At 29.9% G+C, this 67,810-nt stretch overlaps 7 protein-coding genes and 2 non-coding genes across 11 annotated transcripts in view; 5 read left to right on the top strand and 4 right to left on the bottom strand.

Moving 5' to 3' along the window:
* Positions 1-14,793: 14,793 nt before the first annotated feature.
* LOC106760478 (dehydration-responsive element-binding protein 2D) lies at positions 14,794-16,679 on the bottom strand. Its single transcript, XM_014643907.2, has one exon. The coding sequence runs from the start codon at positions 16,602-16,604 to the stop codon at positions 15,837-15,839; it is 768 nt and encodes a 255-aa protein (XP_014499393.1). The 5' UTR covers positions 16,605-16,679; the 3' UTR covers positions 14,794-15,836.
* A 6,272-nt stretch (positions 16,680-22,951) lies between these two features.
* On the bottom strand, positions 22,952-26,182 carry LOC106761022 (glucose-induced degradation protein 8 homolog). Its single transcript, XM_014644493.2, has 7 exons — positions 25,940-26,182; positions 24,969-25,110; positions 24,082-24,229; positions 23,931-24,006; positions 23,730-23,841; positions 23,531-23,622; positions 22,952-23,368 (listed from the first exon to the last, which is right to left on the bottom strand). Exons 1-7 carry the CDS (start codon positions 25,970-25,972, stop codon positions 23,324-23,326), a joined length of 648 nt encoding a protein of 215 aa, XP_014499979.1. The 5' UTR covers positions 25,973-26,182; the 3' UTR covers positions 22,952-23,323.
* Positions 26,183-29,540: 3,358 nt separating this feature from the next.
* Positions 29,541-33,477, top strand: LOC106762195 (zingipain-2). The gene is made up of 5 exons (XM_014645961.2): positions 29,541-30,113; positions 31,486-31,721; positions 32,078-32,215; positions 32,328-32,753; positions 33,023-33,477. The coding sequence occupies exons 1-5, from the start codon at positions 29,705-29,707 to the stop codon at positions 33,098-33,100; spliced, it is 1,287 nt and encodes a 428-aa protein (XP_014501447.1). The 5' UTR covers positions 29,541-29,704; the 3' UTR covers positions 33,101-33,477.
* Positions 33,478-34,226: 749 nt separating this feature from the next.
* On the bottom strand, positions 34,227-35,339 carry LOC106762196 (lon protease 2). The gene has a single exon (XM_014645962.2). It carries the CDS (start codon positions 35,236-35,238, stop codon positions 34,369-34,371), a length of 870 nt encoding a protein of 289 aa, XP_014501448.1. The 5' UTR covers positions 35,239-35,339; the 3' UTR covers positions 34,227-34,368.
* A 5,764-nt stretch (positions 35,340-41,103) lies between these two features.
* LOC106760803 (thioredoxin H-type) lies at positions 41,104-42,667 on the top strand. Its single transcript, XM_014644230.2, has 3 exons — positions 41,104-41,273; positions 42,064-42,186; positions 42,303-42,667. Exons 1-3 carry the CDS (start codon positions 41,184-41,186, stop codon positions 42,456-42,458), a joined length of 369 nt encoding a protein of 122 aa, XP_014499716.1. The 5' UTR covers positions 41,104-41,183; the 3' UTR covers positions 42,459-42,667.
* Positions 42,668-44,815: 2,148 nt separating this feature from the next.
* LOC106762428 (beta-galactosidase 5) lies at positions 44,816-50,035 on the bottom strand. 3 transcript variants are annotated; one of them, XM_022781009.1, is made up of 19 exons: positions 49,631-50,035; positions 49,436-49,531; positions 49,222-49,334; positions 49,059-49,125; positions 48,883-48,975; positions 48,591-48,734; positions 48,412-48,500; positions 48,224-48,329; positions 47,986-48,073; positions 47,511-47,629; positions 47,252-47,416; positions 46,942-47,120; positions 46,585-46,694; positions 46,370-46,479; positions 46,141-46,251; positions 45,938-46,051; positions 45,577-45,785; positions 45,079-45,248; positions 44,816-44,971 (listed from the first exon to the last, which is right to left on the bottom strand). In XM_022781009.1, exons 1-18 carry the CDS (start codon positions 49,805-49,807, stop codon positions 45,116-45,118), a joined length of 2,223 nt encoding a protein of 740 aa, XP_022636730.1. In that variant the 5' UTR covers positions 49,808-50,035; the 3' UTR covers positions 44,816-44,971; positions 45,079-45,115. The 3 variants fall into 3 exon arrangements, with proteins under 3 accessions (XP_022636730.1, XP_014501818.1, XP_014501820.1); XM_014646332.2 differs by having other exon boundaries at positions 44,824-45,248; XM_014646334.2 differs by having other exon boundaries at positions 44,824-45,248; positions 45,577-45,779.
* Positions 50,036-53,850: 3,815 nt separating this feature from the next.
* On the top strand, positions 53,851-53,923 carry TRNAA-AGC. The gene has a single exon. It is a non-coding gene; the product is annotated as a tRNA-Ala (tRNA).
* A 174-nt stretch (positions 53,924-54,097) lies between these two features.
* On the top strand, positions 54,098-54,170 carry TRNAA-AGC. The gene has a single exon. It is a non-coding gene; the product is annotated as a tRNA-Ala (tRNA).
* Positions 54,171-62,432: 8,262 nt separating this feature from the next.
* The window catches only part of LOC106759647 (cytokinin dehydrogenase 5), a 6,570-nt gene continuing 1,192 nt past the window's right edge, over positions 62,433-67,810 (top strand). Inside the window, exons 1-4 of the mRNA XM_014642929.2 lie at positions 62,433-63,798; positions 64,095-64,222; positions 64,875-65,150; positions 67,116-67,378. Coding sequence (XP_014498415.1) covers positions 63,222-63,798; positions 64,095-64,222; positions 64,875-65,150; positions 67,116-67,378 — 1,244 coding nt within the window. The 5' untranslated portion in view covers positions 62,433-63,221. The remainder of the gene's footprint in view (positions 63,799-64,094; positions 64,223-64,874; positions 65,151-67,115; positions 67,379-67,810) is intronic.

The raw sequence follows: 67,810 nt of genomic DNA, 5'->3' as shown, positions 1-67,810 counted from the left end.
ATATATATATATATATATATATATATATATATATATATATATATATATATATATATATATATATATATATATATATATAATCAATTAGAAAGTACGTGTAACTTTAAAGGATAACTAATTTTATAATTATTTTTTTCAAACTTAACATGGTTCTCAAGTTCTAAAACAAAGTGACGACACATTATATAAAAATATATTTTACTTTTACATATTTAATAGTCTCCAAATTATCAAATAGGTTAACGTGAAAATGATTTGTTAGTGATGTAACTCAGTGGAAGGGCAACTTAAGGAAACTAATGTAGCTCAAAGAATAAATTAAAAGATTTGACAGTCTATGATGTTCATTAATAAGTGAGAATTTAAGGAATTTGGATTTGGCCCTCCCTTTTCATACAATGCCACCTGCTTTAAATCGATGAAGTAAAAGGTAGTCACAAAAAAAATAATAAACCACCAGTTAAAGACGAAGACAAATAGAAAATTAGTTGAGAAAAAAAAATGACGTCCTTCCAATAGGGTTTTGGGCCCACCAATAAACTTTTGTTGGGCTTGCAGATGATATTGAGCAGGCCCGTGAATCAACCCTCGGAAGACTTAGCATGCTCGGGGCTCTTTCCCGCAACCCTTTCTTTTCTTTACATATTCCTTTTTTGACATTTCAAAATGCTGGATATTAAAAATTCGAAGATAAAAACAATGTCTAAAATATTTCTAATAAAATTTAGGCAAAATAAGAAATTATAAAATAATGTAGTAGTAACATTAGATGTGTTTTATCACCAATAAAAAATGTAGTGTGAAAGTATTTATCCATTCAATGAAAAATAGGTTAAACCATTTGACTTAAGCATTTGAAAAATAACCATTTCTCAATTGCCTGCCAAGAAAACCTGTTTTTATTAACAAGAAAAATAGTTGATATTAATGTAACGTAAAGATTGGTTAAACTATGATGTTTAAGAAATTATACATGAAAAGAATTGTGAGATTACTTACATATACAGATCATGCAAATTACGAAGAACAGCAAATTAAAGAGATGAAAGTATAAATGATCAGAAAACTGTACTTGGTAATTTACCTTCATGGGGATTAGTGAATTCAGCCATGGCCTCATCCATAACATGTGCTCCTTGTCCCATCAGTGGCTTCATCGTAGAAAAACTCCCACTGCCCCACGTACGTGAAAACTTCAGCAGTGGCCATTACAAAAAACTGAGGGAGCAACCAGAACACGCTCATCATGCTGCTGTACGGTTCGGACGGGTAGTGAAGATCGAGATGAACAGCCCTACGCCTATCCTCTGCAGCGATGTGATGCCACGGTGGTGGCCGGTGAGGTTGCGGAGAAAGGGAACAATGAGTTTCTCGTAGATGGGTAGGAGGATGAGAATGATGGCGCTGAAGACAGGGACAGAACCTGTGGGAATTTTGAAGCCGCCACCAAGTGTTCGGTCCATGACATTGGCTTGGCCTAGGAAGAAGGTTAAGAGCTGAGCGTAGGACAGAGAGAGAGAGAGCGATGGTGGAAGCCCACACCGGAAGGACTCGATTGCTTTTGTTATCAGCATTTACCATAAGTGCTGCACAACAATTTGGTTCAGTTAACTTACCCCGATAATACTCTCAACCAAGCTAGAACTTTTGCCATCTTTTGTGTGTTAACCTAAGATCAATTGCTTCATGAAAAAGAATATTTTCATGTCAACAAACCTATAGGTGTGAGGAAGCTTGGTTGAGCCCATAGAGAGGAGTTTCATCATTTGTAAGATGAACCCCATTTAAATTATTCCCGTTGGCTTTTTGAAACGGTTATAAGGAATACCACCAACTAGGATAAGGATAGAATAAATGGCTGCGCGTAAGGATATTACAAAGATTTTTAAAAAGTTGTCAAAAAAAAACAGATGTTAAAAGATTTTTTTCCTGTTCGAAAACCCAACGAAACCCTGCATCCTGTTGTGCGTAAACCAATAGCGTAGTTCCAAGGATGGCACCGACGTTAATGGCGAAAAATAAGCATTTGAAAAACAAGGGTTTCATCAGAACTTCTTTGTGGTCTCCCTCATCGAATTGATGAGCCCCCAAAGGCATCATTCCACCCGAATCCAAAGCAATGAGTGCAAGTGTCGCAACAAGTTTTTTTAACTTTTTAAGAATGGATAATATATTTTAATAATTTTTTTAACAATTTTTTCGTAATAAGATAGTTATCATTATTTTAAAAAAATATTTAAAACAGATTAATTATAAATTGTGTGATAAAAAAATTGTAAAAAAAATTTGTTAAAAAATAACTTTTTTTCTTTAACAATATATACTATTAACTTCTGATTGATATATTTCGAATATTTTTAAATAAAATTTTAAAAAAATAATAAAATTATGACACGTAATTTATTTTCAAAAAATTATTAAAAATAGTTCTTAAAATATAAGGTTTGTCCTCTTATTTGGCATGCCGTAAATCGGCATTCTGACTTTAGAGTTGCTTGGGGAATCTAAAGTGTCAGCAAAATCATCCCCTGCATCATTTACCGCATGATTAAACAGATCAATTTTTATCTCCTGCAGAGTGCGTATGTACTAATCAATAATTTTTACAAATAAACAATAAATCAAGAAAAATATATATATTAATACAGATATTTTTTTTTATAACATTTTAACATACATTCTAATTATTTTTTATTAGATTAACACATGTCAAATAATTAATTAATGAAAAATAATATATATATATATATATATATATAATATTAAAATATAGTTAAAAAATCTATCTTAAAATATTTTTTTTCTCATTTTTGTTTACACTATTATATATCTTAAAAGCAAAACTATTTGTAAGATAATGAAAAAGGGCTTAACTTTTTAAGTTACATTTGATATAAAAATTTAGAAAAGTATTGGTGAACTCATTGATTTTGTTCATTCCTACTGCATATTTATTTCTTTGTATTTCTCTCTACTTATCATATCATGAACTATAAATCTATCACTTTTGTTTTCTCTAAATATATAATAGGTATTAATGTACCTGTAAATCTATTATTTTTGTTTCCACTGAATATATAACAATACATCTTTTATTTTCACCAATCATTACTCAAAAATTTAACATGGCTTGAGGAATCAGTTTTTGATAAAAAAAATCTATTTATTAATTTCTGTATCCATTTATCAAACCCTAAATGTATTGAAGATCATAATTTATTAGTACCCGTGGACTATTCGAACAATGTTGATAGAAAAAAAAAAATGATATTTTATTTAAAATAATCAAGATAGAAAAAAAATCTAGATATGATCTTGTTTCTTTTTGAAGTTATAAGCAGAAAACTTTAAGAGCAATGTGAATCACTGGAACAACTTGAGTGAGCCACAACATATATATATATATATATATATATATATATATATATATATATATATATATATATATATATATATATATGATAATTTATTGTTGAATACACTTTTTATAAGTATGTACACCATTCTATACGGGTTAATACTTATATATGTTTTCCAAGTAAAAGTATGAAAAATTTATATTTACATTATTTTAAAAAATAGTTATGATAGTATCAAAGTCATATTTTCTTATATTATTCCATTTTTGTAATAATAATAATAATTATTATTATTATTATTATAAAAATAATAATATCGTTAATACTAATTTTATTTTTATAATCATTAATAATAGTATTATAATAAAACTGATATAATTTGGAAAGGTATGATTTAGGTGAAATTGAGTTCATCTTTCTTTATATACTTTTAAAAAGATTAAAATGAAAATTGCATTTACAAGAATATGACTCATTAAATATGACCTTCCTTTCCACATAAGAGGTATAATACAGCTTTATATAATTTTTGTATTCTTTCATAAAAATAAAACTTTTTTTTAAACAAAATGGGTAAAATTTAAAAAAATTACAGAAATAAATTATGTTCTAAAAGAATACTTCGTAATGGTCTATTCTAAACACAATTTTCATGGTAAAATCTAGAGTTATATATTGATAAACAAAACATAAAATAATATAAAGAAATACAAGTTCATTGATAATAAATTAAAAAGACAAAATGTAAAAGAATTTGAATTAGGTCTTAATTTTTGTCTATGAAGGATGATGAAGAAAGATGAGAGAAATATAAGGGTTTTGTTTTATTATCTTTTGACACCTAATAAACTTTTATACTCCCTTACATATCCTATTGTAAACCTTTTTATTTATTTTTTTTTTACAATTTTAGTAATTATATTATTGCTGAAAATAATTGTAAAATTGTTGTATTTGATATAGAAAGCAACGTTTGGCAAATATTAAACATACCACAGCATAAATGGCAGAGAAAAGTAGGATGGTAACTGACGTGAGTAGCAGCGTCTGGAAGAGATTCACGCATTCCATAAACCAAATAAGACATCATGTTTGCTGCAATTGCAAAGAACGCCAAGGTCTTCGTCACCTCGTAAACTGCATCCTCAGAGGTCAAATTTGGAACACTGAACAACGTAGTATAATTAATATGATGTCTCAGCAGTACCTATGATAAAGGATGACGCCTTCCATCCTCCCGTTGTTCGCTTGTCAGCAATCCTACCATGCACATCAAAGAAGCTACGGTTGCTCTCCGATTCCCATCTCTTTCAGAAATAAAAACTACAACAACGTCATGTAATTAACTCTGCAAACCATAATTCGCATAAATTCGAGTAAACAAATGCTAATTGTCTTGTGATCTAGTTTGTTAGGTAGTAGAGTAGTACTCTCCTTGAATTCAATGAATTGTCTGCGAAGGAAACGTCATCTGGCATTGTGTGTAAGACATTTGGATAAGAGTCTACTTTGTTTATTGATTTGCGCTTTTACATAATAGAATATGACATACTCCGCCGGCCAAAACCTTAGTCTTCAACTTTAACAAAATGGAGATGATGGTGACACCAATTCTTTTCTTTCTCCAACAAATTGCCGTCCAATAATAACTTTCTGTTAACTTCATATTATTCATGATCCTCACTTTCTGATCATAATATTTCATCAAGATGAAATATATGTTAACAGAGGCATGTCTATTTTTTAACAAAGGCACTCTATGTATTGAAACAAGCTCTAAGAACTTGTTACAACATAATAGACAATCATTTGTTAAATATAACTTTTGTAAAAAGGATATTTGAATCCATTCTTTACATTATACATTGTAGGATTGACAATATCATTTTTTTTTCTTTATATTAATGATCTTTTAGTGATGGAAAACAATATAATCTTAATTGATGAATTTAAGATGAAAATGACGAAAGCCTTTTAAATTACTTAGTTTCTCATAATGGAGATTAAATAAAGTTAAGATGAGTTTTCATTTATCAAAAGAAATTATGCTAAGAAAATTCTCAATAAGTTTCATATGGAAAAATGCAAGTGAATTAGTACTCCTATGAATAAAAGTTTACCAGGAAGATGCAATTGAAAGCGTAGATGAGACATACTAGACAATCAAGTCTTATGACTTACAAAACTGTAATAACTATTTTACGTAATGTTATATTTTATAGAGTAGACTAAACATTTTAACATAAGATATTTTTCTTGAAAAAAGTATAAAAAGATTATGCTGTAAGTCTTGTTTATTGTAAAACTGAAACAGAGTTTATTATTGTTAATCAAACTTTATGACTTACAAAAATAGAGTTTATTGTTGTTAAGAGTGATGAAAATATTAAGTTAATAATCAAACTGTAATAACTATTTCACATAATCTTCTATTTTATGGAGTAGACTGAACATCTTAACATAAAAATATTTTTCTTCAAACAGGTAAAAAAGATTACATTGTAAGTCTTGTTTATTATAAGACCAAAACATAGTTTATTGTTGTCAATCAAGCTCTATGACTTATGAAGATATTAAATTGACAATCAAACTGTAATAACTATTTCACATGATCTTATATTTTATGGAATAGACTAAACATTTTAACATGAATATGTTTTTCTTGAGAGAAGTATAAAAAGAATATGTTATAAGTCTTGTTTATTGTAAGACTGAAACAGAGTTTATTATTGTCAATTAAGCCTTGTGACTTAAGAAGATATTAAGTTAATAATCAAATTGTAATAACTATTTTACATAATCTTATATTTTATGGAGTAGACTAAACATTTTAACAAGATGTTTTTCTTCATAGAAGTATAAATGTATAATGTTGTAATTCTTATTTATTGTAAAACTGAAACAGAGTTTATTGATGTCAATAAAATCTTATGACTTACGAAGATATTAAGTTAATCAAATTATAATAACTATTTCATATAATCCTATATTTTATGTAGTAGATTAAACATCTTAACATGAAGATGTTTTTTTTTTTTTTTGAGAAAAATATAAAAAGATTATGTTATAAGTCTTGTTTATTGTAAAACTAAAACAGAATTTATTGTTCTTAATCAAGCCTTATGACTTACAAAGATTTTAAATTAATAATCAAACTAAAATAACTATTTCACATAATCTTACAATTTTATGAAATACAGTAAACATTTTAACTCGAAAATATTTTTATTATAAGAAGTATAAAAAAATTATGTTGTAAGTCTTTTTTAGTGTAAGAGCGAAAGAGTTTAGTGTTGCCAAAGAAGCTTTACTACTTACAAATATATTAAGTTAACAGTCAAATTATAATAATTATTTCACATTAAATTTTAAACATTTCAAGAAGATGAAGATGTTCTTTTTAGAAATGTACAAAAAGATTATGTTGTAAGTTTTTATTTATTGTAAGACTGAAGAGTAAATTATTCATATATCTTTATAGAAAAACAATTTTAAGATCCTAAAAGTAAATGGTGATGTCATATGGTTAGGATTGTTGCTTTTATTTTATTGTTAATCATGTTTTTTTTGAAATAATAAAAGATATTTTTTTTATTTTTAAGAAATTGAATAGGTTTCAGGTTTTGAATTTGTTAGTTGTCTCCTCAAAAGAAAATTTATTATTAATGAATTGTTATTTTTTATTGATTATACATGTTTTGAACTGATAGAGAATTAACTTACACTTACATCATGTTAGCTGCAATTGCAAAGAACTCCAAGCTCTTCGTCACCTTGTACACTGCACCTACAGAGGTCGAATTTGGAACACTGAACAACGTAGTATAATTAACATATATGATGTCTCAGCAGTACCTATGACAAAGGAAGACGCCTTCCATCCTCCCGTTGTTCGCTTGTCAGCAATCCTACCATGCACATCAAAGAAGTTACGGTTGTTCACCAATTCCATCTCCTCTTTCAGAAATAAAAACTACATCGTCATGTAATTAACTCTGCAAACCATAATTCGCATAAATTCAAGTAAACAAACGCTAATTGTCTTGTGATCTAGTTTGTTAGGTAGTAGAGTAGTACTCTCCTTGAATTCAATGAATTGTCTGCGAAGGAAACGTCATCTGGCATTGTGTGTAAGACATTTGGATAAGAGTCTACTTTGTTTATTGATTTGCGCTTTTACATAATAGAATATGACATACTCCGCTGGCCAAAACCTTAGTCTTCAACTTTAACAAAATGGAGATGATGATGACACCAATTCTTTTCTTCCTCCTTCAATAAACTGCCGTCCAATAAAAACTTTCTGTTAACTTCATATTATTCATGATCCTCACTTTCTGATCATGATATTTGATCAAGATGAAAGATTATTCATGAAAGATTAATAAGCATAAGGCAAGGCTTATGGTTAAAGATTATGCTTAAATTTCGGAGTACACGGCTTAGAAACATTTCTTGCATTGTATTAGTTGAAACATTTTTTTTAATGGTTTTTTGCATAAAAAAATCAATGTTGAGCAACCCTAAGGATTTCAAAAGAAAAAAGAGGGCATGTCTATTTTTAACGAAGACACTCTATGTATTGAAACAAGCTCTAAGAACTTGATACAACATAATAGACATTCGCTTGTTAAATATAACCTTTGTAAAAAGCATATTTGAATCCATTCTTTACATTATACATTCTAGGGTTGACACAATCGTTGTTTTTCTTATATTGATGATCTTTTAGTGATGGAAAACAATGTAGTCTTAATTGATGAATTTAAGATGAAAATGATGAAAGTCTTTTAGATTACTCAGTTTCTCATAATGGAGATTAAATAAAGTTAAGACGAGTTTTCTAGTGCTAAGAAAATTCTCAATAAGTTTCATATGAAAGAATGCAAGTCATTGAATACTCCTATGAATAAAAGTTTAACAGGGAAGACCCAATTGAAAGTGTAAATGACACATACTTGACAAGTTTGTGTCTGATGTACCTTACAACAAGGAAGACCAGACAACTTAAGTGCTATAAATATTTTATCTTAAATCATGCTCTTTGCGAGAGAAACAAACTTAAAAATTGCTAGAAGAGTAATTAGATATAAAAAATGCACAACCTATTTTGGCATTAACTTTAAGAAAAGTAAGGATTTCAAATTGTTGGTGTTCTCCACCATGTTTGGGTAAGGTGCATTGAAAACATGAAAAATACTTAGCATAGTCTTAGATATAGATTTTGTTTTAAAACAAACAAGAAATAATAGCTCAGTCTACTATTGAAACAGAGTTTATTGTCGTTAATCTAGTCTTATGGCCTATGAAAATATTAAGTTAACAATCAAAGTGTAATAATTATTGCAAATAATCTTATATTTTATGGAAAAGAATAAACATTTAATATGAAGATGTTTTTTTTTTTAGAGAAGTATAAAAGGATTATGTTATAAATCTTGTTTATTGTAAGACTGATACAGAGTTTAGTGCTTTATGTGAATCCTTATGATTTACAAACATATTAAGTTAACAATAATTATATCACATAATCTTCTATTTTACGGAGTAGGCTAAACATTTTAACATGAAAATGTTTTTCTTGAGAGAAGTATAAAACGATTATGTTGTGAATGTTGTTTATTGTAAGACTGAAACAGAGTTTATTGCTGTCAATCACTTCTTATGCCTTATGAAGATATTAAGTTAACAATCAAACTGTAATAATTGTATCACACAATAACATGAAGATGTTTTTCTTGATAAAAGTATAAAAGGATTATGTTGTAAATCTTATTTATTGTATAACTGAATCAGAGTTTATTGAAAGACTGAAACAGAGTTTATTGATGTCAATTAATCCTAATGACTTACGAAAATATTAAGTTAACATCAAAATGTAATAACTATTTCACATAATCTTATATTTTAGGGAGTAGACTAAACATTTGAACATGAAAATGTTCTTCTTGAGAGAAGTATAAAAAGATTATGTTGTAAGCCTTATTTATTGTAAGACTGAAAAGTTTATTATTGTCAATCAAGCCTAATGACTTACAAAGATGTTAAGTTAACATTAAAATGTAATAACTATTTCACATAATCTTATATTTTATGAAAAAGACTAAACATTTTGACATCGAGATGTTTTTCTTTAAGAGACATACAAAAAGATTATGTTGTAAGTCTTGTTTATTGTAAGACTGAAACAGAGTTTGTTATTATCAATCAAGCCTTTATGATTGAGGAAGATGAAACAGAGTTTGTTGCTATCAATCAAGCCTTTATGATTGAGGAAGATATTAAGTTAACAATCAAACTGTAATAACTATTTCATATAATCTTATATTTTATAGAATAGACTAAACATTTTAACATGAGAATGTTTTTCTTGAAAAAAATATAAAAGGATTAGGTTGTAAGTCTTATTTATTGTAAAACTAAAAGAAAGTTTATTATTTTCAATCAAACCTTATGATTTATGAAGATATTAAGTTGACAATCAAAATATATAAATTATTTTACATAATTTTATATTTTATAAAAAAAACTTAAACATTTTAACATGAAGATGTTTTTTTTAAAATAGTATGAAAAGATATTTTAAGTCTTGTCTATTTATTATAAGACTGAAAAACAAATAATTCATAGTTTTACATGAAAAGAATTTTAAGTTTCTAAAAATAAATCCTGATGTTATATGTTTAGGATTGTTACTTTTATTTTATGGTTAATCATGTTTTTTTAATAAATAAAAGCTACTTTTCTATTTTTAAGAAATTGAATAGGTTTAGGGTTTTGAGTTTGCTAGTTGTCACCTCAATAGAAAATTTGTTATTAATGATTAGTTATTTTATATTGATTATACATGTTTGAACTAATAGAGAATTAACTTACTGTTACATATTTGTATTTTTCTTTTTTTCGCGCAAACCTGCACAAAAGTGTAGAACGAGTTCAAATTATATTATGATTCAGAACTCCTCCTCTTGTTTGCGCTCATGATCCCTATACATTCAGTCTCATAGGTGATTAACACTTCCTTCTCTGATATAGGTTTATGTGCTTAACTAAATTAATTAGCTGTGCCTTCGAAATTTGTTACTATGATTATGTAGCTATGGCTATATGTACTTAAATATTTTGCTGAAAAACCCTTTTCTTATAACACTTCCACTTGGGACTTCTGAATATTATTCACTCTTTCTCTTTTGGAAGTTATTGGAAATAAAGAACAAAAAGGTTAAACTATTATGAACTTAGTCTTAGTAATATCCAATTTTGAATCCCATAAAACTTATAATTTTCTCTTTATAGGACTACAGGGTGATACCAGACCATTCAAACCTTATATATTGTACTCTATCAGGAGAGCTCTAGCATACATCACTGTTATGTCTTCCTACTCAGCTTTTGGTAACAATCTTTTGGTTTCAAAACCTACTGGTAACTTATAAATATTTAATGTGTGTTTTGTTATGAATTTACTTTTTTTTTAATAATGATATTTCATTAATAACTTGAATTTTTCTTATCAGATTGTATTGATCTATAGTCAATTCTCTGCAAATTCGGAAGCTATTTTGTAAGTATATATTATTGGAATGAGTGATTTTTCCTTCCTTGATTACTTCCAACAACAATTACTACCATAAATTGAGTTTAAAATATAGTATTAGATCTAAGTATCTCCATACCTAATGTAAAAAATGTTAAACTTGGAGAAACTAAACAATAATCATATATTAGGTTAACATAAAAATGTAATGACTATTTCAAATAATCTTATATTTTATGGAGTAAACTAAATATTTTAACATGAAGATGGTTCTTTTATAGAGAAGTATAAAAGGATTATATTGTAAGTCTTTTTTTATTGTAAGACTGAAACATAGTTTATTACTGTCAATCAAACCTTACTTATGAAGATATTAAGTTAACATCATAATGTAATAACTATTTCACATAATCTTATATTTTATGAAAAGACTAAACATTTTAACATTGAGATGTTTTTCTTAAGAGACATATAAAAAGATTATGTTGTAAGTCTTGTTTATTGTAAGTCTTGTTTATTGTAAGACTGAAACAGAGTTTGTTGCTGTCAATCAAGCCTTTATGATTGAGGAAGATATTAAGTTAACAATCAAACTGTAATAACTATTTCACATAATCTTATATTTTATGAAGGAGACTAAACATTTTAACATCGAGATGTTTTTCTTGAGAGAAGTTTAAAAGGATTTTGTTGTAAGTTTTGTTTANAACATTTTAACATCGAGATGTTTTTCTTGAGAGAAGTTTAAAAGGATTTTGTTGTAAGTTTTGTTTATTGTAAGACTGAAACAGAGTTTGTTGCTGTCAATCAAGCCTTTATGATTGAGAAAGATATTAAGTTCACAATCAAACTGTAATAACTATATCACATAATCTTATATAATCTTATATTTTATGAAGGAGACTAAACATTTTAACATGAAGATGTTTTTCTTGAGAGTTTGTTGCTGTCAATCAAGCCTTTATGATTGAAGAAGATATTAAGTTAACAATCAAACTGTAATAACTATTTCACATAATCTTATATTTTATGAAGGAGAATAAACATTTTAACATGGAGGTGTTTTTCTTGAGAGAAGTTTAAAAGGATTTTGTTGTAAGTTTTGTTTATTGTAAGTCTTGTTTATTGTAAGACTGAAACAGAGTTTGTTGCTGTCAATCAAGCCTTTATGATTGAGAAAGATATTAAGTTAACAATCAAACTGTAATAACTATTTCACATAATCATATATTTTATGAAGGAGACTAAACATTTTAACATGAAGATGTTTTTCTTGAGAGAAGTTTAAAAGGATTTTGTTGTAAGTTTTGTTTATTGTAAGACTGAAATCGAGGTTGTTGTTAAAAGTCTTTATGACTGAAGAAGATATTAAGTTAATTAACAATCAAACTATAATAACTGTTTCACATAATTTATTTATTTTTTGGAGTAGAGTAAACATTTTAATATGAAGATGTTTTTCTTGAGAGAAGTATAAAAGGATCATATTGTAAGTTGTTTATTATAAGACTAAAACAGAGTGTATTGCTGTGAATAAAGCTTTTATAACTAAGGAAGATATTAAGTTAACAATAAAACTGTAATAATTGTTTCACATAATTTTATATTTTATGGAGTAGATTAAACATTTTAACATAAAGATGTTTTTCTTGAGCATTATAAAAAGATTATTTTGTAAGTCTTGTTTATTATAAGACTGAAACATAGTTTATTGCTGTGAATCAAGCTTTATGACTTATGAAGATATTTAGTTAATATCAAAATGTAATAACTATTTTACATAATCTTATATTTTATGGAAAAGACTAAACATTTTAATATGATGTTTTTCTTGAGAGAAGTATAAAACGATTATGTTGTAAATCTTGCTTATTGTAAGACTGAAACAAAGTTTATTATTGTCAATAAAGCCTTTATCACTTAGTAAAATATTAAGTTAACAATCAAAGTGTAATAACTATTTTACATAATCTTATATTTTATGGAATAGGCTAAATATTTTAAACATGAAGATATTTTTTTTGAAAAAAAGTATAAAAAGATCATATTGTAATTCTTATTATTAAAAGACTGAAACATAATTTATTATTCTCAATCAACCCTTATGACTTAAGAAGATTTTAAGTTAACAATTAAAATATAATAATTATTTCACATAATTTTATATATTATGGAAAAGAAAAACTAAATATGAGATTAGGTTGTTATTTGACCAATTGTAGGACAACAGAAATTGAGTCCCTGGAATGTGTAATTGAAATCACTAAGTTCCATGCTAATTCTGAATTCGAAATTCAAAATCAGAACCCCTCATTCAGAACCTTTTGAGACACAACCCAACCCTATCATACTACTTCTTCTGCCAATTCTCATTTCCAACCAAACCCTCAAACTTTTGAAAAATGTTCAGTGCTTTGGTTGAGAATGCAGAAACAACGGATTTACTGTGCGTCTTAACTCAATCTGATTTCGCCTTCATAAGTCCCACACTGCCCAGAAAATTAAACATCGAAATAGTTATATACCATATGATCGCAAGTCAACTATTTCAAGTTGAGATGTAAGGGCGTGAAGCTGAAGGAGCGGATTTAGGGCTTGCTGCGGCTGGAGCTGTGGTTGCTAGAAGTTGGTTTTCCCTCTCCAAGGTCGGAGCACCAGTCGAAGGGCATCGGGCTGCTCAAGCCCACCAATTAGCCTGGTAAGTCCAATTGCTTGAACCATCCTTTTGGTAACTTGTTATTAAACTCTTCATTTCAAGTACTTTTTACAGTTTTTATATTATTAAACATTAGTAGAATTTTATTTATTTCTTATATTTAAAACCTAAACTATATTTTAACGAATGATATTCATGTCAAGAGGTTATATACATTATATACATTGATAAGTTGTTTTGAAGAATCATCCCATCAAATAGGTAGAATATTCCATTCAACTGTGAAATATTACCCTACCATATATATTGTGTTCCCCAATACCAACAAAAAATAATGCCCTCGTCAAAAGATAAAAGTATATCACTAATAATGTGACTTTTTATTTTTAACTTAAAGTGCCATACCTCAAATTAACTATTTTATACAACTGCTGATAAAAAATATATATTTTATACCAATATTTATATTAGTCTAATGGCAACTACAGTTTTTTTTTCACATTTTAATTGTCGTTTACAACAGCCCATTTCATATATGATCTTTATGTTTGGTTAATATAAATTGATTTAATCCTTATATTTTAAGAGTACGTTACATCTTAATGATAATATAATTTCTGTGTCATTTTTAAAAGACAATTAAAAAAAAATTTAACATAAAGTATAAAAAGACAAAAATCTGTAAATTTTAGTATAGTGGTGATAAAATATTAATAATTAACAAAGTATGAAAATGTAATTAATTATATTTTTTTTCTAGGACTAAAAGAGTTTGTAACATATTAACTTCAAAAAGTGGAATATATTTTTGTACAGAAACTGGAAATTAAAATGTCTCACTTTCTTCCCTGTCCATTTCTGTGAAGGGATTAATCTAAACAGAGAGGGATAAGACCATATTTTTTGAATCTCTAGTTCAATAGTGTTTTAGGTAAGCTGTTTATTGGTATGGTATTATAAGATTACAAATGATTTAAAGTACAAGACTCTATGGATCACCTTCTTTATGTTATTAGAGTTAAAAACTGGGTCAATAACTTAGTTCTCAAGGTTGTGTCAAGAGATAAATTTTTTACATAATTTTCAAACTTTACAGGACAGGACACTTAGCATCTTAAAATTTTAGTGAAATCTTTAATGACATCAGATTGATTAGCTAAAGGCTTTCAAATCATATATGTGAAATTTAAAATAAAATTTTCTAATAAACTAATTAAACATGAACTGTGATATTATGCAGATAAACATAAACTGGCATAAGACATCTTATTATTTATGCAGATAAGAAAGTGCATACATACTTTATGACACATAAGTCACAAGCTGCTCTCACATATCTCATAAAACTCATAAGCTGCTTACGAACATTTCTCACTTTGCACAGAACGAACACCATCCATTAATATAATACTTATTATTGACATACAAGTCACAAACACAAACTGCTTACATATATCTCAGGCTGCAGAAAAGCAACATGATCTCCTGCTTACAGTTTACATATATCTCACTCGCTGAGCAAAACCAACGAGACCTATTGATATAGTACTTATTCAAGACACATATGGATACACTGCACAAAACCGCCCAAAACCTAAATAAAACAGAAGCTGAACAAAGGCAGATGAAAACAGAAGTTGAACAAAGGCCATCGGCCGGCCGATCACACAAAACCTAATGGAACACATGAGACCTTCCATAGATCAACCGAACACATAAGGCACAAAAGCTCAACAGCTTATTGATACAGGATGATAGGCACAAAACCTAAACAACTTATTAAAACCACGAGGATAGGGCACAAAACCTAAACAACTTATTAATACCACGAGGAAAGGGCACAGAACAACTTGATGAAACCTAACTTATTGATATTGAAAGCATAGGACACAAAATAGGACATAACGAAACACATTATTTGAAACCAAACCATATTTGGTACTAGGGCACAAGAGGACACCACATAGGGATTATAGAGGACGAAAGGGCACGGCCACCATCCCTAACACTATTAAGTAATATTTACATACATATATGTAGTAACTTAAAAGACGCATACACTATATATAATAGTAGTAGTAGTAGTAGTAGTATATATATATATATATATTATATCTTGTTACCAAACCAGTGATAACACATATGTCTTTACCCTTCTATACACTGTATATATATAGAAAACACCAGATCGCAGCTACTATAAGGTATAGTAGCTGCTTGTCCTTGCCCTTATGAGATGTGACTCAAAGGATCATATTATGAGTTGTGACTCAAAAGGATGGTATTACATGCACCATGGAGCTTGAGGGTCCCACATATCCACATCGGCCAAATTGTTGTTCTCCTGTGTGTAAATCTCATTCTCTGCTGCAATTAGAGGAAGATCTAGAGACATAGCAGCTTCGGCCCAGATAGAATCATCAAAAACAGGTAAACTCTCGTTCATTGTCTCCCAAGATGGAGAAAACTCTCCCTCAATCCCCTCAAGTTTTGTGTAGGTTGCAATTGGCTTAGGATTGGTGTCCAAGGGAAGAGACACGATGCAATCACTGGTGTAAATTGGAGTGACTCCAACTTCATGAGATGCCATGGAAACTGCAGGATTGAAATTGAAATTAGAACAAGTTGGAATGTCGATGTTGTTTTGCATCAGAGGGTGTTGCAGATTCTCCATATGAGGAGTTTGAGTGTTGGTACGAGGAGGTGGTGGTGGTGGTGGTGGAAACTGAGATGGTTTCACTGGGGGCACAGGAATGTCTGGTAAATTGAGTTTGGCATCAGGGCCGTAAAGCTTACGTGCTGCAGCATCATAAGCCAAAGCAGCGTCATGAGAGGTTTCAAATGTCCCTAGCCAGAGTCTAGCACCACGGTTGGGTTCACGGATTTCAGCAACCCATTTCCCCCAGGTTCTCTGTCTCACACCTTTGTAGGTGCAACTGGCATTCTCGGGACCTCCTTTACCTCTCATACACCCTTTTCTGGAGCTGGCCTGAGCTGTTTTCTTCAGTTTTTTGTCCTCAATTTTAATGCCTGATTTTAGCATTGTGGACATGTTAGGCTTTGGAGGATTGAGATGATGAGGGAGACACAAAAGTAGAGATAAGCTCAAGGACTTGAAGATGGAGTGAGGTTGATGTGCCTATTTATAGTGCAAAAACAAGGGGAGTAAATAGTACTGTGTAAAAGAGATTACAAGTTCATGAAACGTGGCCCCAAAGTGGGCCCAAGACGAAACTTGGCAATGTGAGCTACACAGACCGTGTCCACGACGAGCCTCAATGTTGATTTCTCTTATTCACACTTGGCCTTCCCTTTTACTGGCATACTGCAATCTGAAGATCATGTGGCAAACACCACCAAATAAATTAAGATTATTACTTAATTTATACTTTCTTTTAGTATGAAGGAATTTTTGTGATGGATAAGATGGAGGGAGAATAAAAAAACAATAAAAAGAAAGTAGAGCAAAGGTAAAAGAAAATTAAAGTTGTGGGTGAGAGGATGCGGTTGCATGGACTGTATATAGATAATTTGGATTCGGATAAGTGATTTACCATTGTGTGGGATCGGTGTCATATTGAAACGAAACGGTTGAAGATAAGTGCTTGCGGGGGTTCCAAAACTACGCACATGAAAATTAGCAACGATGCATTCAGACGTGTAACGAAAACAATCCCAGGTGTTGGTCTTTCATGCTATGGAAATCAGTGAATAGTGAAAAGATCCAAATGGACTGTGACACCACACATAGCAAATGAGACACGGATAAGAGTTTACAGAAATTGGTCGACATTTCATACCCTTACATCTTCATACTCCTACACTACCTACCTAGTTCATTTTCCTTTTTTCTCATCATAACTGTAAATATAGCAAATTACTTGGTGCTTGTCATCACAAAAGAGGACCGTTATATTATGGAATTTATTTTTCCTCACAGCATTAACAGCAAACTTAGCGGTGGATCGAAGGGACTAGATAAGGAGTAACACAAACCGAGAGATAAGCAGTCTTTAATGTTTACTTCTTCATCAATTCCGGGTTTCGAGACTCATTATTTTTCTCACACTTCACTGTTCCTCAATTTAAATTCAGTGACCAACTTATTACCGTGAAACAAATTCAACAAGCACCATAGCAGTAATTGTTTTACATCTCTTAAGTTCCAATTTTCTCTATCAGTGTTAAGTTTTTACAACAAGGTCAGAAGAAACAATTGTTACAGGTTCTCTAGATCAAAGTCATCAACATTTTGTAGGATCAAATGGAAATTATAACTATTCCCCCTGGTTGACCAAGCTGTAACAATCTAGAAGGATAGATAATCTTTATATTACAAATAATACTAAAGCAAGACTCTGTTGCACAATTTTTTGAAGTTCATAACATCATTGTTTCCACCGTTTTTTTCTCATCTCTAAGAGACAGAGTGAGGTGGAAAGTTTCTGATGATTAGAAACTTTGGACCATTTCTATCCCTGCCCTTCAATCAATTGTAATCAAATCTTATTCATATATATTTTTCTAATTCAATAACCCCAAAATGAGAGTTTGGGTTAATCTTTTGCACTAGATACTTATAGAAGAAACAACAATAAATCAAATTTACATCACAATTTGTTTAAATAACGTTTTTAGTTCATCATTATTTATGAAGAAACTTACCTATATTTTTTTATTTGTTGCTCTTAAAAGTGTTGATGAAAAAGTTGACTCAAATTACCTTTTACTTATGAAAATTTGATTCAATTCATATTTTTTATTTCCCCAATAAAGAATTACAGTTGACTTTGCAGTGAAGACTTCACTGGAAACATTCAAGTGCAGCCGTTATGAAAAGAAAAAGAAAAAGGCAAGAAGCAACTCCTTCGCAGTATATTTGTTGTCAAAGCAATCTTCGTTTCCTTGTACACTTTATTTTTTATTCTTAAAAAATTTAAAAACTGTAGAAAGATTGTAATCATCACACTTTATTCAACCAACTGCATAGGAATTAATTAATTTTCTTCATAATTTTTCCGATTTACATATGTAATGTTTATAATAGATTTTAAGAAAAGGAGAAAGCACAAAGAGATTGATTAAGATGAACCTCTTCTGACACCATAATGTAGTATGGGTTCAGCCAAGACCTTCAGCATTTCACACCAAACAAAAACATTTATTTTTATTTTTATTTTTAGTATTAGAATGATAAAAGGACATATTTCCTAGGTTGGAATTCTCACACATCATGACGCAATATTTCAAGGCTTTGTTTACACTCGACACGTAAGCAGTTTGGGTCACACCATTAATAATGTCAATGTCAAATGCCCTCGAAGTGTGAAATTGGTTTCAGAAAAAAAAATAACAATTTTTATTCCATTTTTTAATATCTAAAAAAAACTGTCGTAATAATTAAACATCGGTCCAATATGAAATTTGGTTATGTAAGGTGAATTTGATACTGAGTTATAAAAATTAAAGAATTAATTTTCTATGCTATCTTTTATATTTAAGAATTAAATTAAATCTTTAAAAATGTTTCTGAAATGCATCTGCTACACGCTGTGTATAGATAAAAATGGACCATTTTATTAAAAAAAATAAAATAAAAATGCCTCGTTTTGAGTGATCTCTGAGATGAGCAGCGAGTGCCACGTAGGCGAAGGGTGGTCTAAACACGTGATTCGTTTGTATTTCGACACACATATGAAACACTTGAAGTGACGTGCATTTCTTTAAACACGTAGAAGCTGTTGCATCTGAGTTTATTTCTAGAAAGACATGCGTACTGTGCATTTAGACACGTGACCAAAACTCTTTATTATTTTAATTACGATTTTCCTTGAATTTGTCCTTATTAGAGTGAAAATAAAAATATCTCAGCTCTGCTCAGATCAGGATAATCTTCCCTTTATTAAAAATAAAATAAATAAAATTGATTTTTTTTATTTTTGTGAGTTATTTTATTTTATTGTGGGGTCCACTCTGATTTTGCAGAAAACGTTATCATGAAATTTGTTTCGTTTATAAAATCTTTCAGACATTGTATGTAAGTGTTTATCTTATATAAGTTATTAGGAAAAAAATTTATCTTTCCATTAGTATTCTAAATAAAAGTTAGCATATTTTTAATCTTTTTCTATAAGCATTTATCTTATACTTTTAATATACAGCATCTTCGTTTTAAGATGCAAAATGACTGATTTGTAAAGTTAACAAGTACATATTAATGATGAGCATTTAATAAATCTAAATATTAGTGTAATTAGTCTGAAATACCCTTTTCCCTTATTGTAATATAATGTGATTTTTGTTGAAGTGATTCTTTAAATAAGTTGTAAATGAATTTTCTTTCTTGATTTTAACCTGTTAGTACTGCTTGAATTTAATATATTTAGGATTTCTTAAATTAAAAAATTTCCATGTTTTAAATTTGTAAAATTTAGTAAAATCAAGATTACAATAGTAGTTACTTTAGCAAATAAATCAATTATAGTTTAATAGCTAGTTGATTCTAACTTCAGTTTTATCTTAAACATTGTGTATCTACATGTTTGAGGTTAGTTATACTAATTTTTCGTTCATTAATATAAGTTCAAAAATTATTATATTTATTGGCAATTGTTAGAACAAATATTAGTATAGGTATCTTAGTTTTGATGTTAAGAAACAAGTAATTATACTGAATATGTCTTAGATAAATAGTTCGCCCAAATAACCTATATATGTTTCGTACTTAGGTATGTAAATGGTAGAAGTTTTGTTATGGTTACTTAATATTCTTTTGAGTAATAATTACACACTTTTACATTCATTTAATACAGCATAGAAAAGTAAAATAGTTTAAAAAATATAAAATTTTGTAGTTTTTCAATAAAGAAGAAAGTAAAAAATAAATAAAAATAATGTCAAATGAATATAAAAAATTTAGGTGTGTCAAATAATCATTTCTCATATTTTTTAAACAAATTGTGTTGTTTTAACAAAGCTGGAGAAAAAGACTTATAATTTTAGGTTTTGTATTTTATATTTAACTATCAATCAAATTTTATACTAATTTTCATAAATTATATTTCTAAATTCATTTTTACTTATCTCCAAATATCTTAAAAAACCAACCATAAAAGAAAGTTTAGATCCAAAATAATTTTCACACTTTAATGAGAGAAGATATAAAGAAATTAATTGGTTTTTACGGTATTACTTTTTTCATTTAGTAGTGTTGGAAATACCCAGATTAGTTATGTGAAGTTGTAGAAGACTGTTTATATATCTATTGAGCAATTTATTTACTATTGATTAATTTTAACATAATTCTAAAGCTTATAACTAGTCTTACTAATTTTGAGTTTATAGGCCTCCCTGTGTGAAGTTATAAGTATTTTTTAAAAACCTAAAGTTTCAAAAGTGTAGTATTATATTTTTTGACGTCACAGTTATATTATATACACTTATTGGAGTTGACTTCTGAAACAAAAAAAATAAAATTAAAAGAGTAAATACAGTTATTCAAATCATCATTTATCTCGACTATAGTTATTGAGGGTCACACGTACCAAGCAATAAAACCAACATCTACAAATAGTAATAATGGCAGTAACAAAGTTTTAATTTTACGAAGTCATCCATTTTAGGAGAATGTTAGTATCATTGAGACTCCCACAATCATTAGAGTAAGGAATAAAAAAATAAAATAAAGATAAAATATTGTTAAAAATAAAATGCAATTAAAAAATTAAAGTAAAACAATACTCTTATTTTGATAATCGATTTATTTTTACATTTTTACGTTTACTTTATTTCTCGTTTTTCCAGCACACCTACCTCAAATTTCTCATATTTGTTTGTATGTCTAATGCAAATGAGTCTCAAACATCGTTGTCACATTAATAAACCTGGAAGTAGATTATCGTACATTACATTTTCCGAATATTATTATATTGGCACCGTCAGATAATATAGGATAAGGATCCCTACAGCTGGGGAGCACAACGTTTAAGATTCGAGTCTAATGCAAAAGTTTTCGAGTTCTTCTCAAAACGTCTCTTCAGTATAAATACAATAAATATCCTCCTTCAGACGTCAGAATAAAATATTCAGAATTAAGAAGAAAAAAAATAATTATATATCAACGACACAAAATCATACTATTATCTGAAAAAATAAAATAAAAAAGTTAGGTGTGATAAATTTGGCTTGCATATAAAATTTTCATAAAATTACATGGACTTTTAATTAAACCCGCAAAATAATGATCAAAATTACACGTACTCACATAACAGCTCATAGATGAATTAAAATACTAAATGTATTTTTTTTTTTTCATCAAATTGCCTACCATTGCACTTTAAAAGAACTAGATCTGACATAAGAACGTGCAAGGTTGTGTTAAAAATGCAATTGGGCAGAGCCCTTAAGATTGCTTTCATGGGCCTCCAACTTTACATAAATGGTGATGGCTCGCAACCTAACTATTACTAACTGCACTCCAAAATAACACAAAAAAACTAAAATATCCTTTTTCACTACATCACACCACCATTTCGACTACCATGGTTGCTGTCATCTATCAACTACACTCTATGAGAAAAAAAGAAAAAAAAAAAAAAAAACTCAGTTTGAAAACTATCATTTATGTTTTGAAAATTTTGTTTTAAAAATTAAGTTTTCAAAAAATCGTTATGAAATGCATTTAGGTGTTATGGAGAACTCGTTTTGGAGGTATCATATCTGTTCTTAAAAGTTTATTTTGAAAATATTGTTCGAATAATCTCTTGAAAGTTTATTTTCGAAAAACTGTTCCAAAAAACTCGATAAAATACATTTTATGTATAGCAAAAAGTTTGTTCCAAAATTATTTTTCTAAAAACCCTATTTCAGAAAACTTGATTTAAAAAACTTTCAAAACAGATAAAAATATAACTCGTTAGAATATATTTGATGTATAGCAAATAATTTGTCCCAAACTTTTTGCCTTATTGAGAGTCTTACGATTCTGCTTACTCTCTTAAGGACAGTAAGTCCGTTTTTTTTTTTTTTATCCTATTCCAGAAAACTTGTTTTAAAAAACTCTGAAAACAGAAAAGCCACGTTTAAAAAAAATAAAAGTCTTTTAAAAAATTATATGGGTGCGGAAAGAACAGACTGTGTTTTGAGGAAAAATTGTTATGGGCACGAGAGGATTAATCATCAATATTACATTATTGAATCAAATTAAATATTAAATTATAGAATCAAATTATTTAACGCAAGAGAAGTTGAGCGAAATAATGGCACTTAAAGGATCATTGTGCATCATTACTATTAGTCTTCCATCTTCCTTCTCACATTCAAATACATGTAACCAAAAGAAGCCTACTCATTTTAACTCAAATATTAAAAGAATATATATACACACACAGAGACTCCAGATCAACCTTAATGGATTAAAAATCATCTAAATTAAAGGAACTGTGATAATTAATTTTGTCTGTTCAAACTTGCAATGGATAGAAAATAACTTAAATTAGTAGAAATGGCAGTTGAAATTAGGCCCTAAACGAGACCATCTAACTGCCTCAGAAATGAATGATCATCTCAATCTGGCTCCAATAGCATTTTTTGCCATAGCTAATCATGGATTACTCATGCTTCACAAAATTGCAGCAAGACCAAAATGATCAAGATCGCTTAGCAGCAAATAATTTATAGATGAAAAGGTATTAAAAAACTTTACACCTATGATAAAACCATTAACCAATCCGATATGTGACAAGAAAGGCTTTTCATTTCCCAATCGTTCCATCAACTTTTGAGAAAATCCTTTAAGGAAAATGGTGGAGGCCCATCCTGCAATGATAATGAAAGAATCAGCTCGAACACCGATATTGCATACTATAGTAGCTGGCTACATCTCCATTTACTGGTCCAGGAAGAGATGAGCAACCCAAGATTTTGCAGGTTAGACAGAAGTTTGCATCAATTCTTAAATTTCATAAGCAACACCCTTACCTTTCCCGCTTCTTGATTTAAGCATTGTCTAACAACTGTAGCCTGCTGTATTAGCCTCTCCATTGCCGTGTATCTGGGAAGATTCAAGTGTGCTGCCAATTACCCACCATCACAGAAAAATCACATTAAACATGGATAAGAAAAAGCACCATGATTTGCAACAAAATATATTAAAGATGCAGATAACAAGTTAACCAACCAAGAATAGCCCGATTCAAACTATCTGCAACCTGCTGCCGATACTCTAAGCTAAGGAGATGAAACATTGGGGATTTCTCTGGCTCCTTATAGGCAAGAAGGGCCATAAAATCCTGCAACAGTAGCATAACAAAAATTCAATCTTAAGCACACACAGTCACACACATACATCACAAAAAAACTATGTGAAGTCCAGACTTACTTCAAGTTTTTCCATATATTTGGGCTCCTTTCCAAAAGGGCCCAGCTTGGTCTGAGCAAATTCCAAAGCTTCTGTGCTGCCAATAAAATGAAAATATATGAAAGTAGGAAGTCTACGGGTTCTTTGAGAGACAAAATTAAATTATGCTTACCATTTCCTGGAGCAAACAAGCTCAACAAAATGAAGGCTTAGTAGATCAAACTGCAAATCCTTATTCTTCTCTAAAATATCCTGTGCTAGCTGCTCAGTAAGCTCAATGGCCTTGAGTGCATTTCCCTCGAGTGCAAAGTGAAAGATTTCTAAAAAAAATGAAATTTATTATCATGAAGTGTTTTCATTAATAATAATAAAAAGCCTAATAATCTTCGTAGGTGTGTGGAGAATTTCCCAGCACCGGTTGTGCCACAGTAATATATCTTAAAATGTCAATAGAAGCCCAATAGAGATGTCTTTACATAGTAAAAAAAATCTCCAAGAAAGAAAGTAAGCTTAAATGTTTTTAATCTGTAAAATTTAGGAAAAATCTCATTTTAATCCTCCAAACTTACAAAAGTTCTTTTAGCCCCTTGAAATTTAAACAAAATGTAGCTCTATCCCTAAATACTAAATTTGAAGGACATAAAAGGTTTGCTTAAGGTTGTTTTTAGTCCCTCTAATTTAGTGTTTAGGGACTAAAACCACATTTTTTTCTAAATTTGAGTGATTAAAATGAACTCTTTTAAATTTAAGGAACCAAAACCAGATTCACTCCAAGTTTCAGGAACTGACACCATAAAAAAAAAGTCTAATCACAATTCAAATGTATTTCAAGACAGAAGTCGTCTCAAGAATAAGAATCACAGATGTTTTAAGTAGTATTAAAGCGAACAACAGTTCAGCATCCCTCGAATTGTTGAAAAATTCTTAAAAGTTGTTATGAACGAACACTTAGTGCACACACAAAATTTTAGGATAAGCAAGCAAATAAAATATAACCAGAAAACACGAAAAAGAAATCTTGAAAGTATTTTGTGTACCAAAAAATAACCATAAACCTACTTTTCCTTTTGTCCATGTCCTCCAAATAATCTGCAGGCTGCTTGGTCCCAGTGCTAGTAATGAATGATTCTACCGATTCTTTGTAACAATTATGTATAAGATATGACAGAACAATACTGTGGATGTCATTATCATTTATAGCCTGTAAATCCAAGTAACCAAGAAAAAATGATGGATTAATTTCAGTAAGAGAATCAATGGAACCAGAAAATCAACCATTCAAAAATAGAAACCACCAAAGCATACTACAAGGGTTCAATCTTAGCTCAATTCTTTTTCTTCTGTATATAAAAATTAGGAGGAGGAGATGACGCCCAAATCCAAGACAGGTTAAGTATCTAGTAGCAAAGACACTTAACGAGGAACTTAATTTCATTTCATTCCAATGAAACGAGTGACGGTTTGAAAGACACAGTCATCCAAAACCATGCCTTATCCACTCAACTAACTCACTGGGGATTAATTACATTCTCTTTTAAACATAAATTTGAGGGAAAATGTTTTTAATCACCCGAGCCAAAACGCATAATAGTAGCAATTTCTGTGAGAGCAACATAGAGTATACAGGACAGGATAAATATTACATCCATGTTTCCAATCCCTCTTCTGTCCAATCTTCTACCATGAGAAATTAGGGTTGGGAAATATCTTTCAGAAACTAATTAATCGAAGAAGTTCCCAGAGAGTAAGAAATCATTTATCCCAAAAAAAACACATTATTAATATCAACAAGGCAACTGCTCACGAGGGTTCTTACTTTAGTCGAGAACTCAATAAACATCTACGAGTTCTACAGGGAAATAAGACTCCAGGAACAACGAAAAGTGAAAAAGGAGCATGGAAGTGAATAGTGGCCACAGAGAGGATCGGGATATGAGAAATTGACGACACAGTAGACTTGCAAAAAAATTAAATCATAAAGAAGAAAGTCAAGTCGAAACAGTAAAACAGACAGAGAAAAAGAAACATACAACGTTTTCATATTGACGAGGATCAAGGTCCATGGCTTGATAGAAGACGTGAGAAGGGAACAGTGAAAGGAGGCACCAGTTACGAGACTGAGGTGCGGTGACTATGGAACGATCCGATTGCAATTCATTCCGTTGGTGTTCGTGATGACTCCACGGTGTGGTGGGTGTGATTTTTCTCAAAGCAAACACGTGCGGACCTCTCAAATCGTTTGATGAGTCTGCCAGGTGCACGTGAGCGAGCCACCTACTGGAGCAAATCTACCAATTACAACAATTTTATCCAAAATAATCAGTTTCTTTCTTTTTATTTTCCTAATTAAGCATTCTATTGTTCTATTGTTTTATATTTAATTTAAATAAAATTTATATTGTATAATGGCCTTTTTAAGAATTTAATGATATTTTAAAATTAAATATATAATAAATGAAAAACTTAAATATTAATTTTGCCTTTTTGTTAATGTTTTTCAATTTAATTTTAATATTTTTTTTAATTAATTATTATTTTTAGTCAATTTATTATTTTTAATAATATCATTTGAATAATTTATGATAAGTAAATAATATATCTTAAATGTATTTTTAAATTTTCTTATCTTTTTTAATTTAGAAAATGTTCGGTTCCGTGACATAACATATCAGGTGGTAATGATATATTTATATTACGAAATAATGTCATATGTCATTCTTTTATATTTTTATATTTGTATTGGTTAGTTTTGATTAATTCAATTTTATTATTTTTTAAATAAATAATTTTAATTTTTTTACATTAAAATCAAATTTAATTTTTAATTTTTATATAAAAGTTATATTATAATTTTTATTAAAATTCATATTTTATTAAATATTTTTATTATAAAATTAAAGTTGATTCAAAATTATATTTAAATTTTAAAAAGTAAAAAATTATATTATTAATTTAAATTTTTTTAAAATTAAAAATCACATAAAATATTAAAAATCAGATCAACTATGAAATAAAAATATCATAAATATTATATAAATTGATTATGAAATAAAATTGTCGAACTTAAATATTTTTATAGAAATAACTATTTTTATATTTTGTTTTTTGTTTTTTTATTACAATAATAATTAACAATTATATTTTTATTGTAAGATTTGTTAATTTTTATTTGATATTTTATGTGATTTTTAATCTTTTAAAATTTTAAATCTTAATTTCTATTTTTAGATTTTCTACCTAAACTTAAATAAAAAAATTAAAAATATTTAATAAAAACATGAGTTTAAATAACTATGATATTTATATAAAAAAAACAATTACTATAAAGATCAAATTAAATATAAAATAATAAAAAAAATATATTATGAATTGAGATATAATACATAATGTTTACTCTTTGTTAAATATTTAAACTAAAAAAGAAAAACAAAATTAAAATAAAACTAACAAAAAATAACAATAAATTAAGCAAAAAAATATGAACGAAATTAATATTTAAGTTAATAGGGTTTCCTTTAGACTATAGAACTGGGACCAAGAAGGTATATATTAGTATAAATTGATTCTATTAAATTGTTTGGTAGGTGTAGAGTACTTATATTACTGGGCACACATCAATATAAGGGGTAAACTAAAATCTCTTATATTCTTCACCAAAATTAATATTTGCAAATATATTTTTAATAAGAAAAGACAAACATAAAGACTAACATCTAACAAACAAATAGATAGTACAAGAGAGAAAATCACTCCGTCTAAATAAAGTTAAAATATTGACTTTTTACATTTTTTTTATATTTTTTTTATTTTTTAACTATTTTTCTTTTGTATTAATCATATAATTAATTAGATATAAAGTGTAATTATTGGTTTAAATATTATTTTTAGGCATCTTTGACACTTAATATTTTCATTACTCTTGTATTTACATTTTATTTCTTGTGCTTCACATTCTTTGAAATTCATTTTATTCTCCATTGGTTTGAATTCCAACTCTGTACAAGGATTTCATATTCTGGTTCTGTACAATCCCTTTTTTTTTTACAAATTTATTAAATAAAGTAAATATTTAAGGCAATATCCATTGAGATTTATTTTTTAATCATTGTATAATAAATATGATATTCAAGATATTTGTGTACTATCATGAAAACAATCCCAAAAGTGTTCCGTCAAAGTTTTAAAAAATTACCAAGAATTTTATATATACTATTGGTGGTTCTATAGTCAATAAATTATCTTTCCATACATGGAAAATAATATATTGTTTTATAGTTGTAGATGATATAAATATTTTAAAACAAATAATTATTTATCTTTTCATTTGATGAAATATTATAAACATGATAAATTTATTTAAGTAAAATGGATTTACATTCTTAATTAATTTAGTATCACACAGTACTAAATAATAAATAGACTCGTTTTTTGTGAATACTTTATAAACTTGTTTTCATTTTAATAAATAATTACTGTATTGATTTTACTTTTATAAAATAAATTTTAAGATTGACACAATGTTATAAAATCTTTATAAAATAAAATTTGGATCAATTTATATATTTTAAATTAACCTATCAAACTTCTAACAATTATAATATAGGTGATATTTATTCTCTTTCATCTTCATTTTATATATATTTCAATATTCATTTCATTTAAATTATTAAAATATTCAAAATTTATCATATAATTTAATATACATAATATAATATAATATATATATATATATATATATATATATATATATATATATATATATATATATATATGTGTGGGTATGTTAATTTACGTAAAAAAATTTAATAAAAATTCATTATATTTTAATGTTTAAGTTAGAGTTAACTATTTTATTTAAAATTATTAAATTTATTTTATTATTTATTCACTTTATGTTTAATTCTTAAGTAGGTTTTTCTTTTACATTTAGTATTGGTTAATTATATATTTTTTTATAGTTTAAACAATAAGTTATTTTTATAAAAGATTTAACTTTACCATATTCAGAATTCATTATTTACTTAATTAATTTTATTATGGAATGCACGTAGACATCAAACCATGACCATTATTATAATTTGCTTATATTATTTTAAAATTTTTATATGCACCTCTTTTTTTCATTTTGTCAATCCTTCATTCGTTCCTTCTTTTTCTATCGTGGTCCTTGGTATGGGGAGTGTTCTTCTCATGGTCCCTGTTTAGTCGTGTTCTGACAATGGTCACTATTCTTGTTAATGGTGGTACTCCCAGAAACACTCGTATTTGAGTTAAAATAGATCAATCCAAATTTTGATATAATAATTTCTTTTTATCAATGTTAATGGTTAGTTTTGTTAATGCAAAAATTAAATTCATAATATATTTCGTCCTCTTTTATAAATATTTCAAACTAGTTTTATATTTTTTAAATGATAGCGTGAAAAATTAACTGATAATCTCTTTTATCCTCCTTTCGAGTTTTCTCTGAGTCAATGTCATGGCTCCCACAACCTATTAATATATTCACGTTGTCATTAAATGGAATTATATGTCTCGGGTACACCTCTTTTGCGTGTTCAATTTTGAAACAAACGTGTTTATTTATTTATTTTTTTAAAAGAAAATATAATAAATTTTAATTGGATAGAACATACAAAGAGTGTGGTTTGTAGTTGGGAGTTGGGACCGTGTGGATCATTGGATGTCTTGATCCAAAAGTAGCTTCTTCAACCCTGCTCCCTCCTATGTTCCTCCTTTTCAGGAATTCCAACTGAACTCAGCGTTGTAAATTCTGATTTTCCTCGAAAGGTCCGATGAAATTGTTGTTGTCTCTCATCCTCCTCTTCACACTGTTCTTGCCTTTCGCCCCTGCCTCCGACACCTCCGATCTGTTCGAAAGGTGGTGCAAGGAACACGCCAAAACCTATTCTTCCGAGGAAGAGAAACGCTACAGGTTCCGCGTCTTCGAGGACAACTATGCCTTTGTCTCCCAACACAACCAGAACGCCAATGCTAACAATTCCACCTACACCCTCTCCCTCAACGCTTTCGCCGATCTCACCCACCATGAATTTAAAACCTCACGCCTTGGATTTTCCCCTTCCTTGCATCGATTCAAGCGGGTTCAGAATCAACAACCCCGTCACCTTCTACACCTTCCTTCTGAGATCGATTGGAGACAGAGTGGCGCCGTTACACCCGTCAAAGACCAATCAACCTGCGGTACTCCCCATATCTTCTTTATACGCCCTTTTTAAAAATTATCAAATACTTTTACTTCTTAATCGTCTAACATTCCTCTTTGGTCATCCATGATACGATTAAATAGTGCCCATAACTAGTGGCAGTAGTACCTAATTCACTCCATGAGCTCAATTTAGAAGTTGTATTAGACAGCAGCTTAGGCTACAAATTTCTTCTTGTAAGTACTTTTGGGAAAGAAAAATAAAAAATAAGTTGAAATTATACACTACAGCAGCTTAGTTGGCTCTATTAGACCATCTATTATAGCCCGCTCGCATATTTTATTTGTGCAAATTTCATTTTGGAGATACTTAATCCTTCGCCTGTAGGTTATGTTAAGATTGTACACTAACTAGTGATATAATAAATAATGTAATATATGGGGAGGAGAGCCATCTAATTATTAAGTTTGGTCAGTTTTAAGATTCTACGAAAGCATATTCTAGTGGTTTATGCCAACCATTTGTGAATATGGAATCCTACCAATTTTATGCTCAGGTGTGCTAGAGATTCTAGCATACTTGGTAAATGGCTTATATAAAGAAACAATCTTTACTTGATGAATTCGCGTTTGGGGTATGCTAATCTCAAATCCAAATTCCAATATTTTTTTTTTATTAGTAAGTAGTTTTAAAGAGATAATTATTTTTCTAAATGTGTAATAATTGGTAAGAAGTAGACTTTAAGTTTAACTCAATCCTACAAAATTGGTTTGTGAGGGTAAAGTTTGCACTCACTAGTCTTATCTTCGGTCAACGCGAGACTTCTAACACATCCCTCTCACGTCGAGGTATATACATTTCGAATGTGAGACTAGACATTAATGGATGGTCTTATAACAGGTGGAACAATAGACCTAATAAACATTAAATTGTGTTATGATAAGTTCTAATCCATGGTTCTGATACCATGTTAAGAAGTAAACTTTAAGTATAGTTCAATCTTACAAAACCAGCTATAAAGTGAGGTTTGCATCCACATAATTACTTTAAATTGGTTTTATTTCTAGTCGATGTGACACTTTCAACTCTAGTCATGGCTAGATTATTATTAGGAGTTTAGGTTTTAATTAGCCTCTAATTTGTCAAACAACTTTTGTATGGTCAACTGGTTTTACGATTTTGCCAATTCATGGCATAAGACCTTCAACGAAAATCCGATTTAGTTGAAATACTTTTGATACTAGAAAGCTACTTATCACTCTTGAGTCTTGTATATTGTGCAAAAATTCATTGGTTGATTTTGAATTCGTCCTCGGTGACATACTATTTGTTCTTCTTGGACTTTTTAGTTGTCACTATGATTAGTTCATGATACAATTCAGTGACAACTTAAGATGTGTGTTATCTAGGTGCATGTTGGTCGTTCTCAGCTACTGGTGCAATTGAAGGTATAAATAAGATTGTTACTGGGTCTCTTGAAAGCATTTCTGAACAAGAATTGGTAGATTGTGATACATCCTACAACAGTGGTTGTGAAGGTGGACTAATGGATTATGCATACCAATTTGTCATTGACAACAAAGGGATCGATACAGAGGATGATTATCCATATCAAGCTCGGCAACGGTCTTGCAATAAGGACAAGGTATTTTTGCTTCTTCAGCTGCTTTACGTCCAAAATGTTGAATTGTTAAGTTTCAGTCTATCAATTGTATACCCACACCTGTTGGTTCAAGCACCATATTGCATGATTTCTCTGTAACTAGTTCTTGAGATCAAGAGAAAAGAAAAAAAGAACATAAAAATTGCTAATGAGTCCACCGTGTTTGACTGAAATTATTCAGTGTTTTAATATGTGACTTCTGGTACCAAGGGTCAAAAATCAGAAAACTGCTTGTGAAATTTATTGTCTTTTCCTTTTTCCTTCTCTGTTTATTTGTTTTGCTGATATTAGTATGTTTATTATCTGTTTTCACCTTTCTTCCTGCATCTAATCTACAGTTAAAAAGGCGTATTGTTACAATTGATGATTATGCTGATTTGCCTCCGAACGAAGAAGAGCTACTAAAGGCCGTTGCTTCACAGCCTGTAAGTGTAGGCATATGTGGTAGTGAAAGAGCTTTCCAGTTGTACTCACAGGTTGGTAGTCCAAGGATCAATACGAGCACTGACTTATTCGTATTATTATCACATATATATATGTACTATCTATCTTAAAACTAACAGTGGCTATAAAATATTGATGTATTAGGGTATTTTCTCCGGACCATGCTCAACTGCTTTGGATCATGCAGTATTGATAGTAGGATATGGTTCAGAAAATGGAGTTGATTATTGGATTGTAAAGAACTCATGGGGAAGATATTGGGGAATGGATGGTTACATACACATGATACGGAACAGTGGCGATTCCAAAGGGATATGTGGAATCAACACGTTAGCTTCATATCCTATCAAGACCACGCCTAATCCTCCTCCTCCCCCAGCTCCTGTAAGATGTAATCTGTTCACTCACTGTTCAGAAGGAGAAACATGTTGTTGTGCCAAGAGCTTTCTTGGAATATGTTTTTCTTGGAAATGCTGTGGGTTAACTACTGCTGTGTGTTGTAAAGACAGGCGGCATTGTTGCCCCCTTGATTATCCAATTTGTGATACAAAAAAGAGCCAATGTTTAAAGGTTAGTATGAACTCCTTACCTGTGCTCATCACAAGTAAATGATCTAATATGGTGCCCAAAACCTGGGTGATCGATTTGCAGACGTTTATGTTACAGTAAAACATTTCAATTAAACAATTTTTAGTTCATTACCATTTGATGCAATTCTTTAGTAAAAAATACTAACATTGTATTATTCCACATAAAAGAGAATGTATCAGAAAATTGTGTACTTAGCATTGCATTTTTAATTAAAGAAATATACTTACCGACTTTCTCTATACTTGCAGATTACAAACGGGACCACAACAATCACAACCGGAAATCAAGATTTCTCCAACAAGCCAAGAGGTTGGAAATCTCATTGAAGCTTTTCAACATCATCCGTTTGTATGAGTAATAGTTGCTATCCTGTTTATTTGTGTTAATGGGTTATTTTATCACGGGTAGCCTATTAGCGCTCAAAAGGAATCAAGTTTTGACAAATGGATTGTATTCGATATTGTGTAAGGATATTGATTGGATAAGCCAGTAGGGAAGGCTTGTACAACCGTAATAGCATATCGTTCTATTATAGAGGAAACGTTTTTGTTTTAGCCACAATCGCTAGCTTCTAAAATTGTGAATAACAATTTTGGGAGTTTGTCCATTTTAAAGTTGTCGGAAGTGCGTGTCTGAGAATGGATCTCGTATGTGATTTTGATATCAAAATAAATTCTACCAATGCTAACTTGTGGGGTCTTTACATCCTGAAGCTTGAGTTTTGACACATATGCTTTAAATTGATTATGAACTGTAACATAAATGAAGTATATGATTAGAATACGTTCAGATCAACTTCAGTTATAAAATTACATTAAAACTAGAACATGCAATTTTTTTTCTTTAGAAAATCTTAGAATTATTTATTTAAGTCCAAAACAAAAGGAGTTAAGGCAGGGAGGTGACATATATTGACAATATAAACCACCCTGAATCCTCCATCAGTGCCAGTTCTGCCAATGTTGCCAATGTTTATATCTGTTTTCGTTTGCAGGTTAAGTGAAATCGGGTAACCAATTGTATAAATTTGGATTAGTAATGCTCTGATCTAAGTTTGCACACCTCAAACCTCAGTCTGCAGATATAGACTTGAAACTAATAATCAAATATGTTCAACAAAACTCTAGTCACAAACTAAAAATTGTCTCCACAATCGCAAATCCTATTAAAATCGAAACAGTTGAAGCCAATGAACAATCATAACAATTCACATCCTCTTAGCACTTAAAAAGAGCAAGTTATTGAAAAAACATCACTCAAAAATACCAACACAGAAGAACATCAAATCATGTGATGTACATTTTTATTCTAAAACAGAATATGCCTCTAACTGTCTGCATCAGGTGGCGAAATGAGACAGATAGATTAAATATTGTATTAGCCTGCAGCACAACTTGTATTGAATCCGCGGATCAAATGGCATATACTATCTTTATCTATTAAGCAACGCAATATATAATGGGTATCTCAGTAAAGAACAAAAATGCAAGCAGAGTTTACGCACGAAAAGAATTTACAACTATTTTCTCAATATGTTGCCACGAAGTTACACTTATAAGCAACAATACATTGGGTATAGAGTATAAATCACCAATCAAGAAGAATTGGTAGAAGAGGGAAAAACATCTTTAACAGCAGAAGCAGCAGTAAGGTAATTAAGAGTGTTCTTCAATGTTTCCTTCTCCCTCGTCAATCTGGCGGCGGTGTCCTCCAATTCAAGCAGCGCTTGTTGCTCCCTTGGCGCACCCTCGAAGGTGCTGCCAACGAAGAACGAGAACGTCGTTGGAAACAGGTTTCTTCTCAAATCCCCAACCTCCTTCTCCGGTTTCCCTCCCAACCGGTTGGATAACCGGATAACGTCCTTCATGTAGGTCTCCACCTCGGTGGCCAGCCTGTCCAGATCGAGGTCGGTGGAGGGAGATGGCCGGTCCTCGAGCCACGTCACCTGCGCGACCAGGTAGGGTTTCGTGCGCACCACACTGTTTACTCGGAACCGTTCCTGACCCTTACAGATGAGGAAAAAGCGGTCATCCACGAGGCGCTCATGCTTTATGACTTCGCCGACGCAGCCAACGGCGGCTGTTCCGGAGACGGCATCCGTGTAGATGACGCCGAAGCGGAGGTCTGTTTGGAGGAGTGTGTGCATCATGATGCGGTAGCGGAACTCGAAGATCTGCAAGGGGAGGATGGCGCCGGGGAAGAGCACCAGAGGGAGAGGAAAGAGAGGAAGCTCGACGACGTCATCGGAGTTGGGGGAGTTCGTGTGGTGCTTCTCGGAGAAGGAAGATGCAGAGCAGCGGAGAGTGGAATTAAGCTTCCGGCAGCGGTGGCGGAGAACCGCGAGATTGAGATGGTGCAGAGAGTTTGAGGATTTAGGGTTTAGGGAGAGTGTTATAGGATTTGAGGAGGGTTTGTGAGGTAAGGAAGAAGAAGTAGGAGAAGGGATAAGCTGTGGGAATGCCATTTCTTCCAATGAGAAATTTAGAATAGAATATAAGAGAAGAAATGAATGTTACAGACAAGCTTTTGTTGTGTGGATATTATTGGACCTCTTCCTAATTTTATTATTACTATTTTCTCTTATAAATCTGTTCCGAACTTCACAGTGGCTAGTTAGATTTTGTAAGTTCAAATAAGATTATGTGGATCACATAATAATGAAGATTAAGCATATGACACGAGATTTTTTTTTGTTCGTGGTTCCGGATATCCCACGTGCCTATTTTAGATCAAAAGAATTCAGGCCCCAAAAGTTTTATTGGGCCTAATCTAATATTTGGCCCAATTTTGGAATTTAAAATCTCCTAATCTTTTAAGGAATTATAACATTTCATAAAAAAAATAAAATAATAAGGTCAACAAAATTGAATAGTGAAGTGACATATAAATATCAATCTTTTAATTAAGGGTTAAATATGTTTTTAGTTCCTGTATTTTGAGGCGATTTTGGTTTTAGTCCCATTTTTAAATTATGGTACAATTTAGTCCTTCAACTTTATAAAACTCTGGTTTTAATCTTTTTTACCAAATTTTTTAACTTTATTTATTGTTTTAAACGCGTTTCTCACTTAACATTGAAGTAAAAATGTCTCAAACAGTGTAAACAATCCAAATGTTATAATAAAACGTATTTGAAACAACAAATAAAGTTAACAAAATTTGGTAAAAATAACTAAAACTAGAGTTTTCTAAAGTTGAAAAACTAAATTATACCATAGTTTGAAAATAGAGTAAAACCAAAATCGGCTCAAAGTAAAGAGAATAAAAACATATTTAACTTTTTAATTAATAAAACAAAATCAAAATCAAAATGAAGATGATGTATGACGAATTGATTTCATCTATTTGCACGTAACGTACTTGGATTTTACGTATTATACTTTTCGTTGGTTCTGAAAAACCTCAAATTGTTCCCTTTTCTTCCTTGTCAAATATAACAAACTCATTTTTGAACTCACAACTAATAGTTTAAACTTCTTAAACACCTCCAATATTTTACTTTTCTCTTTGTCAAATATAACCACCTTGTTATCCTATGTTTATTAATAAAAAAAGTAAAATATTTGTTGCTAATTGGGGAAGCAACCTCAAAATGTCATAAATGTGATAATGCACCACACATATATTGATCTTATCATTACAAATGGAAAAAGTTGTTGGGTTATTCCACAATTCTTGTTAGGTACTTCCATCTTAGATGTTTTTTTTATATTTTTTGTGTTTTTAAGACATTATCAGTATCACATGTCAATATCAATATCACTTATCAATATTTTATATTTAATTATGTCCTATTTTTAAATATTTTTGTTCAACTTAGTCTTAACTTTTACTAAATATATTAAATTCAATTTCAATTTTGTCTATCTCTAAATTAAGATTAAACATGATTTTCATTAAAATTCGTATTTTTATTAAATATTTTCATTCTTTTCAAACCAACTCTAACTATGTTTCTATTATTATTGGTATAATTATTATATTTATGTTTAATTTTTTATACATGTAAAAATTAGACTAGAGTTGATTTAAAAATAATAAAGAATTATTCTTCTAATCTTCAAAACAATAAATAATTTCCATTATAATTTTAAAAATAAATTAGATTTTTTCTTATAATTTTAGAAATAAAATAGAATTTTACTTTTAATTTTAAAAATAATGAAGAATTTTCCTTATAATTTTAGAAATAAATTAAAATTTTCCTTATAATTTTGAAAACAATGAAGAAATTTCATTCTAATTTTAAAAATAATGAAGAATTTTTCTTCTAATTTAAAAATAATGAATAATTTTCTTTTCAATTTTAAAATAATGAATAATACTCTTCTAATTTTAAAAATAATGAAAAATATTTCTTCTAATTTTAAAAATAATGAATAATTTTTCTTCTAATTTTAAAAATAATGAATTTTTTTTCTTTAATTTTTAAAATATGAAAAAATATCATTCTAACTTTAAAAATAATGAAAAAAATAATTTTTTAAAATAATGAATAATTTTTCATCTAATTTTAAAAATAATGAAGATTTTGTCTTCTAAATTTTAAATATGAGACTTAAATAATCAAAATTAATAAAAGTTGAGATTAAATTGAATAAAAATAACAAAAATTGTAACTAAATTGATTACAAGACACTAACACATGACATTAACGTAAATACATGACACTGATAGTGACTTAAGACATGATACTAATACTGACTTGACACGTGCCGTTGACACTATTTTAGAGTATGACATTGACATTGTCACTTGATATACACTTGTCAGATGACACAATATTAAATTGATACTTGGACAATTTTTTTTTAAATTAAGAAAAAATCTAAAAAATAAAAAATGATTTTAATTTTAAAAAAATAAAAAATAATTTTAATTTAAAAAAAAAATCTCAAACATGTGACATACATAGTTTATCTACCGTTAATAATTTAGAGATGTCATGAAAAAAGAAAATTAAACACAAATTATTAAAATTAAGACTGGAGTGAGTCAGACATAGAATAAAGTCAATGAACAAAAAATCAAAAGTAATATTAAGGGAAGGAATGAAAACGTTTGTGATTATTTAATACAGGATTTCCTTAATTAAGGATAAACTATTTTTATGAGTTGTTATTATTTCTTTATTTATAACTCAATTACTATATGGCTTTATTTATTCGTGTTAAGTAGGTTGTTGTCGGTTTATGCATGGACCTGTAGTTATTTACATAGCATAGATTCCTAAATAGCATACGGTTACTTTTATTTACTCAAACATGGTTTTGTATATAGGTCGGGTTTTTGGAGAATCGAATCGAATTATGAATTCTGAACTAATTTTATTTTATTTTACCTTTTTTTATTTTAGTTCTTATTCTTTAAAATCAACATCATATTTTTAATTAATTTGAAAAAAAAATATAATTCAGAATTCGATCCCAAAAACTAAATTCCAACTATTTTTTTCTGTGAAATTAAAAAAAAAAAAGATTTAATACCAATTTTGATCTCTCTTTTGGGAGGATTTGTTCAAAGTGGTCTTCCCTTTTTAAAAAGTTCATTTAAGTCCTAATTTGTGCAAAAACTGTGCAAATAGGTCTTTTTTGGTAACGGTGTTAACTTTGTTAACGGCAAAGCTTCTAGGGGGCTAATATCTAATGATGTGGCATTATTATGTGTTTTAAAAAAATAAAAAAATTGCGATGTGTAAATTAAAATAGTTAGGGTTAAATTAAAAAATGAATTTGGGATAATTTGGGATGGATTAAGTAAATTGAATCTGCGTCTTCTTCGTCATTGTCTCCTCCACCCGAATCCGACGTCCTAGCATAGAAGCAATTTCACCTCCGTCACACATCTGGAAGATTCTTCAAGGTCTCCTCCCTTTTCCTCTTCGCATTTTTCGCTTTCAATTTGAAGGAGTTCCCAGAATTACTCTCGTGTCCCCCAAACTCTAAGCTTTTGGAAGTTGGTTGCAGCAATGGCAGCACTACTCTTTCTATTCTACGGTTCTTTCTTCACCCTTTCCTTCTCTTTTCCCATATGCGTCACGCACCGTTATTTATTTCATATTTATCCATAGTTGATTAAGTTTGTGTTTGGATCCAGCTCAAATAGTGTTGAAATACCCAATAAAGTGATTTTAAGACACTTTTAGCGTTTGCCCTTGGATAAAAAATTATGTATTGATGAACGAAACAAGAATGATGAACGAAACAACCTCCTTGACAACCTCCTTGACGATGAACGAAGCTGGATGAAGATGGTGGAAGATCGCAAAATCCCTAGAGCGTTGATCAACAGTAATGGATTCAATGTGCGTGATGAACCCTAAATTGCCCAGCAATCCCAATCGCAACTTCTGAGCAAAATCAATTTACTTAATTCATCTCAAATTACCCCAAATTCATTTTTTAATTTAACCCTGACTATTTTAATTTACACGTCACAATTTTTTAACACATAACAATGTCACGTCATCATATATTAGTCACTTGACAGTTTGCTCAACTTTTGCAAAAGTTAGAACTTAAGTAAACTTTAAAAAAAAAAAAAAATACTCTGAATAAAAGGAATAAACCCTCCCAAAAAAAGAGAAAATAGATATCAAACTAAAAAAATAAGGTCCGAATTTGAGTTGTCATTCTAACCTAAATGCAAAATCGTGCTACTTGGATAAATATAAAAACATAGTATAAGAAAATATAAATAAAAGGAATCTGTGGTATGTCAGAAAAAAAAATCTTATTTAGACTAAGGCTGTGTTCACTTCAGGGTGAAACACTATTCATGCATATGAGAGGGCGATGAATTGAGAGTGAAATCGTGTTCACTTGCGTTGAATAGCGAGCGAGTAATAGAGTGTAATTGCGGGATTTCACCTTTTTGTGTCACTCGCACATTAGCGAAGATTTGCAGTGAATTACAGCGAAATGGCTTTTATGCCCTTCCTACAATACTGAGAAAAAGAAAAACCATGCAGAGACCCGTGGCCGGTGGTGTTGTGATGATGAAGATGCGTTGAAGATGGAGGACTTGAGCTTGAAGCAGGAAGAAGCATTGATGATGAAGAGGCTCGCGTTTTTGGGTTGCAAAAATGAAGCTGTATCCGGTTATGGGTTTGCGTATTCGGATACGCTGCAAAGTGAGAGGAAAGGAGAAATTGCTATCCTGTTACGCCTTGGTTGTATCCGGTTACAACCTTTGGTTTTAAGTGCTGTATCCGGTTACAAGTTGGTGGTTTCGAATCCAAGAGAGTGGTGGAACTGGTGGAGGCAATGTGAGAGAAGTTTTTGTTGTCCAGTTTTGTTGAGGAGGGTGGAGGATGCGGCTCCATCCCATGCTCCTTCAAGCAGCTTCGCAAGAGAATGCAAAGAGGATTCAAACATCTCTAGGGCATGCACTGAAGTCCATGGCAGTGGGTGAAATGCAATGCGAAAATTGATTTTTTTGTACTAAAATAAAAGGAGGATGATATTTTGAAGTTAACAGAATTAAACTTTAATTTTTATGCATTCCCAGCCCACGGGTTTCCATGTTCTGGTTTTTGTCACCAAAACCACTTATGCTTTCAATTTTCCTAAAATTGTAATTTATTTCTAATTCAAATTTTTTTCTCCATAAGAAGGAATAATTTTTTAAACAATCAATTCGCATTATTATCTATTAAAAACAAGTACTACATTTTAAAAAAATCATTTCACTAAAGTATAATTTAATTAAATTTTTAAAATTATTTTTAATAATTATCTTAAATTTTTAACTCTTAATAAACATTTTTACAATTAAATATAACATTAAAAATATCATTTTATATTACTTTAATACTTAGGGGTATATTGGTAATCTTCAATTTCTATCAATTAAACAAATTTTTTAAAACTGTCATATCAATCAAATCTTACACTAATTTTCACAAAATTCACCCCCAAATCCACTCTCAATTACCTTCAAATCCACTCAAGTAAACACAAAAAAAATCACCCTCAAATCCTTTCAAATCCACTCAATTACTCTCCCCCAAATCATCTCCCCCAATCACCTCCAAGTGAACACAACCTAAGAGAGCATTGTTAATAAAAGATTGGATATAGAAATTCTGAGATTAAAATATAACCGACATTTGAGTAATGAAATGAACGATACGAATAAAAATCGTGCAGAACAAAGAAAGAGGTGTAAGAGTTTGCTTTGGCGTTTTACACTCTCTCTTGTCGCTGACGTCAGCCATGAGGCACAACGTAAATTACTAGACAGCCCTTGACATGGGGACTTGCGCCATAAACGCGTGAACGGAATCTTTTATTAAATATATCTATTTCTATAAATATGTAAGCACTTGTTCCTTATTGCTTCCATAAAAAAAGAAAAGAATCCAAAGAAGCGTGGTGATTGTGAAGAAGAAGGAAGAGAAAGAGAACAATGGCCGCCGAAGAGGGACAAGTTATCGGTGTTCACACCGTCAGTGACTGGAAGGAACGTCTCGAGAAGGGAAAAGAGGCCAACAAGCTCGTAATTTCTAATTCCTTAACTTCCTCTCTACTTTCATTTTCCCCTTTGCTATGTGTTAATTTTCACAGGCATTATGCATGTTAGGGTTTTTCAATACCCAAATTCCTGTCTTTCTTGCCTTAAGAGGATGTATCTGTTCTGTTCTTGTGAAATCGTTATTGGTTGGTTAGAGATCATTGTATTGTGTCTTGCATAGCTGTTTCCCTCTTCTCCTGTTCTTTTTATAATTGATTTTCATCCCTTTCTTTAGATTTTGCCGTATTACCTCCTTTGTTTGAATTCTCGTCATCAGTGTGCTTGTAGAATTATAATTAGCTTTTGCTTTTTTAACCTTGTTGCAACCTTTGAAAACACTGTTTTTTGTGGTGATCTATCCTAAAGTTACTCGATCTGCTTTGATATTGGGAATTTTGTATTCTTAAAGGTGCTGTTTGATACATTTAATCAATTGAAGTGCCTGTGATCGAAGTTTCAATTGCATGTACTGCCTTGACTAACCTAGTAGAAAGAAAGGAAATATTTTGTAAGTCTGGGGTGTTGCTATTTAGAAGTAGCTGCAGCGATCTTGATCCCTTGAAAGTTCCCTTGTTAGTGAACTTTTTAGCTGCCTTTGTGATTTATTTGGTTATTGAAGATCTGTGTCATGATTAACACGATTTTTGATTCTTTGAAATGGTTTATGTTTGATCTGTGTCATTACTGGCTTGATTTGTGATTCTTTAACATGGTTTATCTTTTCGTAAGGCAATTTTAAACCATTAAAAATACTGAAAGGAAATTTCTTTAATAGATTGTGGTGGATTTCACCGCTTCTTGGTGCGGTCCATGCCGATTCATTGCTCCAATCCTAGCTGAGATTGCTAAAAAGATGCCCCGTGTCACCTTTCTCAAGGTTGATGTAGATGAACTGGAGGTGAATATGACTATCTAAATCTTTCACAGAACATGGTTTAATTTTTTTTTACTCAAGATCCTAAAACACTATGAGGAATTTCCTAATTTAATCTTGCAATCCCTTTGGTTCTTCAGTCTGTTTCAAAAGAGTGGGAGATTGAAGCTATGCCAACCTTCCTTTTCTTGAAAGAAGGCAAGCTGGTGGACAAGGTTGTGGGAGCCAAGAAAGATGAGCTGCAAGCGAAAATAACCTTGCATGCAGATGCTGCTGCTGCTGGTAGTTCCATATGAATGAATGTGTTGAGAATAATAAATATATTTCTTCAGTCATTTTGCTTTTACTGATTTTTTCAGTCTGTTTGGATGATTTCAGCTTGGATATTGAGTTAGTAAAACATGGACTAAGTTATGTGTAAATGAAAATTGTTGCAGTGTCCCATTTGCAGTGTCCCTGCATATGTAACCACCATTGATAGTATTGATTTTAATTTTAGGCATAACTTAATATGTAAAAGATTTAATTGTGATGCAATTCAAATTATAACTAAGTAATTAAAGAGAACTATAGGAAACCAATAAATCAGCACGGAAATGCTTCAACCCATTTTCTGCAGATAATATTACTGTTTCATCAACTAATATTATACTTTTAAGGAAATAAAATAATATAATTAATATAACTGTAATTAGTCTCTGTTACAATATGATTATTTCAGTCCATATTAGAAAAATAGATTTTTCTTTAGACCAAACTAGTGTTCTAAGACAAATATCAAAGAAGACCAGGAGACCCCAAAAAAAAGTCAAAAGAATTTCCTATAGACATAATCGGAAGAGTATTTTCAAGGGAAGTTTTTGTCCCAAATTGCATGGTTCTCAAATCAATTCTAAGGATATTGTAAATTTTGAAAGTTAAAATAATTTTGAAAGAGAGGGAAAAGGATAAAAAGTAATTTTGAAAGAAAATAGTTGAAACAAATTAATAAAAAATAAAATTTAAATCACGAGCGTTAATAATCAATTACATTTGCTCATGGAGTTTAAATGAAGAGTGGAAAAAGTAAAAGAAAACAAATAAAACTAGTTTCGAACTAAAATAGTTTTACAAAGTTAGCAACAAACAAATTTAAATAATATAAACATGGCAATTATTTAGTTTAATAGTTAAATTTGGCATGGTGTTAATTTAAACTAATTATTGTGAAACCCACTCAAATGAAATTGCAATGATTTTGATGTTACTCATAAAATAAACTAAATTATATCTTAATTTTATTTTTTGACAAGGTATACCAATATTGTTAAATATCAAACAGTGCATACCATGTTACAAAATTGTTAATAACTTTGAAGAAAAATGTTAAATAGGAGTAAAATGAAAATTTTCAAAAAAGTTAATAAAAACAACTTTATTTCTTAAACAATGTAGTAAACCGTCTTTTTATACTGAATTATCAAATTCTAGATTGTGTTAATAATTTTATAAAAATATGCTTAAAAGAAAATCTAGCCAAAGTATAAAACATTTGTTTCTATTTGGTTTAGTTTAGATGTATTATTCAAATTCAATTGCATCTTAATTTACATTTGATTGAAATGTGTTTTATATTTTCAAAATCAAACAATAATATTTTCGTTTTCAGTTTTTTCCTTTATCTAAAATAATCGCGTATATCTTCACGATGGTAGTTTATTTTTTTAAATAAAAGAATTTTCATAAGAAGAATTTTCGAACTTTAAAATTTTTCATCTATTTTATATCATTGTTTGAGCAAGTAACTATAAACTCTAATAAAAACTATAATAAAAAAATTAGATAACAATAAGTTAGAAATAAATTTATTATATAAAACATCAAAATATTACTTTCTATTAAAAACTTTAAAATGATATATTTATCAAAATTTTAAAATAATATATTTATGACTTTTTCTATTTATATACCTTTTATTTTTTTCCATATGTTTACAATATGAACTTCCAAACCCTTAACCCTTATATTCTTAAATGATCGATGATTCAAATTATGGCTAATTAGTAATACGCAACATTTTTTTCCTTACTTTGATTAGATAGACCATAGATAAAAACGTTTAAGTTTAGAGTTTTTATTTTTTAGTATAATTTAAAATTTATAAGGGAGTTTTTATTTTTTAATATAATTTAAAATTTATGAATAAGGTGAGTCTATTTAATTTATCACGAGTTTAATATAATAAATCGAATTTAATTTTGATTCATGTTAAAATTTGTAATTTTTTTTAAATTCAATCTTACTCAAATCTACAGTGAACCGAGTTGTCATTCAGTCTTAATTCTTTTTGACACAAATAATTTATGATATAATATAAACACAAAAATTTAAGAAAATTTTGAAAATAAAAAAGTAAAATACGCTTTTTTTATATTGTTGAAATGAAAAGGAACCGCCGTGTAGAGAAGATTAAGGGAGAGATGATCTTGGCTCCATAACCAGCAGCAGAGGAGATGATCTCGGACAGTCATGCGGGTAATATTACCGCAAGAGACATAATCAAGGATAATTAAGAATTAAGGTAACTAGTCATTGTTAAATTAATCTTAAAACAAACACAGATCCACAACGGACAAAAGTCCATACAACACTGTGAATAGAAAGGATGACTATGTATGATAATTGATATAATTATTATATCATTTATTGATTTTTTTTCTTCTTCTTGCAGTGGCACTGTTCCACTTTAAAAGTCACAATATGAAAAAAAAAATTGCATTTATTATCTAGTACATATTTTTGACTTGAGCATCCCAGTGATTTGGCAGACCTGCAAGATCAAGTATTTCACTCACAAGTACATAGATCGTAGTTGAAAAGAATAAATTACTATAAATTACAGATAATCCGGGTACATAGAATTCACAGTGTACACACGTTCTTATTCAGGTTCTTTAAATTCTCTGAATTGGTTTCACTGCCCATGACCTGCCGGAGTATGTACCACTCTCTTAACCAAAGAGATTTTCCAAGGATTTCCGCCTAATTCTTCCAACACTACGATCAAGTTCTTCGTTGGTTTTAGCCAGGACCTTGGAACGTGATACCTGCGAAATTTCAAACAACAAACTGGTAAAATCTCTCCAATCTTCCATCATTAACACAATAATATTCAGTAGCATTGCATCTGGCACACTACAAAAAAAGGTTGTGGCTTGCTTTATCATGACTGTATCTGGAGGGTAATGATACCGACACGACCAAAGGTAAACACACAAAATGATAAAAGGTTGCGCACTATTTTTTTCACGTGACACTGACATGTCAGACTGCACTAGTTCAACGGCTCCAAACAGTAACAAAATGATGCTAAAGACTCTATAATAAAGCAAGCTATTAGTTTATATGATATCCTTTACAGAAGAAAAGAAGTACCATCGCTGAGTAGGTTGGCCACAACCAAGTTGGCATTTTACAGGGCGAAAGCCTCCAGAATAGGTGCAAGAATTACAATCACCCTTTGCATAGGCCAACCAATATCTCCCTATGCTCTGTCTGTTGATCCATACTTGACCCTTACCCATGCTTTCTAGGTCCAAAGCCAGTGGTTCCTTTCCACCAGGTGCATCAAAATAAGCCTGCAGCTTCCAACTTAATAATAGTAAGCTTCTAGTTCTAGTTGAAGACTATAGCACATATTATATAAATTGTTTTCATTCCTATAAAAATCTTACAACTAATAAATAAATTATGTGATAGAAACAGATACACATGAAAAATATTGTTAGACACACACCTTGTACCATTTCAATTGCGACCGACTTTGTGTACCTTGTGATTCTTGGACCCAATCAACAGACGACACCCCATCGGGAGACGTCAAATCCATATCCTCTCCTCTTAGGCCAACCTATTATAATTAGAAAACATTTTCTGGTCCCATGAATTCAAACTTACGAATACATATGTTATAGACTAACAAGTTCGAGTGCATCAGACCTTGTATGACCACTTATTCCATGTTAAATCTTTCTGTCCCTTGTCAAGACCGTGTAGCAAGACTGGACCAGTGATCCCTGTCTCCCATGTTTCATAATGCCGACCAACGTTCTTCCAGTGAAAAACAAAAAGTCAATCAATGACCAGTAGCAAAATGTACTAAAAATACTAACTAGAAAATAATAGTGCATTTCAAGTTGGATTTACAAGCTTGGTACTCAGTACTAACAGGTAATCCAACAGTCACGCTGAGAAGAGCAATTTTATTTGTTCCAGCGTGGAGATCTATAGGTCCATTGAATGTGCAACTTCTCTGCTCCCTTGTCCCAAAAGCCGACCCTGAAAAAGAAACCGTTCATCCACACTTTAACTTAGAATCATTCAATACGCAAAGTTGCAATTTGCGAACAAAGGAACTGCAGGTTCAACTACACTCGTAAAAACCTGAAAATTTCCCATTAACGAACACATGAACAGCGTCTCCAGCAGACTGCACATTAATGCTGGGTTTCTTTCCATCTCGAAGAAAGGTTTCCGATGAACTTATGTCAATACTGCACCATGCCAACCAGAAAAACAGTAAGGTTAAATTTTGAAGCTGACAAGGTAGGATAACAGAATCTATTTGACAAAGAATTTATATCTGAAATGACAAAAGTGGCAGGGACTTCTTGAAAAGCATCCTGTTTCAATAGGCATTGCATAATTTATTTTGTCATTATGCAGACAACATCAAAATTCAATTCATTTGGTAGCCTTTTGAAAATCAAGGAGATATAACTTTCAAATCAAGCAACTTACCTGGTTATGTACCATAGGTAGTCACTGGTGTCCCTGGTAACGTTGAGTTGTTCTAAAAGTCCAGGAGATGTAATCCTTGAACTCTCAGCCAGAGAAGATAGATCTTCATCATAGCTCTCCCATGAGAACAACTTAGTACTGACAGGAAGCATTTTTACCTCTGAAGTTTGAACTCTCACCTTCATGAAGACCCAGCAATACAGTCAATTTCTTTGTGCAGAGGGAAAGGCTGACAATAAATAATACAGATGGGCAAAAAATGTTTTCATCACACTTCATAGCTTTAAAAGGTCTCGTGAAGTATTCTTACTTTTGCAGTATTAAATACATCAGTTTTGCAATCAGGAAGAATGCTTATGGACCAAGGAGGCAAATCATAGTTCCTGTTATTGAATGTCACCGTAGCAGCAGAGTTTGCATTATAGTTTGCTAGAAAAGCTGCACATGTTCCAGTACCTGAAGAGTATACATGAGCCTGGAAAATTTCCAAGCACAGAGACAGGACTGACTTATCATAAACAAGCAAAAAATGTCAAGAGGACAATTGCTTCACATCAGAGGCAACTTGCCTGCTGTTGATTTCCTAACGACGCAACTGTGGGATCCGAAGAAACCAAAGCATGTTCACACCGCTTGATAGCTCTATGAAGCTCCTTCAAATGACTGTATTTTGGTTGCCTGATCAAACCTAAACACAACACAGCACATTTGGTTAGGATGCAACAAAATATAATATGAAAACTATCTTTGTGGCCGCAACTTATGGAACATAATCCAATGCCAGACTCTGCATTTTAAATGACTCTGAGAGAAGAAAATACTGAAATAGTACAATCGATAATTTAGTATAAAGATCATATGCATAAATACTTTTACTGAAGAATGATGATACATTATTTCGTAGCCTGGGATGTCATTATAAAATACACTTCAACAGAAGAACTATGATTCACAGCCCAGTAGTAACTATATCTATAAGTGGCAATGAATCACGGAACAAACGAATAATAAAAAAGGTACTCATTATAAGCACAGTTTTCTCACCATATTCATCAATTGGAGCGTCATAGTCATAGCTTGTAGTAATGAATGGGCCCCCAGCTGATCGTCCAAAGTTAGTTCCTCCATGATACTATCATTTTTCATTAAGATCATAGGCGAGATTCAGGTTTTAAAGTAAGGCAGACAATGTTTCATCACAAGGGGAAAAACAACCGAGACTTATCCAAGTAATTGAGGGATTCTTTTATAAAATAATAAGAAAGACTAGAAGGTGGCCAACCATGTAATAATTCACATATGAGCCACCCTTTTGAATGAATCGAGCAACTGCAAATGATAGATCCTGAACTGGTCGCTGGTGAATTGGGCCACCAAAATCTGTAAACCTTGTGATCGTAGGAAAAAAATTACCCATCCGAATCTAAAGTTACAGAACCAACTTCAAATGTAATACACTGTACAGCTTACCAGCCACTCCAAGACTCAGTCCACATGGTAGGCTTGTATGGTTTATTTGGAGTGAAATCATCACAGTAAAAACCATTACATGAATTGATCTGTAACCGATAATTGGATAGATCATATTCAACCCTCAAACAAAATAATAAGGAAGCAAATGAAACAAGAAAGAGAAGGAGAGAACTTACCACGGGATCTGGGGCATCATTTTCCTTGCACATCACCCAGGGCACTCCTGTACCCAATCCAACAGCCATGCTTGCAGCCCAGTTTAAGTACGCACGACCAGCAGCTCCCATTGCCCTGCTCTCTGGTCCGTACTCATTCTCAATCTACAAAACACGAGAGAATAAGAGAAAAGAACACAGTTTAAGATTGTCTCCTGAAATAGTGATTCATTGGCAATAATACGAGTGAGCGGCAGGTCAGTTTTTTTGAGTATTTCTTCACTTATACCACACTATGAAGTGAATCGCATACCTGGGAGAGAATTATTGGACCACCCTGAGACTGAAACAACTTCTCAGTCTTCATCATCTGGACAATTTTCTCCGTGAAACCTTGCATTGCTGCCTAAGATTGAAAAACGGAAAAGTCAGATTATCCAAGACCTGAGTCAACAGAGAGAATCCATATGAATGAAATGCAAATCCGACCTTGAAAGGCTCATTATCCGTTCTGAAGCTCACACCAGGAACATACTTCAACCATACAGGGATTCCTCTAAAGTACACCATTAAAGAACGACATTAAGAATCACAACCAAATCTCACATTAACAGAGGGATACAGAGATATGGACTATGGAGGAAAAATGTACCCAAAGTTCCACTCAGCGCACACGTAAGGTCCAATTCGAAGGTTGGCATAAAGCCCCACCTTCTGCACCGTCTTAATAAACCGTACTAGATCATACCTTCCTTCAAAATTATACTGCAACCCAACATAAAAAATAATCACAAAGAACCAGAAAAATGTTACTTTTTTTAAAGTAAGGTTGAATAATGGGGAGAGAGGAAGATCCAGAATAGTACATTGCCAGGAGATGGTTCATGGACATCCCAGAAGACATAAGTGTCTATGACATCAAGACCTCCATGTTTGGCCTTCCTAATTAGATCCTCCCACATCTGAAATCACATAATGTGAAGCAAACAAAACAACACGGAGGTTGAAAGTTGAAACACAAAAAAAAAAAAAAAAGTAAAGAAAATGGGAGACATACATACCTCAGGGGTGCTTCTGGGATAGTGAATGGAGCCAGAAATGAGGATTCTCCTTTGGCCATTGATGAGAAGAGACTTTTTATCATAGGTGACATTACAGTGTATCAGCTGAGAACCGACAAACAAGAGCGTGAAAAACAAAGTGAGTAACTTGGAAACTAAATTGGTAATGGTTTCCATGTGTTTAGGCTTAGGCTTGAGCAAGCTGAGTGGAGGGAAATGTCATAAAAAGAACAAGGTTTAGCCGGTGGTTGAGGTTCTCCTCTTCGGTGTAATCTATGATCTGAAACACTTTCCACCACCAGCAACAGCAACAGCAACCATGGATGCTCCTACTGGAAAGAAGTTCCACTTCCACACTCGACACCCTCCTACCCCTTCCTCTGTTTCTTTATTAATTATTTGTCAGATTTGGGATTCTCTTAAATGCATTTTTTAATTGTGTTTTTTTTTTCCTTGACATTGATACTAGTTTTTTTTAGTTGAACTGTCACTCACTTTCCTTTTCCTGGATTTTCCCCATTTATTATTTAATCATTTTTGAAATGTAAATGATTACCATAAACTTTTTTTTAAACGTGAACTTTGTGTTAATTTCAAACAGATTTATTATGTTGCGTAAATTATAGTGTATTTTGTGATAAAAACATATAGTACGGAGGTACGTATTATTTATATTAGGAGAAATGAATTGTACGGTGTAGAAAGTCATGGAGCTCTCTGTGATTCAGTGATGAAAACGTGAGAACATATTTTGAGGACGCCATGTAGGCATTGCCGCCAACTACTCTTTCTTGTTTGCATATATGTCTCCATCCGCCTTTTCAAGCAAAACATTAAATAATTTTTACTTTAAAATCATTACAACGGTATAACATGAAGTTCATTCTAAAAAAATCATACTAATTTAATATTATTTTAAGCTTTTGTAATTTTTAATTTTAATTAAAATTATATTATAATAAATTAAAATTTACTACCGTTAAACGTTCCAAGCTACAAAATGCTACTTTACTTGTCATTGTATTTTGAAATTTCGTAATTAACAAAACTACCTAACCTTTTTAAAATTGGTGTTGCTTCTTCCATCTCCCAGATAGGTCTTGTATCTCCTCACTATTTTAATTTATTTTAAGAATATTTTACACCTTTTCCATCATTTTCTTTTATTCTAAAAATACCTTATATCTCTCCCATTATCCTTAACCATCTTTCTCTTTCAACATCAATTGAGTATTTACATGACTCATTAATGGAGCATCTACATGACTCAAATTTGAACTTGTGATATATTTTCTTAAATAAGTTTGATTCAATTTTATTTTTGCTCTTGAATATATTTTTTTCTTTTCAAATTACTTAATGGGAAAATTTTGTTCTAAATTTCTTAGAAAATGTTTATATATATGTATNTTTTTTTTACATATAATATCTATAATTTTAACATTATATTATGTTTTAACTCAGCCACATGTTTAACTCAAATAACTTGAATAAAATATTTAATTTATTAGATAAATAATATAAAAATATTATTAAATACTTAAAATATAAAAAAAAGTAATTTCTTAAAGATTTAGAATTTATTTAGTTTTTTCGTCATTATAAAGTTGGTATATAATAATAATAATATATCATTATTTACTATTAATATTATTATGTTTATTATTTTGTATTTGCATCTAACTTTTAATTTTATAAAATAGAAATGGTATTGAAGTTTCCTTTGAATTTTATATTTTGTAATATATCACAAATTCAAATCTGAACCATGTGAATGCTCCATTAATATAGAGAGAAAGGGAAAGATTGTTGAGGACACTGAAAAGTGTAAGGTATTTTTGAAAAAAATAATGAAGATGTTAAGAATATTTTTGAAATAAATAAAAATAATGGAAAGATGGAGAAATATTTAAGGAGATGGAAAAAGCAACACCCTTTCAAAATATGGAACAGTGAAACAGGATAAGATAATTTAAATATAATCTCAACGAAATTAAAAATATACATTAGTTTTAACTTCCAACGCACAAAAGTTAACTAAAAAAAATTAACAAAATATGTAAGCATAAAAAACTTACAAAAATCATGGGAGTTGAGTGCTATGCTACTTCCGTTGTACGTCTTAAAAAGTCATCTCAATTTATGATGATTTCAGTAACTATTCAATTGACCTTTTCAGAAGTCATTAATATATTACGAATTATGGACAACACAATAATAATAATAATAATAATAATAATAATAATAATAATAATAATAATTTATTGAATAGTCTTTTTAAATTCAGATAAATCAATATTACTTTATTATTGTAAATAATATTGATAACTTTTTCATTGATATTTACATGAAAAATTTAAAATAAATAAATGAATCAGAAATTCATAAGAAATACTTCCATTTGGAATCCTTATTCTCACGCCTCTTCTGAATTCTATTATTAAGCGGACTATTTTTTAATGCTTTTGGAGTGTAAAAATGAAAAAAAATATATATTATATATATATTTTAGCACTTTTAAATAAATTATGGTTCAAATACTTTTGTGTTGCGTGCAAGCAATGCTTTTGTTTAAATCGAAAACCCACGTATTTCTCCGAAACTTATCACTTATATTTTGTATTTAGTCCCTTTAATTTATGTCCCTCTTCTCCTCGTTTTTATTATTCAACAAAATAAAACTCATTGATGTTCGTGAAAAATCTTATCTTTACCTATGCATACTCAGAAATAATAAATTATTATTTTACAATTATTTATGGTCGCATTCTAACCACCCCAATATATATAAAACGACTAAAAAACAAAGAAAACAATCCTTTTATTTAAATTGAAATCAAGTTAAGTGCTTATTTCTTATTATAAAAAAAAAGTTAAATATGTTTTTAGTTTCTATACTTCGAGACGATTTTGGTTTTAGTCTATTTTTAAACTATGGTACAATTTAGTCTTCAACTTTATAAAACTCTGGTTTTAGTCTTTTTACCAAATTTTTTTAGTTTTATTTGTTGTTTCAAACACATTTCTCAGTTAACATTGAAGAAAAATGTGTCAAAGAGTATAAACAATTCAAATGCTATAATGAAACGTGTTTGAAATAACAAATAAAGTTAAAAAAAGTGGTAAAAAGAATTAAAACCAGAATTTTCTAAAGTTAAAAAACTAAATTATACTATAGTTTGAAAATGGACTAAAACCAAAATTGCCAACTAAAAACATATTTAACCCTAAAAAAAATAATCAGTGTTGTCAAAATAACCACCCAACTTACTATTATTTATTGTAATTATCATATATTAACACTGATATGTAAAACATAATCGTGAATAAATTTAATAAGCAGGACTTTTGTCTTGAAACTACATTAACATCTCACAACTTTCATAAATCAAAAGGGTAGTTTACCCAACATATTTTTTTTTTTTAAAAACAGATCCCTTTGAAAATAACTCGCCGAAACATGTTTTATTCAAAAACAATACTCAAAATTATCACATAATACCAGATTATTGAAGGTTGAAACATTATACCCCAAGTTCACAATTAGCAACTAAAATACTAGTCTTTAACAAAATAATTAGAAAAAAATTATATTACTAAAAGTTAACGTTTATATATTTTAATCACGTTGTATGAATGAAATCTAATTTCTTTAAGATTAAAATATTCGATAACTATTTATCCAAAGTGAATTGGCAATGCCTTTGTATAATTGATTGCAAATAATTGCTAACATTGCTATAGTTTATTACATATTTTAGTATAACTAATTATTATATATTTTTTATCATAATTACACGCGTAAGCCAAAACAGTATAGTTTTAGTTTTTATATCTTATTTATAATTTTAGTCAATAATAGTTATACTCTTTATCCATAATTTTTAGTTCATAATTATAAAAATAAATTTGAAAAACATTTACAATAAATAAATAAATAAATGTTTATAATAAAGTAACATATTTTGTATATGTTTGTGGAATTTAATTTTATACATGAATTGAATAAGAGAGAAATGATGATGCATCAAATATATTTTTAATTTCATTAATAATAGTATTCAAAGTAAGACAATTATTTACATTTTATTATAATTTAATCGTGTCTCTAATCCTTAAAATTTTAGATACATTTGATGTTATTCTTCTAAAAGAAAAAGTTCTCAGATTGTCTTAAATGTGTGTTAATTAGAACATATATTACAATGATTAAATATAAAGGGGATGTAGCTCAGATGGTAGAGCGCTCGCTTAGCATGCGAGAGGTACGGGGATCGATACCCCGCATCTCCAAAGCTGTTTTTTATTAAACTTATGGGCCTCTGTATACTAATAATTTTTTAATAAATTTGACCCATTTAATCTTCTGGGCTTTTTTTTCTTAAGACTTCAATGTACACTTATTTGGCCTCATGAGATTAATGATTTGTTAATAAATGTAACCCATTTAAATTTTAAGTATGGACGGGGGATGTAGCTCAGATGGTAGAGCGCTCGCTTAGCATGCGAGAGGTACGGGGATCGATACCCCGCATCTCCAAACTTTATTTTTATACTTTTTCAAGTAATGGGCCTCGAACTATACTTTTTTAACAAAATTGGCCCATTTTAATAATTACAATCATGGACACAGCCCATTCTATTTACAAAGGTTTTTTGTTCACTTTTTCCTCTTCATGTTTCCAAATTCTCCCTTAAATCTTCTACTTTTTCACATATTTTAGAAAAATTAGTTTCTGTAATAATGTGTAAAAAAATTACATGGTAAAGGTAGCAGTAGTTTGAATATTTTACAAAAATCTAAGGAAGATAAAAGAGATTTTACATGTATTAATATCATATGGCCCAAACCACATTGTCACCTTGGATTGAAATTTCAAAGTAAATACTACAAACACTCATAATCTTACTTAAACTTTGAAATACCATATCATGTGAATTTTTTTTTACCAACATTATAAAAGTAATAGCATTTGTTAAATCAAGTAATAATATAGATATAACGAGTCTGCATGGCTATACTGGAACACCTCGCATTAGAAAGTAATAAAATTTCACTTTATTATTTTATTTTATTAGAATAAATTTTAAGTCTAACTTAATCTACAAAATCAATTTATAAAAGCAGGTTTACATTTAATTATAATTATAAGTTGACAACATCTTTAATTTATAGAAGACTTTTAAAGCATTTATTTTTAATATTTTTTTGTCAGTATTAGTATTCTTTAATTATTCATCGTCATTAAAATTGAAAAAAAAAACAGCATAAATTTATTTATGAAGAGATTTTCAATTAAAAAAAGAAAAAGTTTAATGTTTTTCCTTTTTGTTTTCCGTAAACTAACAACTTTATTTTTCTTTCTTCGTGTACCAAACTGACACTAAGTATTATTTTTTCTATGTTGTAAGTCAAGTTCTTTTTATATAAATTAAAAATAAAAAGCCTTTATGACAAGGGCCTCTTTTTGATAACAAAAGACAAATTACTCTCTTTAATCCTTTTTATTACGCGAATTTAATTAACGAAGATGTGACTGAAGCAGTGAGAAAAGTTGCAAGCATTAGCAATATTTGTTGATTTAAAACAAAATTAGTGGAGCTAATGAGTCCAAAATTAGCAGCACAGAAGATGAAAAGGGTTTGTTAGTGCAAATAACGACATGTAAAAACATGTTCAGTATTCATTAATTAGGTCAATTATTTTTTGTTGGAAATATATATGATTGAGTTGAGCGTGATTAGATTTAAGTGTTTGGTTCCTTTCTTTATATAGACAAATACTAATCCATGAATATTTCGGTCTGTTGTCATAAAATTTAGGCAGAGTTGATGTTTGGCATGTAGTCACATGGATAATTGTACTTTATGTTTGCAAGTTGATCAAACATTTATGAACAAAGAAACAGATAAAACTCCTATGATACCTATGTGACACTGATTATGGTAGTAGGCGTTGAATTCCATGTAACCTAAATGATGAAGAAGGGAAAAATATCTTTAACAATTCTTTTTTAACAACTTTTTGATAATGTATACATGACAGTTTGTGATTGATTCGATTCAAATATTTTTTTTAAAATAAATTCAAATAAATCAATAAAATGGTCACATTGTGTCTAGATATCAAAAAATTGTGAAAAAAGAGTTGTTAAAATATAATTGTCCATAAATAAATGATGGTCTTAAATTAAATTTTGGAAATCAAAATTATAATAATTATACTAAGTAGTTAAACTATTTTAATTTTATAAAATTAGTTTGTAAAGTCATATTTTATTTATTTATATATTATAAAATTGTTTTTATTTTTAATTAATGTAAAATTTTTATTTTATTTTTTTTACATGTGAAATTAAATATTAACAAGTGAATTGATAACAACGGATAGTTATTGATATTATAAAATGAATAAACAATGAATCTCACTATATTTTAACATGTTACTATATAGTTTGTAATGTAATATTTATATCTCTTTTGTATATATTATAAAATCACATTTATCTCTATTCAATTTAGAATTTCAACAAATATCATAAATATTATTACCTTAATCATATAATAATTTTAAAAATGAGCATGCATAATATTCAAACAAATTTGTGATTTAACGATCATGAATTGTATTTATACTTTAAATTAATCAACTAGAATTAATATAAGGGTCATTAAATGTTCACGTGTTATGCTATTATTACTTTGGACCACATGTAAGGTGATGGTTTTAAATCATGTAATAAATTTCTTCCGGAGCTACATTTTTTTTTCATGGATTTACTCAGCGTAATAGAGATAAATATATAGTTTGTCTTTTCTTCTTTTATATTTTCTAACATTTAGAAAATACGTTTTATTTATTGAAGTTACATACGTCAATGAAAGTAAACCACAAATAAAGTGATATAATATGATCATAGTAGCATAATTCGACACGTGGTTACAAGCTTTTAAGTGTTTGTATAATAATTTTTGTTAAGTGGTCTTCTTTTAGGAATTAGATTTTTTTTTTTAAAATCAAGAGATTAGAAAAATAAAATAAAATTTATTTTTCTAATAAATTTTAAAATGAGCTAATAAATTTTAAAATGTCAACTCAATCCACCATGATGAGTTTTGTGATTTTTATTTTGATGTTTTGTTTCCATGTGAACACTTATCTACAGATTGTGATATATCCATCCACCACCATTTTAGTCAAACAAATATTTTTAAAAAAAATACAATTAACCAAAAAAATGTAGGGAAAATAATTAACAATGTCTTGCAAAAATTAGTTAATATCAGATCTATTTGTTTACATTTGAAATAATAAAGTTTATATTTTTTGGGAATTTAAATTTATATATTTAGGGTAACTTTACAATATTTATTAATTCATCGTTATACAGAAAAAATTCAATTAATTTTGCACATACAAAAAAAAAATATTTATGCGTATTTCTGTTTCTATCTGAATCAAGTTGGTCACAAAATTTATTATTTGAACTTTAGAAAAAAAAATATAGAAGTTAAATGTGTTTTTAAATAATAAATTTCATTTTGAACAACTTGTGATGGCTGCAAAGTAATTATTGAAAGATTGAACTGTTGTTGTGTTTGATTAAAAGGTGCTTTGATGAAAAAATAGTTTTAAAATGAATAAATAAATATAATAAAGAAGAGTTATGAGGTGGATTTGGAATATGTAGAAAGATGAATGTTGATAGAAATGTTAAAGTAAGAAAAAAAGTAACCCTAATTGGAAAAAGGTGACACCAAACACAACAAAACAACCACACAAGGATTCTTCTTAAGCACTTGGAACTGAGCTGTAAAAGTTATCAAAACAGAAAACAATAATTTCTTATCTTTTTCTCTTTGCATTAAGACATTTATTTATTTATTTATTTATTATTATTATTTATTTTTTCAAACTTTCCAAAGGCAATATGTGGCCAGATATCTCGAGTCACGACTCACCCACACTTTAGAAAAAGTATGCCTAAGTTAATAAACAAATAAAAAGTAAGGAATCATAATTCGCATTAAGAGAAGAATATAAAAAAGTGATTCTTCTTTGTACTTTGGGCGCACGTTAATCACTTCTTGCATGCCATGCACTCGTCACCTCCAACAAACTCCAATTTTTCCAATACACCAAAAACATTTAAGAATGTTCATTTCATTTAATTTTCAACCTTAAATTGTAAAATCATATATCAATATTTAATAATTAATTAAGTATAATATTTCATTAAACAAATACGATGGTTAACTCGTTTAATTTATATACGTCATTGTTGATATTAAACGAATTTTAACTCATTTTAATTTTAAAATATTTATTTTATTAATTGTAATCATTATAATATTACTAATTATATGTTAAAAGGTTGCAATTAATAAGGTTTAGAAATAAGAGTATAGTGGTAAAAATGTTAAGAAATGAAAAGAAATATGGAGATGAAACCTGCAAACTGGCCACTTGCATATAAAGTGTGGTTGTTCCTTTCAAGGTTAAAAGGTCAGAAGATCCCGAACAAAGATCTTGAGATAGATTTTAGCAGTTTTTTTTTATTAACTTCTGACAATGAAAAAGGGTGTGTTGGCCTTTGGTAAACATAAACATATACTATAATACGAGTAGCAAGTAGCGGTAAGGTTTCACTGAGCATTTGAAGATCGAAACATGGAAGACATGATTGAATAATTCAGGCACATCTCTGATACCGTCTGTTTCTTGTTGCTTTGTCATCAACTGTTTACCAAGGAAATGTTGGTACATTGATAAGAGGATCAAATGCAGCAACATATTGTATTTCTATGATCTCAGATATGATTGCATGTATATAGTTGAAAGTCTCACATCGACTAAAGATAATCAATTTATAATATGTAAAAGGTTACAAATTTTGTAAGATTGAGATGAACTTAAAGTTTATCTTTTAAGGATTAGAATCTATATTTTAGTGAATTCGAGATATATATTTCTTGACGAACTAACATTTCAACATATATTTTATAGAAAAATAATTTTTTTAATTTTTAGAAAAAGTAAAAAATAAAATAATATCGAAGATAAAAAATTTGTGAGTAACAAAATATCGTTTTTGTATTTCTTAAAGACATCACAAGACTGGACCTGTGTTTTAGGCAGAGAAAGTGAAGGAAGCTGCCAATTTTATGTGTGCTATTTTCTCGACAAAGCCTGGTCCCAAACACTCTATTATATGCATGCATATCTACTCAATAATTAACTTCATGCAGGATCTTGTCCCAACATATACTTTTTAACTTATAATAATTATACAAAGTTTATACTCGTGTTTTTTTTTTTTTTCTTTCGAAAAAGCATATAAACAAGATGAGAATTACTAAAGTGTGTCATTCAATTAATGGGAGAAATTAATTAGTCTTTATTACTATCATTCAACAATTCTTATCATAATTTTTAAAATAATTAATAATAAAATATAGATTAGAATCCAGATTCTCGGTATAATATTTTTTAATTATAATTCGATATACTTAATCTATTAAAATATCCTGCAACACACTTAAATAATAACTTATTACATCAGATGTACTTGTTATGATCAGTAAAAACTAAAATAAATAAATAAAAAGAGAAGTTGTTATTAACTATATTAAACTTGCCAATTATAAGAAGTTAACAAATGCGCATCTGCATGATTAAAGGTTAATGTTTATATTATCTTTCCATCAAAACTTATTGACTTTAGTGATTACTGTTTAAACTTTATATTAGTAATAATTTTTAATAAGTTATAACATGAAAAATTTATGATGAAGGGAAACCCGATCAATGTTACGTATAGTATAGGGATATGTTTCTTTAAATAAAAGAAGAAACATATAACTGACTATTTGATAAAGAAAAAGGGAAGTAATAGTTTAACATTTATAATTAAAAAAATAATCATTTGACAACGAATATATTAGTATTTTTGTATTATTTTTTATCGTTAATTTAAAGCATTAATATATATTATTATATTATTAAAGTAGTTAGGAAATAAGTATTTTTTACATTGTAAACGAATCAATATATGTTTTTTAAGAATTAAAAGCACGTGAATGAAAACGGAGAGTTTGTAAAATACAGCCAGACAAGAATTTGAAAAACTTTATTGAGTCTAATTTGATATATTTATCGTGTAAAAATAAATTAATTAAAAAATCAATTTACATATAACATTTAAAGTATTTGTTATAAAATTAATAGTTTTATTACGGGATTTTTTACAATTTAAATAAGTACGCGCTAATAATGCAAAATAATTTTTTATTATCATCATTGAATGAAAAAATATAATTAATATGATTTTTAATATATATATTTTTTTTTAAAAATCATTAAACTTCTCTGCATAATAATTTAATACTGAATAATATCAGAATTTAAGTTCATTATATACTATCATCAGGATCGATACATGACTAGGAAAGAGTAATTTTGTTTTCACATACATGCAAAGTATTGAATTCAAATATGAGTAATAAAAAATTAGTTAAAAATTCTCACTGATTAAAATGTCAACAATGACCTTTAATAAATTGGTATGATAACCACGTCAAAATATGAAAATTAATTTTTATTGTCATCGTGTTGTAATAAAAAATATATAATCGTTTGCATAATAAGTTATCCTTGGCCTAAAAACTGTGATTACTAAAGAAAAACAGTGAAAGTGAGACTACCAATTTTACCCCAAGAAGTAAAAGTTAAAAGCCTGTATATATAAAATTAAATAATATACGGTATAATTATTTATTTGGCTTGCATAAATTATTTAATTAGGTTTAAAAATAAAGAAAATTGGTTTATAAAAATAAAATAGAAATGAATAGTTAGAGAGAAATAAAAGTTAACAGTGAACTGGATTCTATTTTCATCCGCTAATAGGGTTTATATTCTCTTTCTTTGTCACACCATGAATTGTTGCAAAATTATATATTATTTATTATTATTAAATAATTATATAATAACGTGTCAAATAAGTAATGTAAATGTGTGTATCACTGTATTATTATTTAATAAATTATGAATGAAGTGAAGCAATCATGGTAGTTAAATATGCAATAAATACATTTTTTACACAGTGAAATGAAATCACACTGCAATTATTTGAGATATTACTTAATTAGTATTGAGTGACAGCAAGGTCATACAAAATAATTGAAATAGGTCTGCTCTATCAATGGTTTTTTTTTTTTTTTTTTTTTTTTAAGGTCTTCCCCAGATACATCATCAACTTCTTTATCCTTAAAATATATCTTTAAAATTATTAATTTTCACAATTTGTTTTTTTGTAAAGATTTTTCATAATTCAACTCTTCGTTTCTCTTTTCATTTTAACATAATAAATATGATCATTAAAGTTATAACCATGGATTATGTGAAGGTTGGAAAAAATATAGCTATGGATTATGAGAAGGAATCATTTGGTGGATATATGGACAAACCAATGACTCAAATGAACTTATGTGAGTATCATTCAAATTATATCTATATATGTTTTTAAATCTAACTAGAAAAAAAGTAATTTAAGTTAGATGAAGATATAGAATTAATTCTTATAAATTTAAAAATAAATAGTTCATTTAGATGGAGGGAAAAACAGTGTAAATTAAAAGTAAATTAACTGAAAACATATTTAGATGAAAATGATGTTCTAAAACAAATACAAAATTAAAGCCGAATTTTGACACAGAATTTTTTCTTACTTTAAGAAAAGGATGTCGAAAAAGTAAAAATAAATAAAAAACATGTTTATTTACTGTTTTCAAATGTAACATTTTTATCTTAGAACTGAAAATAAATTTTAGATTAAATTACACACTTAACAAAATCATTTTGACCATTCTAACACATACACATATACCTTCCCAACTCGGATATTTGTTTATTGTTGGAATGAGGTTGGAGAGATTAGAATTGAAGTATGAGCTTAAAGTGCGTATTTTTTACGAGTATGATTAGTTTTCAAATATAAAGTTGAACGAAACATGATGAAAAAATGTTCATATTCCTTCAAGCTTTTTCTTATCACATTATATAATTTACATGCTTAATTATGCAGAAAATATTAATCTTTGGTCCTTTGTGTTTGTTAAAGGAAGAGGTTTAATTAATTAAATAAATAATTAATTAGAATATGTAGGTAGGTAGTGGATAATAATGAAGATTAAATAAAGTGTATAAGTACGTGCCCCCATGCAATCTAAGGCTTAGATTGTATGATTTTGTAATTTTGGGACCCTTGAGAGTTGGGAATAGCTAAGGTAGCTTGGTTTGAAATGGGAACATAATTCAGTGATTATGACCTTATCATTTTACATACAGCTAGCATAGCACAGGAGACACACACATATGCTTATGTTACAAGTGCCTAATTACATTGCTAATAATAATAATTATTTTACTTTTATAAATATAAAAATGAAAAAGAGAGTAGTTGCTTAGCATACAGTTGCAGTTGAAGTTGACAAGGATGATCCCAGTGGCAGTGTCTGCACCCACGTGAACCATCTTTCAATCACTGTCCCCACACAGATCCTCCGTATCCATAAATGGACCCTTTATAACCTCTTCTCTTCTGCTTCAATCACATTAATTCAATAACTCTTCATTTAAAACCCCACTAATTTTTTATTATTACTAATTTTTCTTTTATCTCTCATCCAGGGACACCAATTTCTAGTTCTGCTATTTAATCATATTATTATTATTATAGTACTTACAAAAATTAAGTTAGTCTTTACTATTTTAAAAAAAAAAAATGATATATTTTTGAGTCGACTTTCCAGCAGTTTGTTGTATCTATGAATTACTGCGGCGTACTTGAGCTGTGTTACCGTTCTCCTTTGTAAAGTGCTAGAGACTTAAAATGAGTGGCCCAAAAGATGTGCTGTTTCCACAATGAGAGGCACGTGTCGCCTCGCTACTCTCACGTGAAGATCCACGTGCCATTACTCTGAGCTTTACCCGTTTTCTCGTGGTCCTCTCTCCTATAAATTGAGACCCTGTATCTCACATCCTAGACACACAGTAATCACCAATTCCTCACAATTCACCGCAAGCGCCAACTTTTTCTATCTATTTTCAAACCACATCAACTTCTTTCCATTTCTTTCTTTCTTATTTTGAGTTGTGCTCTCAAATACATACATACATGCATACAGAACATACCCCTCACAGACTTCCACATAGAGATTTTTCTCCCTTTAAAAAAGAGAAAGAAAAATAATGTTTGGCAAGAATCGAAGAAAGTGAGAGAGAGCAAGAATCTTCATCTTTCTGCATGTTGCGTACAGAATCTTTAAAGCCAAATCCTGCTTACGTTAACCCACGACGCTGTTCCAAGATTTTGTTCTTTTCTCTGGAACTTCCCAACATTCTTCTTCCTCTCCCTCACCCACCATCACCACCACAACCCCACAATCCAATAACTCATCATCATCATCGTACACTATACATGACATGCATGTATCTTCATTAATTGCTCAGTGAAACCACACGTACACCGGCTAGTAGCTACCTAGCCTGTGGGGTACTTTTCTAATTAATTATTATACTGTTCAACTAATGGCCGTCAACAACAACAACAAGCTTCTTCTGATAACATTCGCCATATGCCGTCTGATAGTAACGGTGGGATTAACGGTGCTCCCGGAGCTGCTCGATGTGGGACTCGAGGGTCGACTGAGCGTGGATACGTGGGAGCTGGAAGCGGCTTCGGTGGACTTCGGGAGGCTGAGCAGAGGGGTGCCTTCAGAGGTGGTGCACCCTGCGACGGCGGAGGATGTGGCGAGGGTGGTGAAGGCGGCGTTCGAGTCGGCGTTGGCGGTGTCGGCGAGGGGACATGGACATTCGATAAACGGGCAAGCGCTGATAAGAGAGAAGAAAGGGGTGGTGATTGAAATGGGAAAGGGTGGTAGCGGTGTTAGAGTGTGTGAGAAAGGAATGTATGTGGACGTGTGGGGTGGAGAGTTGTGGATAGAGGTTTTGAGTGCAACATTGGAGTATGGGCTGGCTCCCATGTCTTGGACCGATTACTTGTATTTGTCTGTGGGTGGAACCCTATCCAACGCAGGAATTAGTGGACAAACCTTCAATCACGGTCCTCAAATCACCAATGTTTATGAGCTCGATGTCGTCACAGGTAATTCCCATTCTTCACTGTTAAAGCTATCATTTTGTGAGGAGCATTTCTTGTGCATTTTTATATTATCGACATGTTTTCTTATGTTATTGTTGGCAAAGTTGGTGGTTTTACTATAAAAAAAAAAACGGTGCGAACTAGTTGTTCCTGAGGGGGGAAAAAGTTTTGAGTAATTAAACAGCGGTGTCCCACTGGTTTGTCATGGTGCTGGGTATGAATGAATCAAATTTGTCTTTAGCGCGGTTGATTAAAAGTGTGGTAAGCTATTGGTATGATAATGGGAAATGGTGTAACAGGAAAGGGTGAGCTGGTGACATGTTCAGAAGATCGTAACTCGGAGTTGTTCCATGCTGTTCTTGGCGGTCTTGGACAATTTGGAATCATCACAAGGGCTCGAATTGCTCTCGAACCAGCTCCTCGCAGAGTATGTCTCTCTCTCTCTCTCTCTCTCTCTCTCTCTCTCTCTCTCTTACGTACTTTCTCTTTCTTTGTCTCCTTTTCTTGCACACACTTGTACACCACCCAATTCATTGTGTGTGCATTCTTTTTTCATCCTACTCACTCGTCACCTCTCACAGACTGATAATTTCTTAATGCATACACTACAATTGCACTCGTCATTTTTTGTTTGAAAAGCAACGCACTCAGTCTAAATAAACTTGGAGTGTAAATAATTGGTAAATGTTATTTCCTTTTTTCATCTGAAGAAAAAGTCGGTTGAAGATGACAACCATGAGATGATAGGAGGAGCACACGATTCGTCTTTTCTCCAAAATCTTTCTTCACATCAGCGACAAAACCTAAAAAGGGTCGTTTTCGAAGGGACGGTTTAGGTTCCTTATGATATAAAGCTAGCTTTTTCATTTAGTGTTGCTTGCCTGGACATTCTCTAAACTAGTTAATTAATTTCTGTTAACGAACTGATAACACTATCCACAAAGGAATAGTAACAAAATTATACATAAAAAAAAATACTATATAGTTACTGTACATGTCTATATATGGCTGAATAGAGTATACAATGTTAAAGTTTTGTTTATCTAAGATGTATATAATATATGATGAAAATTGAACAGGTTCGGTGGATTAGAGTTTTGTATTCGAATTTTGGAAGGTTTTGTGAGGATCAGGAGTATCTGATTTCTCTGCATGGGAAACCAGGGAGGGAGAGATTCGATTATGTGGAGGGTTTCGTGATAGTTGATGAAGGGCTGATAAATAATTGGAGATCTTCGTTTTTTTCACCAAGTAACCCTGTTAATATCACTTCCCTCAACGCCGATGGAGGTGTTTTGTACTGCTTGGAGATTACAAAAAACTACGACCAAGAAAACGCAGATTCTGTTGACGAGGTACACACACAACCCAACATAGATTTTCTCTTCTTTCTCACTCTCACTTATGATAATAACAATAATATATACATAGTGCGCTGTGACCATAAAATATTCATATATCATTAGTTTTTATCTTAGTCTATTCATGACGTGTTACTTTTATTGATTATTATGTATACTTTTAGTTTCATACACTATGTATCATCTGATCACTTTAATGGCGAAAGAGATTCCGGTAAAGAGTAAGGAAGAATATATCAGAAACTGTTTTTCTGATTGAAAATGGAAGGATAAGTTTCTAACACTAAATCAACGTAAATGCAAAAGAGGTCCAATACATGAAGGGAGAAAAAAGTGTAACTGGAAAACATGAATGGACAACATCGATGCCATTGATTTGAACATCAACAACAACAAAAAAACATTGATTTGAATAGCAGACAAACATGACAGAACGGAAATAGCATTATATATGCAATAACAGTTGCTTTACGGCATTAAACTTGAAAATTTAGTCAGACACTAGTTTGTCTTTTCTCCAAACCATTCTATTATCCATGAAAGGAACACTCACGTTCTGAAACGGAGTGAGTTGTTACAAATTTGAATGCTGTTTTGAATGTTCTGAAATCCTCAATTACTGTCACTTTAACGGTATTTTTGTCTTCCATTATTCTTTTAAAGTCGATTGAGAGAGCGTTAACAAAGTCTTGGGCAGTATAATTAAGTTAATTTATTTTTAAAAACTAAAATTATTTAGTAATTTCTTAATTACATGAAATCTTAAAATTTAATTATTTTAAAACAGGAGAAATCAATGTATCAAAATCTCATGATTCATTTAATGTCTTACTATTTTTTTTTGTTCATAAATTCATGCTTTGTTCAATAATTCAATATCTGTCAAATTTTGGCCAAAAGCCAATTGATTACCTCTCCATACAGCTAGCAATAATATATAACATGCATATTTTCTCTTGTTATCTCACTTTCTGGTAGAGTTAGATAACAAAGATATTTTATAGAATTTGTTGGCTTATTTTCATAATTTGTTGAATTTAAGCTTGTGTCGCTGTCCTCGTATATATGATTATTCTCTGTACCAAACACAGACCAGTCTGTAGTCGTACAACAGAATGCAATAAACACAAAGAAAAGAAAACCTGTGGAAGATCTTGTGCAATCTAACTTCTGGATTCAATCGCAAGATTGAATGCAACCTTCACAATAGTTAATTTTACTGTTTAAAAATGCCGGCATTCACCACAATAATCTCTTGATTGTTTTTAACTTCTCTTAGTTCTTCTCAAAGTTACACACACTTTTTGCTCAAAATAATGAGTCTCCTTCTTCCGACAAAAGCATGCTACCCACCTTTCTTTTTCATGTGTCATGAAAACTAGTAAATGTTTATATATATATATATATATATATATATATATATATATATATATATATATATATAAAAAATATAGAGACAATTTATTTTTTTAGTCGTTGTATTGAAGTATGTGTGATTTTAATATTTGGTTTTCCTATTTACTTTTTTTTTTCAAAACCGTTTTCATTCTCACTTTTTATTCAAAATATTTTATCAGTTACATTACTTTAAATAGATTTTTTTATTTCAAATTCATCCACCAAAATATCATATTTTGCATAGAGATAAAAAAAATCTAAAACTCTCCCTGCGTAATGAATACTAATTTTGCAACATACAAATTTCGAAAAATTTGATGAAATGCTTACTTAATTTTTTATTTTTGATGAAAAAGTTGATGGGTTTGGAATTTAAAAAAGAAAATAGCGAAATGACTAAACTTTACTGACTTTGAAAATTGGACTAAAATTAGATCAAACGTGCATGTATTATTACTATTATTACATTAGTTCCTTTGGGGTTTTGAGTGTTGTGCATTGCAGTTGCAAATTGCAACGACAAGAAGGACATTTTCATACGTTGTTAATTATGATGAGCAGGAAATACAGGGTCTATTGAAAAAGTTGCATTTTATATCAACATCTGTGTTCACATCAGACTTGCCTTACGTAGATTTTCTGGATCGTGTACATAAGGCAGAGTTGAAGCTTAGATCCAAGGGTTTATGGGATGTTCCTCATCCATGGCTCAATCTTTTTGTTCCTAAATCAAGGATAAAGGACTTCGACAAGGGTGTGTTCAAGGGCATTCTCGGAAATAAGACAAGTGGACCTATCCTCATCTACCCTATGAACAAAAGCAAGTAAGTTTATAAAAGCATATTTCCACATGCATCCATTTACTGCACTGTATATACATTCACTCATCATTTTAACGCATGTCTAGTCATATATGAAGAATAAAACCACTGCATGCTTGCAGGCATCTGTAGATCTCCTCATATATAAACGACATTTCTGTTCCTGACAACCTCTTATCGGGTGTCAGTGTTAAGATCCAACTTGGTTAAGGTATAGTGTAAACAGAAGATGAAAGAAAAACATATGATTAAATTTAATGGAGGATTTGGATATGGAAGAGAAAATCTGTGAAACAACATAATATATAACGAATATTCCCTATAAGTGTGGAACTTAGTATGATAATGCGTCTATGATTGATTGATTGACAGATAGTACTGTTGTCGGAATGAATGGATTAGGGATATAAAAAAAACTGTATGTTATCTTTACCT

This window comes from Vigna radiata, chromosome 5 (genome assembly GCF_000741045.1).
Source record: "Vigna radiata var. radiata cultivar VC1973A chromosome 5, Vradiata_ver6, whole genome shotgun sequence".
NCBI classification, from domain to species: Eukaryota; Viridiplantae; Streptophyta; class Magnoliopsida; order Fabales; family Fabaceae; genus Vigna; species Vigna radiata.
This window is presented reverse-complemented; position numbering and strand designations above follow the sequence as displayed.

Coding starts and splice junctions, on each gene's coding strand:
- LOC106761022 (XM_014644493.2), bottom strand. CDS start 25,972: ATGGACCTTGATCCTCGTCAATATGAAAACGTT. Junction 23,842..23,930: donor AATATATGGAAAAACTTGAA/GTAAGTCTGGAC, acceptor CTACTGTTGCAG/GATTTTATGGCCCTTCTTGC. Junction 23,369..23,530: donor TAAATCAAGAAGCGGGAAAG/GTAAGGGTGTTG, acceptor TTATCATTGCAG/GATGGGCCTCCACCATTTTC.
- LOC106762196 (XM_014645962.2), bottom strand. CDS start 35,238: ATGGCATTCCCACAGCTTATCCCTTCTCCTACTTCTTCTTCCTTACCT.
- LOC106760803 (XM_014644230.2), top strand. CDS start 41,184: ATGGCCGCCGAAGAGGGACAAGTTATCGGTGTTCACACCGTCAGTGAC. Junction 41,274..42,063: donor GAAAAGAGGCCAACAAGCTC/GTAATTTCTAAT, acceptor TTTCTTTAATAG/ATTGTGGTGGATTTCACCGC. Junction 42,187..42,302: donor TTGATGTAGATGAACTGGAG/GTGAATATGACT, acceptor TTGGTTCTTCAG/TCTGTTTCAAAAGAGTGGGA.
- LOC106760478 (XM_014643907.2), bottom strand. CDS start 16,604: ATGTCCACAATGCTAAAATCAGGCATTAAAATTGAGGACAAAAAACTG.
- LOC106762428 (XM_022781009.1), bottom strand. CDS start 49,807: ATGGAAACCATTACCAATTTAGTTTCCAAGTTACTCACTTTGTTTTTC. Junction 49,126..49,221: donor TGCGCTGAGTGGAACTTTGG/GTACATTTTTCC, acceptor GGTGTACTTTAG/AGGAATCCCTGTATGGTTGA. Junction 48,501..48,590: donor ATGATGCCCCAGATCCCGTG/GTAAGTTCTCTC, acceptor TATCGGTTACAG/ATCAATTCATGTAATGGTTT.
- LOC106762195 (XM_014645961.2), top strand. CDS start 29,705: ATGAAATTGTTGTTGTCTCTCATCCTCCTCTTCACACTGTTCTTGCCT. Junction 32,216..32,327: donor CTTTCCAGTTGTACTCACAG/GTTGGTAGTCCA, acceptor TTGATGTATTAG/GGTATTTTCTCCGGACCATG. Junction 32,754..33,022: donor AAAAGAGCCAATGTTTAAAG/GTTAGTATGAAC, acceptor CTATACTTGCAG/ATTACAAACGGGACCACAAC.